Source organism: Papio anubis, chromosome 17 (genome assembly GCF_008728515.1).
Source record: "Papio anubis isolate 15944 chromosome 17, Panubis1.0, whole genome shotgun sequence".
Lineage (NCBI taxonomy): Eukaryota > Metazoa > Chordata > Mammalia > Primates > Cercopithecidae > Papio > Papio anubis.
This window is the reverse complement of record NC_044992.1, coordinates 36514987-36587075: the sequence shown is the minus strand read 5'-3', so window position 1 is coordinate 36587075 and position 72089 is coordinate 36514987. Positions and strand designations below refer to the sequence as shown.

The window sequence follows — 72089 nt, the reverse complement described above, 5'->3', positions numbered from 1 at the left end:
AAATAAATCTGTTATTGGCAAAGCATACCCAAGTGTTGCTTTAGGAGAGTCAGGAAAGGGAAGCAGCAAAGGGAGAGTCAGAGCGGAGCAGAGCCAGCCACAAAGGCTGTTTGTAAGCATGCCAATAACCCACTACATTTTGTACAGCACGTTATCATGTGCAAATCAGGTTCACAACAACCTTGTCAGGTAAAGCAAGAAGGTGCTGGTGGATCTTGATTTTGCAGATGAAGAGGTCCAGATTAAAAATGATATGGAACTTCCTCAAGGTCATAAAGCTAGTAGGAAACAGACCCAAACCTCAAGCCCAATACTATTGCTGCTGTATGAGGAAAAGATAGTGAGAGTCCAAGGTATTAGGAAAATAAAACTGCGGAATCATGTAGCACCTGGAATTGGGCTATTTGAATTGTGATTTAGCCACTGACAAGCCACATAACCATGAGTAGGTCATTTAGCCCCTAGCTTCATTTTCCTTCTCTATACAATGGAACTAATGATGCTTAACTCATAAGATGAGTTAAAATGAAACAATATATGTGAAGTACCTTGCATACCAGTAATTGCAGGTATTCAAAAAGTTGTAGTTTTCTTGCCCAAACTAGAGCATGATAACAAATTCTAGAAAATCTGTTCTCAGCACCTCCTCAAGTTCTGCTCTTTTTCTCCAAAGTGTCCTAAATTGCACATGCTCCAGCCCCAAGCAGAGTTCTTCCAAATGAAAAATATTATTCATGGCATAAGAACAATGGAGGTACTTTGAGATGAGAGGCCCCTTTGCAGTCAGAAGGTAGAAAGAATCAATGTTCATTACTTAATTGGGATAAACATTCATTTATATGTACAGCTGTCAGGAAGCTAAACCTGATCAAAGGCCTATTAGTCACAAGGCAGGCTTTGCAAAGGGCCACTTAGTTAAGGCAGTGAATTTAACATGAAAGGGAAGAGGGGCTGAAACACTGCAGCCTGGTACATTGTGCATTAGTAATTATTTTGTTCCTAGTTCTGCAAGCTTTCTCAAACAGAAGTTAACTGGGATCCTGAAGACTGACCACATCAAGCACCGATGGCAGGCATAGGCAAGTGATAGTTTTTCATCCCCTTGTACAATTTCTGAATTGGTCAAACTTGACGACAAGACTGAGAGGCTTGACATATTTTTCAGAAAATGCTGTTCCTCAAAGACAGACTAACCCTCTTGAACCATTAAGGGACAGAACAGAACTAATTGCTCTGGTATCTGTACCTATCTCTGATACACAATTTGGAATTTGGTACATTTTGGAAAGGTCATTCAGTCTGAACCCTTGTAAGATCCATTCTGTACTCTAATATTTCAATAGTACTTTTCTGTAATATGGAGTTCTCATCCATAACAATTGTAATATTACTAGTAATATTTATATCATTTTGTTCTATAACCAGTGTGAGCCATAAATTAATATGCATTTGTTCAACACCCACAGGGCACCAGGTGCTGCTACTATACCAGAGATGGGTATTGCAGAAGTACATGGAGAGAGAAATGATTTTATTTATTTTTCACATTTTGGAAGTACATTTTCATTAGACAAGCTCTCAGCACATTGGTATAATCTGCTAATTGAATTAATACATTGACAATGCATGATGAAATTGCCTTCACTATGTTATGAAGATATAGTTCTCATTATTGTTATAATTGCCCTCACTTAGTGAGCCTCTACTATGGGGGCACCACATGGGATAGCAGAGAACAATGATTAAGATCACTAACTCTGAATCCATATTGCTGTGTTTGGATCCTGACTCTGCCACTTACTGTGTACCCTTCAAATGCAGCTTGCTTTCTTTAAGCTTCCATTTCTCCATCTGTGGAATGAGATTAATAACAATAGCATCTACCTTATAGTATTGTTATAGGGACTAAATGAAGTAACATTTGTAATGCAACCAGCACACTGTTTGATACAATTTAATAATTATTATATGCAGGTAATTTGGTGGATAAAGCAGAAAGACAAGAAAAAAATTAAAATATTTTTGAGTAAACATCAGCAGGTAGCATTTCTCTTCTGTTTGTCACCAACCTACCTTTCCAAAAGTAAGAATTGCATTAGTCTTGTGATAGATTTGATTTCTGGGATATCTCTAGGGTTGTGATATTATAGTTAGTAGAAATAAATCTTTGCTAAGATTTTACATTCTTATAGTATCTCTTTATTTTTCAACATGGAAGTAAAACTTTGATCTAACACCGAGTAGGAGTAATAGATAGACAAGGAGACCACCCAAATCAAATGTTATCGATGGCTTTGTTGTGTGAGGCAAGTAGATAATATTGGAGAGAAATTAAACTTGGCCTTATGCTGGCCTTGGTCCTGAATTGGGAAGGTGATACTTCTTCATCTAGAATAGACAGGCTTCCCTACTGTGTTGGTCAACCATTGTATTCTTCCATTTTACCCATGGAGGGTAATGGTAACCCTTGATTCATCCTCTGAAATGCTTTCCTCTTGAGACAATAAAGGGATAAAGAACCTTGGGTTGCAGTGCTAGGATGCCCTTCATGGATAGCCAAAATGTGCCCACCATCACAAGGAAAATTCAGCTGCAACTTGTAGACCTGATCTAAACCTGCTTTCCCAAATTCTCAAATCCTTGACCCTCACCAACTTTTTCATAAGTGGTCCTGCTCTTGTCTTTATTCCAGCCCTGACATGTACATACCTGTGTGTGATTTTTTCATCCTCCTGGTACTTTTTGGACTGGCCTCCTGGCTCCTATTGTTTTCACATTTGGCTTATTTTGTGTACTTTCTGAACAACTCTTTACTCCCCTTCTCTGGCCAATTCATTGACAACTTTGACAAGTAACTCAAGTGCTGATCTTCCTTTCAATGTATGCCTTTCCCCTACTTCTAGGGTTCTGGATCCTAAATGTGCTGGTAATGACAGATGTGCTTTCTCTCCCACCTTGGAATGTTTACTGCATTTGGCAGCCTCTTTGTGGGAGTTCCCTGTGATATCACCTCCAGAACAAAGGAGACATAGGTTGTGACTCATCCATTAGCTGCATGCCAAGTACTTTGCAAACACTATGCTACATACGTTATCTCGTTTAAGTCTCATGACCACTCTTAAAAAGAAGTTTTTGTTATCTCTATTTCATGGAGAAATTTTATATTGTGTTCTAGTCATGTGTTGGTATGCTGTGGAGATTCTAGATTCTGTTATATTCCTCTAAAGAGTGTTACTGTTTTTCTTGTAGCAGGCAGTAAATTTCTTTAAATTCAAATTGTAAGACTGTCTAGTAAGACACCTGTGGTAGGCAGCAGCTCAAATCTCAGTTCAACTATTTTAGCTGGGCTAGTTTTAGTCTTCTTTGTGCATGTGTGGTTTGGGAGTAAGGTAGAGACTTAGCCAGAGTTGACACATAGAACCTAGGGCTCCCCTACTCTGTCATTTTCCTTTCTGGGCTTCCTTCTTCCCATTCTTGAAGCTGTGGCCACCTTGGGTTATATCTTCAATTCCTTAGGCCACAAAGATGGTAGATCTTCTCTTACGCCTTCAGACAGCCTGTGTCATACCATGACTATGGACCATCCCTAGGACAAAATTGCAGGAAAAAAATGGGGGAGCTCATGCTCTGTTGATCTCTCCTTCCAAGTTTTAGCTCCAATCTAAAATCCATATACCTTTGTTAGCTGTCCATAGTCTTTGAGTATATTGCCTCTTTTAATATTTTGCCCAGAGTTTATAACTGCTGTTTGTGCATGTTAGATTGCTGGGGGATTATTCCACTATACTGAATGCAGAACTCCTGAAATGCTCAATGAGTGAATACTCTTATTATTATTCTCATAATAAGTCCTCTCTTTCTGAGAGTCACAGAATCACAGATACCCTGGGCAGGCATCATGGAGCTGACAGACAAAAGGAGCCAAAATGTATCTCTGGAACATTTGCATCACTCAGCAGTGGTTCTCTCCAGAAGCTGTGTGGGAACGTCACCCTTTCTGAGTCTCCATATATGTGGAGAAAAGGAGGAAGACTTATTTTCTTGAGTAAAGCACAGTTGATAAGGTGTTAATTCTCTCCTAGCCACCTCTCCCATAAAGGACACATAGCAAACAGCTCTCACTTTAGAGACAGGAGGATTTTCAAAGTACACCACACCAGCGGGATGGGGCAGGCCAGCATTTTAGAGCAATCAAGAGGGCAGAAGACTCCATCCAAGTGCCTTGTAGCTCTTAAAGGAGTGGGGCTCATGAATAGAGCCAGCTCATTCTTCTAACCCCTGCTGCCAGAGCTTGAAGTCTATCTGTGGAAAAGGAGCCAAAAGTTGTTTCTCATAAGGAGTGTGGCAAGGGTCAAAAGGAAAGGTAACTGCCCCCGAGGAGGCCCTTCATGCCACAAGGCAGCAGAAACAGATGCTGGTTGAGAATGATGCACTTCTTAGATGCCTCCATAGCATCAGAAAGCACTCCCAATGCACTAAAACACTTTTAAAACATAGACACTTCCATTCTGCCTCCCCACTCTACTGGCTCCAATCACACATCTAGCAACCAGTCAGAGCCAGAACCAGCACCATTAGTGCCAGGACCAAATGGAGGATGATACCAGCACTGGGGCCTAGCAGAGAAGTGACCACAGCCAGATGATGACACACGCTCCTGGAAACTGACCTGCCCCATTCATCCTCACAAGCCAGGTACAGTCAAAATAAGTGAAAAGAAAAAATAGAGTCAGAAAGAGGAGGAGAGGAAAGACCCATGTGAAAGATACTGTGAGAATGAGATTGTAGATTAGACATTGTCTAAGACTCTGACTATCAAGACTGGGCTGGAAAAAGAAAAAGAGAAATGACGGAAAAAGAAGCTTCCTGCTCTAGGCAGATAAAGAGTTTGGGAACAATAAAAAATCTTGCAGTTCTGAGGATAAAAGGGAGCTTTGCATCAGACCATGACAAGGTGGTGACTCCCTTTTTGCACTGCCTACATGCACAGAACTCTGAATCTAGATTCTGTAAAAAACATTGGCAATTTGAGCACATGGAAATTTAGCTTCTGTAAGTTGAGAGACACACTCAGCAGGCTGAAAGACACATACAGGGGCAAGGTAATCTTTTTACAATAAATTAAAAGACATATCAACAAGGTAACTCAGAGGAAAGGAACAGTTGGGCAGGAGCAGAGAGATGAATGTCTAAGAAACAAGAAACAAAAAAGGATTAGTTACTCAGGGATTAATATAAATGCAAATAAAACAAGAAAATGCATTTTTCACCTATCAGACTGGCAAAAGTATAAAAGATTTTTAATATTTAATGTTGATACGGAAATGCGGGAGACAGACACTCTCATCTCATGATGTTGAAGTCCACATTAGAACCATACAGTCTTTTCAGAGAACAATTAACAGTACCTGTCAAAGTATTCAATGTGCTTATCCTTTGATAACCAGTCAGGTATCCATCTTATAGACATTCTTCCATGTAAGAATATATGTACAAGGAGTGTTCGCTATTACATGACTTGTAATTGGGAGAAACCAGAGAGATAACTTCAATGCTCAAGAGTAAGGGAATTATTAAAGAAATTATGGCTAATCCACAATATTTGGGATTCAGGAATATTATTCAGCTACTAATAAGAATGAAGTACATCTGTATAAATAAAAGAGAAGCTTGTCCAAGATAATCATTGAGTGGCACAAGGATGTTGCTAAGCTTTTCTATGTGTCAGTCTCCATTCTCAGAACGTTGTACTAATTCACTCATTTAATCCTCCCTATACCCCTATGACTAATGCTATTATTACCATACCACCCCCGTCCACTGCCATGTTAACCATGTGGTAACTGAGGCCCAGAGAGCTTAAGTCAATTTTCAGGATTGGCTCCAGGGTGTGTGTCTTTAACTATTATGCTCTATTTTCCCTTATTTGTATATGTATACATGTTTTATGTTTTCATAGAGACATAGAAAGTATGTGTGTTTTTGAAAATGCATATAATGCAGTATATGTTTGTAGTGTGCCACCTAGTTGCCCTTTAAAGAACAAGGCACACATTCATCCACATGCTTGAGCCATTAGCTGCTGATGGCTCATCACTGAATCCCTCCCCAGAAACTGCCCTCTGTCAAAGGGGGCTGCCCCCTCCATATTTAAAGCCCCTTCTGCAGGGTTGAGGGGCAACTCACATCTAGTGATGCTGGAAGAGTGTGGAATACAAAGACCTGGCCCCTTGCCTCCTTTTAAAATGATTCTAAAGGTCCATCTTGTTACCAGTGGTGAATCCGTGCAGGTCAGCAGCAACCTCAATTCTTGCCTCCTCAGAAGAAAGAATCTAACTGAGAGGCATATGGCAGAAGAAGAGACCAAGGCAAGTTTTAGAACAGGAGTGAAAGTTTATTAAACAGTGTTAGAGCAGGAAGGAAAGGAATGAAAGTACACTTGGAAGTGGACCAAACTGGCGACTTGAAGGACAAGTGTGGCATTTGACCTTTTCATTTAAGGTTTTATTTATTTATTTATTTATTTATTTATTTATTATTTTTATTTTTTTGAGACAGAGTCTGACTTTGTTGCCCAGGCTGGAGTGCAGTGGTGTGATCTAGCTCACTGCAACCTCCACCTCCAGGGTTCAAGCGATTCTCCTGCCTCAGCCTCCAGAGTAGCTGGGACTACAGGCACCCGCCACCACACCCAGGTAATTTTTATATTTTTAGTAGAGATGGGGCTTCACCATGTTGGTAAGGCTGATCTTGAACTCCTGACCTCAGGTTATCCGCCTGCCTCAGCCTCACAAAGTGCTGGAGATTACAGGCATGAGCCACTGCACCTGGCCTGACTTAGGGTTTTATATGCTGACCTACTTCTGGCATCTTGTGTTCCATTTCCCTTGATTCTTCCCTTAGGGTGAGCTGCCTGCATGCTTGGTTGCCTGCTAGCACTTAGGAGGTAAGCAAGCACAGTGTGTTTTTACTGGAGTTGTACACGTGCTTACCTGAGGCTTTCTTCCCTTTTCTGGTGGAATGCCCCTGGAAGGTCACATACCAGTTAAATTCTGCCATTTGCCTCTGAGTGGGCATGTGTGAGCCCATGCACCCAACTCCTGAGATCTTATCAGGAAGCTGCTGATCACCAGTTTTAGGTTTTTTCTATCTACAGGGAAACTGCCTTTCCCTGGTGCTGGCTGCAACCAATTATTATTTTACAGAGGCAATGTGACAATGGCCTGACCATCACTTGATGGCCACCTGACTTTCCTGGTGGGGTTTGGGGTCCCTCTCCTGCCCTGTTCATATCTGACTAGCTACCAGTTAGTAACACATCCCAGTTTCCAAGCTCCCATACAAATCAGCTGAAGCCTTTATGGAAACTAGACCTCAGTTCAATTTCTCCTCTGCCCAAGCTGCTTCGTGATAAAACCAAGTTTTTTGTTGTTGTTGTTGTTGTTTTGTTTTTGTTTTTGTTTTTGTCCTTTTGGTTTCTCCAAGTTTTGTCTGGAAGATGTGATATTTTTGAATCTCCATGGGCTCTGTTGTCAGAGCCTGCTGCATTTATTTTTCTCAAATCCCTACCACAAAAAAAAAAAAAAAAATGAGGCACTGAGCCTTGTCAGAGTTCTGAATTTATTATATAAAATGAAAAGGGTTGTGCATTCAGCCCATTGAGAGTAAGATTTCCTGTTGGAGAGGACAGTGATTGATTTAGTGGTTAGAACAGAAGCCCAGGGATTTCTAGGTCTCCATTTTACTTGAAAAACTGGTGCCTTGTTTGTTCATTCATTCTCTGTGCATTCATTCATTCATTCATGGATCAAAAGTATGTTGAGTGCCTAGTCCCTGTCAAATATTATGCTTTGGGGAGGTGGACGGGCTTGATCACAATCTGATGAAACAACACAACGACTTCCTTGTTGGTGAGTTACTCTCTAGATGTTAGCAAGGTACCATTCAGTGAACTTGGTCCAGTGGACCAGTTGCCATTACACCTGTCCCAGTGAGCTCTCCAGGGTTTAGGTAAATTTGAGATGATGTGAGTCACTCCAGCCTACAGACAAAGCTACTAGAGAATTTTCTTCCTGAGTGGTTGCAGAGATTCTTTTGTATACCATGTGGAACAAATATAGGAGATTTCCTGTTAAATTTAGATAGCAAATGTATTGTGATAACTGCTGATGATAAGAGCAGCCTTTTGCTCTTAAAGAATATTTCGGTGAGTGATAAGATTCTGAGCTGACAGTCGAGAACTGAAATCACATATGCAAATGGAACAGTAGGGAAGCCAAGTGGACATTCAGGGAATGGATAAATGAATAAGTGAATCAATGAAACTCAACTGTGCCTAGAAGAATGCTTTACACATTGTAGGTGCTCAATAAAGGTTACTAAAACAAGATGGAGAAACTGAAGCCTATCTCCATCTTCCCTCCAATGTATTTGGAGCACCTTTCGTGTGTCAGACATATGCTTGGGACTAATGCCTTTGCACATGCTAAGTCAAAGCATGCTCTACAATTCCAGGCAGAATTGTTCTCCACATTCCCTCCTACTATTTTGCCATATCCAGATCTTTTAAAAAGAGCTTCTACATCCAGAGAGAAAGAAAGAGAGAGAGAGAGAGAAAATGAAAGCTCAAAGTCATTTCACATGTGGCTATTAAACTTAAACCAAACTGGCTCTTGAAATGATTCTTTTGACAGAGTATCTGCTCTTAGAACAACTGAAGCATTATGTCAGTGCAGTGATGACTGAGATATTTTTAGATGCCCATGTTCTGACTTTAAGCAGAATATGAAAGTGGAGCTGTCCAGTACTCAGAAGAAACCGGCATCCAAAGAGCAGAAACCTCTGGTATTGTGAGGATGCAGAGCTAAGGTGGCTGAGGGAAAATCCAATCAGATGTTCAAGCTCAAATTTTTGTGAGAGATTAGATAGGACCTTTGTTTGTGGAAGTCACTTTTGAAAGTTTAAGTGAAGCTAGGTATGAATAGCACTTGCCTATTCTTGAGTAGTCATCTTACAACAATGTAAATGACATGCTTAGCTGAAACCTGCTGAATGGATACCAGTTGACAAAAAGAAAGGATTCAAAGTGAAATGTCCTCAGGCAGGTACCATGAAGGAAAGAAGCAGTCAGGTGGGAACAATGGGGCGACCTACAGAGGCTGTACTCAGAGGGAGGGATCATCAAACTCCAAATTCAAGCCCCTTATATAGCCCTGTGGGAATCCAGACTCTGGTATGAGCCTAGGATGTTTCCAAAGAAGCAGGAAATCTTGACTTCTATTGAACTTTCTCAATATTTAAGAAAGAAATAGGCACCCTCTGGAGACATATTTTGGTTAGGTTTAACCAATGGGAGGCACCAGAAGGCAAATGGCCACTTCAGAGAGTGGGGACAAGGGAAACCAAGAGGATGAACAGGATGTGCAGTAGTTGGATGTTGTCACGGCAACCAAGAATGGGGTACCAGGAAAGGATAACTTCCTTCTTCCCTTTTTTCTTTTGTAGCTTTTGCATTTAGATAAAAACCATGAAGGATGTTGTGTGAATAAGACCTGATTTTCCCTGTAAGACACATTTGGTTTTTCTCTCACACTGCTCTCCTGGCTTTGCAGCACCTCAGAGAAGTCAGGAGAGGCCCTCTTAGTTCTGAGGTGACTGAGCCTGCATCGTGTGGGCTGGCTGTGTATCTGAAAATATCGAACTGTGCTTCAAAAGCTTTTCCACTGGGCAAGGGCCTGGTCCTTTCTGCGTGTTGACAGTGTATCTTTGAGGAATTTATAAGAAAAGGTGGAAAAATAGAATGTGATTCTGTCACCAACCTTCTTTAGTACTGATAAAATATACCTCATGCTATTCTTTGTTTTCTCCTTGGATTTTCTGGAACTTCATTTTACTATCTGAAACTGTTATGCCCAGACCGTTTATTCCCCGAAGAAGACCACCAGAGTCCAGAGTCAAAGCTAAGCAGCAAGGATCTTTATTACAGGTTCGAACCTGGAACTCTCCCTTGCTCGAGAAACAAGACGGGCAGGAGAGCTCCCCCACTGAGCTCCGAACAATGTTATATAGTCTAAGAAAAGTGGGCATAGAGTTATTATACAAATCAGATATATGATTGGCTAGTGTTTGAACAAGGCGATTTGGCTAACTATGATTGGTTCCCACCATTTCTGATATTTTGGTTCAAACTTTGAGGCGGGAGAGCAGGTTTATGGCAGCAAGAGTTTATCTTACTTAAACACGTCTTGTGACCTTGCCTCAGAACTTACAAAATCTCTGGTATGTGCAAAACAAAATCTCTGGTACGTGCAGAAAACCAGGTACTCACAGAACTTATGAAATCTCTGGTATGTGCAAAGATTAGAGAGCAGAACAAGGGTGTAGCAGGTGGGGGGCGGGTACACATCTATCTTTGTGTCCTTTCAAAACTTCCTTTCCAGGCTTGATGAAGAAAGCCTTCAAGTTGTGGTATGAGAGGAAAGTGGCTCTGGGCTGAGGGTCTGGGGACGTAGGCCAGTTCATAACAAGTTAATGAGTTTGGTCAAGTGTCTCTGAAACTCAGTTATTCTTACTTGTAATGTAACAGCAATAAGGTGATGGCCTACTGTGGAGTCAGGAGCCTCAGACCCAGGGCAGACAATCTGGGCTCAGTTCAAGAGTTAATATAATCTAGATATGTGATCTTGGTAAATCACCTTTCCTGGTCTGTTTCCCAATTGGTAAAATTAAAGTACTGAGTTGTTCGATTTATCCAACAAATATTTGTTAATATGTGCCAGGCTGTTCAGGAGTTGGACTAATGTTAAATATTTAATTTAAATATTTCATAGTTGTGTCTTGGCCTTCACTGTTTAAATGTTGCCCTCCCAAAACATATATATACACACACACACACACACACATATGTGTATATATATGTATATATGTCCACATCCTAATCCTGGGAACCTGTGAATGTGACCTTATTTGAAAAAAGGCTCTTTGCAGACATAACTAAGAGATGAGGTGATCCTGGATTACCAGGTGAGTCCTAAACCCTTTGACAAGTATCCTTGTCAGAGACGTGCAGAGGAGAGAACCACATAGGAGTAGGCCATGTGAAGATGGAGGCAGAACTTGTGATGTAGCCAACAGCCAAGGATATCTGGGAACACGAGAACTGGAAAAGGCAAGGAGAGTACGGCCCTACCAATACCTCAATTTCAGACTTCTGGCTTCCAGAACTGAGGGAGAATAAATTTTTATTGTTTTAAGCCACTGGGTTTGTGATAATTTCTTATGGCAGCTTTAGGAAATGAATACAATGAAGTTCAGGCCCACGACCTGGCAACTGACTTCTCCTCTTTTGTGGGATGACCATCTGTGTATGCACAAAGGAGTTTCTTTTTTTTTTTTATTTTTTTTATTATTATACTTTAAGTTCTAGGGTACATGTGCACAACATGCAGGTTTGTTACATATGTATACATGTGCCATGTTGGTGTGCTGTACCCATTAACTAATCATTTATATTAGGTATATCTCCTAATGCTATCCCTCCCCTGGTCCCCTCCCCACAATAGGCCCCGGTGTGTGATGTTCCCCTTCCTGTGTCCAAGTGATCTCATTGTTCAGTTCCTACCTATGAGTGAGAACATGTGGTGTTTAGTTTTCTGTTCTTGCGATAGTTTGCTGAGAATGATGGTTTCCAGCTGCATCCATGTCCCTACAAAGGACACAAACTCATGCTTTTTTATGGCCGCATAGTATTCCATGGTGTATATGTGCCACATTTTCTTAATCCAGTCTGTCACTGATGGACATTTGGGTTAATTGCAAGTCTTTGCTATTGTGAATAGTGCTGCAGTAAACATACGTGTGCATGTGTCTTTATAGCAGCATGATTTATAATCCTTTGGGTATGTACCCAGTAACGAGCAAACTAACCAGCTAGTATCATAATGACAGGATCAAGTTCACACATAACAATATTAACCTTAAATGTAAATGGACTAAATCGTCCAATTAAAAGACACAGACTGGCAAATTGGATAAAGAGTCAAGACCCATCAGTTTGCTGTATTCAGGAGACCCATCTCACATGCAGAGACACACATAGGCTCAAAATAAAGGGATAGAGGAAGATCTACCAAGCAAATGGAAAACAAAGGACTTTCAAGAAGCAGCAACACCGTTTGTTTCAACTCAAAGCTCCCTGCTGAGAGTACAATCCAAGGTGGTTCTTTCTGCTCAGGTTACTGTGGTCCCCACCTCATGACGATGTCATTCTTGGGGCAGGTGGTTTATCAGGAGAAAACATCTGACTCAAGCTTGTAGGTAGGCTGTGATGAACAAATTGGACCAATTAGATTCTTCTCTGCAGAGTTTGAATTTAAGACACAAAAAAAGATTAGTTGTTAGACGATGCAAAAGAAGGAAATGTGAAGAACCTACAAGGCAGTGGAAAACATATATAATTTAATAAACATAACATTAAATAGATAATTAGAATAAATAATTTATTCTAAATAAAAATTTAGAATTTAATACATAAAATATAGAATTTATGGTAGAGAAAATATGCTTTTAAAAATCAATTTGTGCCAAGTGCAGTGCCTCACGCCTGTAATCCCAGCACTTTGGGCGGCCAAGGCAGGCAGATCACTTGAGGTCAGGAGTTCAAGACCAGCCTGGCCAACATGGTGAAACCATCTCTACTAAAAATACAAAAGTTAGCCTGTTATAGTAGCAGGCACCTGTAATTCCAGCTACTTAGGAGACGGAGGCAAGAGAATCGCTCAAACCCAGGAAGTGGAGGTTGCACTGAGCCAAGATCACACCATTGCACTCCAGCCTAGGCAACAAGAGCAAAACTCCATCTCAAAAAAAAAAATAAAATAAAAATCAATTTGTTATGTTTGAAAGTGGATTGGCCTCCACTGGGAAAAGGGTTACAGTTTCAAAATTCACATTTCCAGTGTCTTCTCTTGCCACTCTCCCCATTTGTCAGTGAATTTCAGATTTCCCTCATTTAAGGTTTTTATCAGGCTAGCCAGAGGCTTCACCTGGATTCTTCGCCTAGGGCTTCTTACCTGAACCATATGTTGGGGATAATACCATCCTGGGCAGCAGACCTGGCTACCAGAAACATTGGCCTAGCCCACAATATCTTCTTTTATTGGTTATCTGAGAAATGTGCACATTGTCCTATGGAAACTTACTGAAGAGTCACAGAGACCTGCAGTAGATGACTGTTCTAGCTCCATGCCTAGTGCCAGGTTCACACTACTCCTGAAAAATGATTAATAAAAAGGATAATAATAAGTATCATTTATTGAACTCCAATACTAGGTCAAGTGCCACAGTAGGAATTTAGCATGAATTACCTTAGATTCTCAATATAATTCTGCCAGGGGGATGGTATCAGCTCCTTTTTAGGCATTTATTATTAACAGTATTTATCTGGCAGGAAGTTTTTGAAGACCATCGATGATGTGTCTAAAATGGTACATAGGAAACACTTATGTTGGTTGTTGCTGCTGCCACTACTACTACTGAGGAGAGTGGCTCAGGAGGTTAAGTAATTTATCCAAGAGTCACAGTGATGGCACTGATGGAGCCAGGATCTGTTCCGTGATCTGTTTGATTCTGTGTCTGTACTACTTTTGACTACATTCTGGGTCTATCATGGGGAACAAGGCAACGGCTAAGCCTTAGCCATGGGTGAATCTGGCCACTGACATGACCTGGATTGCCCCAGAAGGGCACTGTGGACTACACAGGAACTCCTCACTCTCAGAAGGGAAGTGACCATGGACAACAGTGACCATGATGCCTCACCTGACCTTGGAAAGCACATGGAACCCACTACGTCCTTTCAGGGAGACTGTGGTTTCTTTATCCAGGACGTGTCTCTCTGTACTCAGCACTCTCTAAAAACCTTATCTTCTGCTCTAGATTCCTGCTGTTACTTTTGCCCTTCAGTTTAGCTCAACACCAGTGGAATCACAGGTGGCTGGTTCCTCTGCACTTGATGGTGACATCCGTTTCCATTCTCAGCCTCCAAAAACTTTTTCAAAAGGTTCCCATTGACCCACTTCTTCGTTGCAATTTTTGTTGGAGCACCCCTCCCAGTCCTTGAGGGAATATTGTGATGGATGTCCTGCTAGTTCTTCTAGAACAGAAGTTGGCAAAACACAGCCACTGATCAAGACTAGACAACTGCCTGTTTTTATAAATAAAGTTTTATCGGAACTTTATTAAATGAGCCATGCTCATTTGTGTGCATATTATCCATGGCTGCTTTGGCACTGCAATGTCAGGGTTAAGTAGTCGCAACAGAGCCTGTATGACTTGCAAAGCCCTCTACAGAAAGAGTTTGCTGACCTCTGCCCTAGACTATAGAATATTTTCTGTGTACATACTTGTGTGTGTGTGTGTGTGTGTGTGTGTGTGTACAGTTTACTGAGGCTCAATCCATTAGGTATAGGCATGAGAGGTTTTATTAATTCCAGTAACCATCTATACCTAAGTCATGTTGCTCTTATTTTCCCTTCAGGTAGAACCTTCTTTAATGATATCTAGGTCCACTTTTATAATTTTCAACCACCTTCAGTTATTAAAAGTCTCTGTCTGGTAAACTGATAAATACATCTCGGTTTTTTTAGCACTAGCTAGAAGTATGACCCTAGCTACTTGAGGATAACATACTCCCTGGCTTCAAGATACATCCCATCTCCCTTTTCTACTCACAAAACAGTTTTAGAGGGATGGGGGTGGGGGTGGAAAAGTTTAAAGCTCCTTACTTTACTGGTGATACTGCATTTCTCTCTTTGGTTAGACAAACTTACCAATCTTGCTGTCTGTCTGTCTGTCAGCCCCATGAAGATGGTTGGTGGCTTCAGTGTGGGGAAATGAGTGGTTAGTTGCCAGGCATTGGAAGCCCCTCGAGGCATCTGGTCACTCCTTCTAGCTGGTTTCTAGCTAGTGACAGTCACCACACATCTCTCTGATATGTCCCTCTCTGCCTCCCCATCCCCTAGTACTGCAGAGGCCCTGTCTCCAGCCTCCACTCTCATCTCCTCCCCAGCTACCTTGGGGGCATGACTCCCTCCACTTATCTTCCTCCTGTTCTCCTTTCTCCTAGCTGACATCCATCCAGGGAAAATTACTGTGATTCCTCCTTACAGCACACACTTCTAACCTTAAGATGGGATTTTCTGTAAGCTTTGTCCTCCCTTGTGCTCCCCTCCCCCTTGAGAAGAGGAATGATAACCTCTCACTTCAACTCCTGTATACCTCACAAGGCTAATAGCTTCTTTAGCAGCTCTTGTTTTTGGCCCAGAGGAGGGAAAAAGGAGGCACACGTATAATGGTAGTAGAATCCATTCTGGCTTGGTCTAACTTGGCTTAGAGGAGGGTGGCCACAGCCAGTTGCTAGTGGCTCTCCTTAGAATGTAGGTTGCTTAGCATTTGTTCTTGTCTTTGGATTGTAGCCACTATACTGATAAAAAAATTCACTTGTCAATTTGAACAGTTTGCATTTGTATGAACGTATGTGGAGGAGAGGATTTTAAAAGGGTGAGGGATTTTTTTCATTTTGAGGAAAATAGGAAAGTGCTCTATTTATCATGTCAAAACTTGCTTTTATCTAGTCACTGATATATTGTGAATACCTTTCTGTCTTTGTACGTACACATTTACATTAACCTTTTTAATGTCTGCATAATACTCCATCATACTACATCCCCTGATGTATTTACTCATTTTCCTATTGATGAACTCTTAGATTGCATAAGGTTTTACTATCGTAAATAATACTGCAATAAATACACCATATATATATCCTCGCACTTGATTCTAATTATTTCTCTGGAAGAAAGTTCTAAAAGCAGAATTGCATGCCAGGGCATGTACATAATTTTTTTCTAATAGACAGTTCTAAAGTGCTGCTTTAATTAACACTCCCATTAACAATGAATTAAAGAGATTATTTTTCTTCTACCTGCTCTCCAATACTGAATAGTATCAATCATTTTAGGATTTGCCAGTAGGAGCTAGGAAAAGTGATATTACCTTTTTCTCCCCCTAATATAAATTCAATTCAATTCAATAGATGTATTTTGAGTGGCTGCCAGGCATAAGGCACAAAGACAGGAAAAAGAACCATCTCTGCCTATATCCCCATAAAAATAGTGAAGGAAGGCTCTAGGGTATAATGGAAGCAGCACTGTCTTTGAAAGAAAGCCTGGTATTTGAACTGTAGCTTTGCTATTTACCATCTGGGTCATCTCCAGCAGCAGCTCCCTGAGCCTCTGTTTTCTCATCCAAATATGTGCATGATAATAACCTTGTACTTGGCACATATTGGCTGGAAAATGGCATCTACTACCACCATGGCAAGAGAGACTTTGCTAAGTATATACAATATGAATGGGAAAGATAGAAAAGAAAGCATCCATGCTTACTGTTGAAAGGGGAAGGATATCAGGGAAAGATTTGTGGACTCGCGTTGGACTTGTTTCTTAGAAAGATGGGGCTGTGAGGGAAGAACTGTTGTGGAAAAATGTGTGGAGAAAGATGTTGAGCATGTCTAGGTGGGAGTGGGGACAGAATGCGGTTCTGAGTGGCTAGGGCAGAGCATGTCGTGGAGTGAAATGGGGAGCTGTATTGTGTATGAGCCAGAATGTGAGCACTGAGTAGCAGATGCGGGTAAGTCGTTAAGTTTCCAACCTATCTGCAACAGAGAAGAGCTGGAAATTTTGGAGGAGAAAAGCACAGGAAGAGAGCTGTCACCTGAAAGGTAAACTTTGTAAGGACTTCTAACCCACCATATTCAATTTGCTTCCATACTGACTTCTCCTAATAGAACAATGAACCCAAACCATGATCACCTAAAGTAGCAATGGCCCTTTCCCAATCTACAGAGAGAATTAGGTGTAGAATTGTCTCTGAGCGCCGGGCGCGGTGGCTCAAGCCTGTAATCCCAGCACTTTGGGAGGCCGAGACGGGCGGATCACGAGGTCAGGAGATCGAGACCATCCTGGCTAACACGGTGAAACCCCGTCTCTACTAAAAAATACAAAAAACTAGCCGGGCGAAGTGGCGGGCGCCTGTGGTCCCAGCTACTCGGGAGGCTAAGGCAGGAGAATGGCGTGAACCCGGGAGGCGGAGCTTGCAGTGAGCTGAGATCCGGCCACCGCACTCCAGCCTGGGCGAGAGAGCCAGACTCAGTCTCAAAAAAAAAAAAAAAAAAAAAAAAGAATTGTCTCTGAGCTTAGGGTGTTCTCCTGCCTTTTTGCTTTTCTTTCTTTAATCTTTGGTAGTCACAAACACTGTCTATACTAGATTCTAATACAAAATTGTATCTGGCCCATCATAACATTGTAACATGTTGCTTTTTTTTTCAGATGGGGTCTCACTCTGTTGCCCAGTCTGGAGTGCAGTGGTGCAATCATGGCTCACTGCAGCCTCAAACTCCCAAGCTCCGGGGGTCCTTTCACCTCAGCCTTCTGAGTAGCTGCCACTACAGGCACGCACCACCACATCTGGCTAATTTTTTAATTTTTTTGTATGGATTGGCTTTCCCTATGTTGCCTAGGTTGGTCTCAAACTCCTGGGCTCAAGTGATCTTCCCACCTAGGCATCCCAAAGTGCTGGGATTACAGGTGTGAGCCACCATGCCTGGCTAGATGTTTGCTTTAATTTGAATATATTATACCAATACCAACGTGGTGTTTGCAAAAAGTATGAGGAATTCTGTGTCTCCATCTCTGAAACACACTTGTGAACAACTGTTACAAACTATGAGCATCTTCAGGGCAGAGACTGGTGCACTCTTTATTCTTGTTTTCCTCCCAGCAGCTGGTCCAAAGCATAGGATGTAGTAGCGCCTCAAAAAATTCTTGTTGAAATAAGTAAAATATTCTGAATTCTGTAGAGAATGGTAGCACCTGAAAGAGAGATATAAAGTCCTATACCAACCAAGCAAAGAAGTTGGCAAATGGTTCAACAATAATGACAGACACATGGTAAAAACGTTAACCAAAACTGTAAAACAACATGAAACCATAGGCATGATACAACAAAGGTCATTGAGTAAAATTGGACAACTGATATTGCAATATGTGTTTTAAATGAATAGGATTTATTTATCGACTAAAATTTATTTTTCAAATACTTCATTTTTCTTCCAAACAAATGACACATACACACACGTACACACACACACACACACACACCCCTACACACACACAGAATTCATTTCTCAACCTTCTTTTCACTGCAACATTTCACACAGGAATAGAAACAGATTGTTGAACCAGTTTTTTAACAAATGTGGAGCAGCAGGTTCTTTGTTGAGAAAATATTTCCACTTATCAAGAAATGTTTTTATCTGAAAAGAAGTGAACATTGTGTTCAAAGCATTGACTTCCTTATAAAGCAAATTGGGAGCCAGCTCATTTTTCCATGCTGATAATGTCCAGATTTGAATTATTTCAACCAAAGAGGGAGATGCTCAGGACTGACCCAACCTAAAGCAGCCAGAGACTATGTGGTCAAGAACAGCACTTTATTTGAGAGGATTGTGATTCCAGCTAGTGCTGCAGAGGTAAATGTATTAACTAATTGAATTGAAATGTAATCCCCTGTAATGTCTATGTAAACTTCATGTGGGGACATGGAGAGCGATAGGGAGAGGATCATTTCCCCCACCTAAAATAATTTCTAGAACTAAGTTAAATACGTCACTTATGGAAACAAACTTAATTGGATGGCATTTCCAAATTGCTCTTACCTTGAAAGCTTGCAACAAGATACGTAAAAGAAGAAAAGAAAACAAAAGAAAGATTATCATAAAGCGTATGTTTACAAAAGAAAAACAATGTAGCCTTTCTGCACAAGTACCCCCAGGGCAGCTGGAAAAAAGGGTTGGTACAAATTAGAAATGGTCTGCACTGTATAGAGACCCATCTGCCTAGAGGAACCAGTAAGGAATTTGCTCTTTCTTTTGTTTTACTTTGTCTGCATCGCAGTGTAGACACAGGGAGTAAGGTAGTATTTTTTTTTTTTTTTTTTTTTTTTGGAGATGGAGTCTTGCTCTGTTACCCAGGCTGGTGCAGTGCAGTGGCGCAATCTCGGCTCACTGCAACCTCTGCCTCCCGGGTTCACGTGATTCTCCTGCCTCAGCCTCCCGACTAGCTGGGACTACAGGCACCCGCCACCACACCCAGCTAATATTTTGTATTTTTAGTAGAGATGAGTTTTCACCGTGTTAGCCAGGATAGTCTTGATCTCCTGACCTCATGATCCACCCACCTCGGCCTCCCAAAGTGCTGGGATTACAGGCGTGAGCCACCATGCCCAGTTGGTAATATGTTTTTTAAGCTGTGCAACAAATTGCTGTAAATTTAGCAGCTTAAAACAGCACCCATTTATTAGCTCACAGCTCTACGGGTCAGAAGTCGGGTGAGTTTGCTACACAGCATCTCACATGGCCAAAGTCAAGGTTTTGGTGGTCTAGAGTCTTGTCTGGGAGGGTCTGGGGAAGAATCTGCTTCCAGGCTCATTCAGTTTGTTGGCAGAATTCAGTTTCAAGTGGTCGTAGGTCTGAAAACCCTTTTTCCTTGTTGGCTGTTGGTGTGGGGTTGTTCTCTACTCTTAGAGACCACTCTCCTTGGGGACCTCCACACTCAACGCCTGCCAAGTTGCTTGGAATTTTCTCATGCTTTGATTCTCTCTGCCTGTAGCCAGAGAAAACACTTTACTCTTCAAGGGCTCCTGTGATTAGATTAGGTTCACCTGGCTAGCATGTCTTTTGGTTAATTCATAATCAACCCAATGAATAATTTTAATCATATCTGCAAAATCCTTTATGGCAGGAAGCATAATGTGATCTCAGGCATGATATCTCATGATGTTCACAGTCCCAGGAATCAGGGTGGGCCACCTTGGCAGAGGGAGAGGGGTATCCTGAGATTCTGCTTTCCACAGGGAGCATGACCAAGCCTTGTCATGATGGCATGATATTAAATCGTTTATTTTATTAATCTCCTTCTAGCACCAAGAGTTCAGCAGCTTAGTGACAGGACGTGGGTCATGGTGTCAGTCTACTTGGGCTTAAAACACAGCTTCTCAACTCTGGCTGTGTGACCTTGGGCAAGTTAAAGTCCCTTCTGCTATAGTGCCTGTTTTGAACATGTCAATGGTTCCAGAGACACTGGCATATAGGGAAGATTTTGAGCATCAGGCAGGCTTCCCATTTGCTTATGCACAATTTCCTTCTCATGGAATACTAAGTGAATGCAAAAAAACGGCACCCTAAATGTGCATTTAGGAATACACAAAATGCACACATTTCAAACGACTTCCTCAGTCCACTGCATGTGTTATGAGCCACACCCATCCAAGAAGTGCTACAACTTGCCTTCTGATTTCAGACGATCCTCCTCCTACCACTTCCCAAGTTTGCTTTCACAAGTAAGCATCAAGCCCCAAGGTGAAGTTCCATATTTATTGTAGTATTTGTGTATTTCTTAACTATGTAATATGCCCAAAACTATACTATTGTTTTTATGAGTTCCCTACCTTTATTTTAATGTGTCATTGATGAAGTTTCTTGAGTGTGGTACCTGTTATAAGTTGGATTGTGCTCCCCAACCATTAGGATGTTGAAGTCTTCCTAATCCCCAATAGCTCAGAATGTGACCTTATTTGGACATTAGGTCTCTTCAGAAGTAATGAATTTAGAGCAAAGTCATCAGGTAAGTCCTCGTCCATTGTAATTTCTGTCCTTATAAAGGGAGAAATTTGGACGCTGACAGACAGGTACAGAGGAAGAATCTGTGAACTCACACAGGGAGTACACCGTGTGACCATAAAGGCAGAGAGCAGGGTGATGCATCTACATCCCAAGAAATGTCAAAGATTGCCAGCAAGCCACCAGAAGACAGGAGAGGTGCATGGAACAGAGTGAACCTTACAGCCCTCAGAAGGAACCAACCTTGCCCACGCCTTGATTTCGGACTTCTGGCCTCCAGAACAGTGAGATGCACTTTGTGGTATTTTTGATGGCAACCATAGGACACTAATGTGGATGCAATCCAAATTTTCTCATAAGCCCTGTGGATTTTATTTCATGGTTTTGCAGAGTAAAATTATGATTTTCAGCATAATTTTAGCATAGGAGGATAATATTGCTTAGGAATGTACATATTGCATTATAGCAGAAATGACTGTACTTAAATACTGTTTCAGTTGTTTCTTCTTCTTTTTTTTTTTTTTTTTTTTTTTTGTTGTTGTTGTTTTGAGGCGGCATCTCACTCTGTCACCAGGCTGCCAGGCTGGAGTGCCGTGGCATGATCTTGGCTCACTGCAAGCTCCGTCTCCCGCGTTCAAGAGATTCTCCTGCCTCAGCCTCCTGAGTAGCTGGGACTACAGGCACACGCCACCATGCCCAGCTAATTGTTTTTTTTTTTTTTTTTTTTTTTTTTTTTGGTATTTTTAGTAGAGACGGGATTTCACTATGTTGGCCAGGATGGTCTCAATCTCCTGACTTCGTGATTCACCCACCTTGGCCTCCCAAAGTCTTGGGGTTACAGGCGTGAGCTACAGTGCCCAGCCTGTTTCTTCTATTAAATGGATTCCTATATGATTATTGTGAGGACTAAATGAGACTGTGCATGTAAAGTATTCAGAATGAGGTTAGCACTAGTGAATGCTGGCTATCATTGCTATCCTAATTAAGCTGCCTGTTTCAAAACTGAATTTTGGGTTAATTCCAAATAGCAGTAAGGGTTAAATGGTGCTCCAAGTCCCAAATAAACAGCCTAAAATCTTTATACAATGGCTCACTGTAGTATAAACTTGTGGAAACTGCTTATTTAGAGAGACCCGTGTACTGTGCAAGCAAGAGAATACAGATGCTAAATATAGGGCCCCCATCAACACTCGCCCAAACTGTGTATTGATAAGGAATATTGCTGATTTGGAAAAATAGGCCTTTTAAGAGCAATGTAACTATTTTCAGCCCTTTGACTGACTAACATCAGGACAAGGTCAGAGGAAACCCACCCAGCTGCTTGTTGAATGCTTTACTTTTTTTTTTTTTTTTTTCTGATACATGATCTTACTCAGGGTCTCAGGCTAAAGGGAAGTGTTACAATGACAGCTCAGTGCAACTTTGAATTTCTGGATTCAGTCAGTCCTCCTACCTCAACTTCCCGAGTATCTGGAACTACATGGTGCATGCCACCACACCCAGCTAATTTTTGTGGGGTTTTGTTGTTGTTGAGATGGGATCTTGCTATGTTACCCAGGCTGGTCTTGAACTCCTGGCCTCAAGCAATCTTCCCGTGTCAGCCTCCCAAAGTGCTGGGACTACAGGCAGGAGCCATTACATCTGGTCTGAATGCTTTAATTTGGATGAGGTGTCCTAGAGAGCTAGGAAAGCTATAGAGAAAGAAGCCAGGCTTTATGTCTGGGGGAAGTGCTTATGCCCTGAACGCAAAGCATGCTGAGTTCCTTGTGAGAGCCAGGGGAGGTCACTGGGTTGGGCAGGCATTGAAAGAAGTCTGTGACTCACAGGAGTGTCCACGATGGAAGCAGAAATCCAAAATGCAGGATCTGTGCAATGTCTGACTTAGTTAAGTCAATAAATTCCCAGAGAAGTAAGAAGTCCTTGGACAGAGTGGCCTAACTGAGCCCTAGGATTTTAGTCTGATGTAAAGAATGTGGGCTCTTTGGAATCAGAGATGCCTAGTGGAAATCTCAACCCTGCTGTTTATTGGTTATATGACCTCGAACAATTTTACCTTATTCCCCCAGGCCTCAGTTTTCTTGCCTGTAAAGTGGCCATAATGATAGTTTACTTCTAAGGTTGTTGTTAGCACTAAATTAAAGAGAATTTATGGACAGGGCCTGGCACATGTTAAGTGCCCAACAAATGATGGGTCCACATTGGCCTTCTCCACAGCTGCTATGAGCTACATTTCCACAGGGCATAGCTCTTCCCACACCAGCTAGAGACCAGGATGTGGTCGTCTGATGAGAGAGAAATATAAAATGACCTGACCGATTACCGGGACGTTATTGTCCTGTGCTCTACAAAGGTTAGTTATCATTCTATCATTTTTTCATTTCTCAGTATCTTCTGCCTGCCTCTGCCCACCCCAGATAGTCCTAGAAATGAAATTTGAGTTAAAGTCTACCTGACTTTGGTTCCGATTCCAAGCAATAGTCCCAAAGTGCTTTAGAACAGTTGGAATTGCTTTTATCCAAAGGAACTCTAACCCAAGGGTGGTACGTTTGGTAGTAAATCTTTACTGAAGGTTTAGGACAGTGGAAGAGGAACAATAGAAAAAAAGAAACTCAACATCACTCATCATCAGAGAAATGCAAATCAAAACCACAATGAAATACCATCTCACATCAACCAAAATGGCTACTATTAAAAAGTCAAAAAATAACAAATGCTGGTGAGGTTGCAGAGAAAAGAGAATGTTTATACACTGTTGGTGGAAATGTAGATTAGTTCAGCCATTGTGGAAAACTGTGGCAATTTCTCAAAATAATTTAAAACAGAACTCTCATCTGACCCAGCAATCCCATTACTAGGTATATACCCAAAGAAATATAAATAATTCTGCCGTAAAGACACATGCATATGTGTGTTTATTGCAGCACTATTCACAGTAGGGGAGATAAAGAACCAACTTAAACATCTATCAACAGTAAACTGGATAAATAAAATGTGGTACATATACACCATGGAATACTATGCAGCCACTAACAAGAATGAGATCATGTCCTTTGCAGCAACATAAATGGAGCCAGAGGCCATTATCCTAAGTTAATTAAGGGAGGAACAGAAAACCAAATATCACATATTCTCGATTATAAGTGGGAGCTAAACATTGAGTACAGACGGATACATGTGTACTTGAGGGTGGAGGGTAAGAGGAGGGTGAGCATCAAAAAACTGCTTATCAAGTAGTGTGTTTATTGCCTGAGTGACAAAATCTGCACACCAAACTCCTATGATGCGCAATTTACCTATATAACAAACCTACACAAGTGCCCTTGAACCTAAAATAAAAGTTAAAGAGACAATATAGGCAAGAACTTAGAAATGAAGATTTTGAAGATTGTGTGGCTAAGATAACCCAGATATCCCTGCCCACCAAAGATCATTTCCTGCTGGTCATTCCCCAGTTTTGCCCTGCCTTAGATTCCAGCTTGCCTTCCTCTTACTGGACCTGTCTCTGTAGTCCACCCTATCCTCCCTTCTCTTTCCTGCCACCAGTTTGTAACCTCCAAAATGCTTGTTTCTGTCTTACTTGAGAATTTTTATTTTTCAAACTCCAGGGCCACTGAAAGCTTGTTCTAGGCTTATCTGCACATCTTCAAAAATGCATCAATCGTCTGTTAGGGTAGAGTTTGTGCCCAGTCCCTCTCTGCAATCTAAGCAGAGTCCTTAGGTGAAACACAGTTCATATCCCTTTTCTGCTCAGAACCTTCCAGTGACTGCTGCAAAAGTCCTTTCTGGCCTACATGATCTTCACAGCTACACTCTGTCAGCCTCGTCTTCAATCCAGGCACACTGGCTTTCTTACCCCTCCTTTATCAGGCAAGGTATGCTGGTTCAGAGCCTTGGCACGTGCTGTTTTCTTGGTCTGAAGCACTGCTCCCCCAGATATCCTATCTGTACAATATTATGTGGGTAATATTATTCCTCACATTCAGGGGACTGAATGGTAGCCCTCCAAAAATATATTCATGGTCTGATCTCCAAAATCTGTGAATGTTATCTTCTATAGAAAAGATAAGATTTAGTTAAGGATCTTGAAAAGGGGGGTTTATCCTGGATTCTTGGGTGGGCTCTAAATGCCATCACAATATCCTTACAAGAGAGAAGCAGAAGGAGATTGGAGGAGGCAATATAACCACAGAGGCAGAGGTGGGAGTGACGCAATCACAGTCAAAGAATTGCTGACAGCTGCCAGAAGCTGGAAAAGAATGGAAGGGAGATGTCTTCTGACCCTTTCATACAAAAATAGCCCCCTCTACACACACGCGCACACACACACATACACTCACCACCCTATCCCCATTACATCAGCCAGATTTACTGTTTTTCATAGCATTCATCACTCTCTGACATGTGATATACTTATGAGTTCATTTATGTATTATCTATCTCCTACTCCATCACGTAAGCTCTGTAAGGGCAGGCACTTTGTTTTTTTAACTGATGTATCTCCGGAACCTGGAAAAGTACCTGGATCAAAGTGAAGGCTCTCTAATTACTTATTGAGTAAATGAATGAATGCCTTCCCCTTACTGCATAAAGAACTTTAGAAACTTTAAAATTATAATTTATATTTCAACACCTCACTGCAACCCAGACCTCACCTTCATATGTATGACCAGAAAAGTAGCAATAAATACATTTATTCTACTGCTGCCGAGAGTAAATCTCTAGAAGTCAGAGGGGTGTGTGTGTGTGTTGAGTGCTGGATAAAAGAAAGAGAAGGACACAATGTCTTTGAGGTTACATCTGCCAAGCTCAGATGCCCTGAGGTTAAGAGAAAAGTGAGCTGCATCCTTTCAGCCCGTCCATACCTGCCAAGTTATTCTTTACTATTTTATGATTTGCCCAGCAGGTTTAGAACAGGAGCTGTAATGGATGGATAGTCTTACTTTGTCATAACTCAGAAGTGACAAGCTATTTTTCTGTGCACCAATTTTCTACCCCAGGAACCTGTATAAGCAGTGATTAAGGGGAGAGAAAGTGGTTCCTATTTAAGTGCTGAATCCTATTAGTCAAACAGGGCACAACCGAGGCTTTCACTCTAAAGAACACAGAAAGGGATTGATGGATCAGATCACAAGTTACTTCGATGCTTAATTTTCTGGCTTTATTCCTTCACTGATGTTTCATGTAACATATCTGAAAAATTTCAGGTGAATAGAATGCTGATTTTAGACTGGGAGGAGTTGGTACTATCTTAGAATTCCAAGCTTCCCTCTTTCCTCTCCTCATTCCACTCTGACTCATCATGCTTCCACCATTCTTCTGAGGGTGCTCAACACATGTGGATTAAGTGCTTACTAGATTTCTGCCACCTGCACTCTGGGGACACAAAGGTTGATTAAACCCAGTCCTTATTTGCCAAATGGGTCTTGGTATCCTGGAGAAGCCAGAAATTTAGACATTGGAGCTCAGTCTTAAAGAATGAGTAGAAATTCTCCTAGCAGAATCTAAGGGGAAGGAGGTTCCTGGTAGAGAACCAACAAGATTGAGGAAAGTCTGTTCTTCATTTGAGAAACAGTAGATAGTTCTGCATGGCCAGAGGGCAGGGTGATGACAGAGGTGGAAACTGTTGCTTGAGAGGCAACAAAAAGCCAAGTCATGAGGCATTCCACCATGCTTAAGTACTGGGACTCTAGCCAGTAGGTGACTTTACAGAAGGACATTCACTGGAGAGTGACTTGGTCACTTCACCCTTCTGGGTGTACATGGAAGGAAGATAGATGAGGGAAATGAGCAGAAGAGGGAGACTGGTTTGGTGGCTATGCCAATTTCAGAAGAGATGAAACTAACAAAGAAAGCGGCAACAAACACAGAAAAGATGGAACAAATTAGATATAAGTGAACCCCCACAGGCACTAATAATTTGCTGGAAATAATTATTCTTTCTAATATTCAAGCTATAATTCTGCTGCAAAATGGCAGTGAAGGCAGGACCAAAAACCGAAAAAAACTTGTGCACTCTCAAGTATTCTGTATCTGTCCCATCTTCTCTGCAAGGAAGTTGTTATAGGAGTTACAAATGAATCAGATATGGAAAATGAGATTGTGGAAGGAGCCTGCTGGGGATCCTAGGATTTTAAGGTTAGGTATCTGTGCCATTCAACTTTTCTGATGATTGTTATAGCTGATGAAATGGAGACAGTGAGCATAACCTATGGAGCCCTGTTATGTTTGGAGACAATATTTTCCCTCAGATTGTGGACAGATCATTGTATTACACATGAAAAATGTAGCAGAGTTGTTTTAGTGTAGTCATCAAAGCTACCCTGACATGCATCTAGTGAACCACATGATTATTATTTCATGGCATATTAATTTTTTTTTTTTTTTTTTTTTTTTTTTTTGAGGCGGAGTCTCGCTCTGTCACCCAGGCTGGAGTGCAGTGGCGCAATCTCGGCTCACTGCAAGCTCCGCCTCCCGGGTTCCCGCCATTCTCCTGCCTCAGCCTTCCGAGTAGCTGGGACTACAGGCGCCGCCACCACGCCCGGCTAATTTTTTGTATTTTTAGTAGAGACGGGGTTTCACTGTGTTAGCCAGGATGGTCTCGATCTCCTGACCTCGTGATCCGCCCGTCTCGGCCACCCAAAGTGCTGGGATTACAGGCTTGAGCCACCGCGCCTGGCCGGCATATTAATTAAGTAGCAATAGTAAACAGTTGCTATAATGATAGCTCTTGGCCTTCTATTTCTAAAGTTAATTCCAGTGTTTTTGCAATCCCCTAGTGAGAGAGATTGGAGGAGGCTGTAGGGTAACAAAGAGTTAGTAGTCTTCAGATATCCCTTCCCTTCTCCAAGCCAAGCTTTCCAGCTGAAGCCTTAGACCTGAGCATCCTCAGGGGCATCTTAAAGAAAAAGTCTATTCTGTCCCAGTTCCCAAATTTAGGATGTAGCCAATTTGTCCTTTGGGATTCCCCCGAGCTTCACCTGTGGTTTGGATCCTATCTAGGTTAAGAACACAGAACTGTTGAGCAAGGGTTCTGTACCATTGTTATTACAGGCTGACTGTGTCCTCTTGAAATTCACATGCTGAAATTCTAACCTTCAGTGTGATGGTATTTGGATGTAGGGCCTTTGGGAGGTAATCAGATTAGGTCATGAGAGTGGAGGAGGAGACACTGGGATCCACGTCCACCCCCACCCCCACTTTCTGCCATACGTGGATACAATGAGACAATGGCCCTCTACAAACCAGGAAGTGAACAGTAGGCTCTCACCAGACCCCAGGTCTTCCAGAGTCTTGATTTTAGACTCTTCAGCCTGCAGAGCTATGAGAAATAAATGTCTATTGTTAATCCACCAGTGTATGATATTCTGTTACAGCAACCTGAAATGACAAAGACAATTGTCTTCTTACAATTCTTTCCTCCCCACTCCTTCTTTACCATATAGGAAACAAATCAATGTCACAGATGAATCATTCCATTCTCTTCTCCTCGAGCTAAATCACATGCTGCCAAACTTCCCTCCTCATTAACCTACACTTTAACCAATTAGATATTCATCTGTGTCAAAAGCCACGATTGTTAGGACCCCCTAGGATTACTAGGGTTAGGGACTTCTCAGCAACTCATACTTTAATGAGGTATTTCTTAACATGTGTTATATGGTAGTACTAGTGAAAGTGTGCTCTGTTCACCAGTGCCAGTCTTCAAGAGTAAGTACTTAGAAACTTTTTAAGCAAACTGTCGTTGGCACAACCTCCAAGACATCATCAGTAGATAATTTTTGTAGAATAGGACACAGACCAGTTTGGATCCAGTCAAATTTGTGTGGTTACGTTCCATGAATGAGCTGAGGGACTAGGTATTGGCAGCAAATTGAGATGTAAAAAATAAAACTGATCATTCAGAAATAGTTTGAGAAGCACGTGTTGACCAGTCCCTTGCATCAGAATACCTGAAGCTCTTATATAAAATGCAGATTCTGAGCCTCATCCTAGGACCTAATGAATCAGAATCTCTAGAGGTAGGGCTATAAGACCTGTGTTTTAAACAAGCAACTGAGATGCTCCCTCATAGTAATGTTTGAGAAGCAATTAGTTATGTCGATTTGAACATAGTGTTGAAAGATTCCATTCCCATTTCAGCCATTTAAAATGATTGTCCTTAAGGGCAGAGATTGTATTTATCACCAAGAAGTACCCCTGGAACCCCCCACTTCAACACTTGGGAAATGTTTCAACTCCATATACTAGTGAAGCCACATCCTATGTGTGTACAAAAAAGAACCCATTGTAAAGAGTTTGTACATATGAACAGATAGTAATACACTGCCCCCCCGCCCTACAACCAAAATCTGGAGATCCTCCTTCTTTTAACGTCATTTTATCTGGAGACATTCAGTGAAGGGGCAAACAATCCCTCTTTAACTATACAGTCAATTATACATGAGCGCATCACTAGACTACATCATAGTACTTAAGATTCAAGGTGACATTTGTCATGAATATAAAGGCTAATTATGTTCCCTACATTCTGTTTAAATTTAATAAATTACATTTTACAGCAATATTACATAAATGGTTAAATGGTTAAATTCTTGAATTCGTAAATGGTATTTATCTGGAGTTCATGAATAGGGAACATCTCATTCCCTGACAGTGTCATATGAAGCAGTGGCTCTCAAACAGGGACAAGCATTAGAATCCATTGGGGGAGATTCTGAAAAATGCCCGAGCCCTTCCCAGCCATTTTTTTTTCAGGAAGTAGAGTCAAGTTCTCTATGTATATGAGAGAATATGTATTGTCAAGTTCTCTACATGACTCAGGTATGCAGGCAGATTTTGGAAATCACAGAGTTAATAACACTATTCCTATATCATCATCATTATTATTAGAGACAGGGTCTTACTCTGTTACCCAGGCTGGCCTCAAACCCTTGCTCAAGTGATCCTCCTGCCTTGGTTTCTCAAAGCACTGGGATTAAAGGCATGAACCACTGTGCCCAGCCTATCGCTAAAATATTGTAACCCAAGTATTAAAGTTCTTAGGAGAGAATTGTGTCTGGTAGGGGAATCAAAGCTCTGAGAAACATGGATGTTTGATAATTAAATATTACATAAATAGTATGCAGGAAAATATGTAAATGAGCATCTGCCATTTGGTAGTTAACACAGCGGGACGTTTAATAGGGCTGCTACCTTGATGATCTTGGCGACTGTGTGCATCTGGATATTTATAAAATGAGCAAAAATGCTGACTGTGGTCGCCTTTGAAAAGTCAATCAGCACTGAAGGAGAGAGTGAGGCAATTCAGGTAATGAGTGACATGAAAAAGAATCTCATTCTGCCATGCTATGTATCCTGCCTGGAATTGTACACCCTGAGTTCTGCAGGCTGCATCCCTGGCAGAGCAAGAGGAGCTGAGCTGAGCAGGATCAAAGGTGCAGGATGGAAGGCACAGATGCCATCAGTGGCAGCCTCTGGTTATCAAGTCTGGAAAAGGCCAAAGCCAAAGGCACTGCAGGAAAGTAGAACACAGGAGCTTCTTCTAGAGAACATCTGCTGGAGGAGGACTGGAGAGCAGCGTGCATCATGGGGGAGTTTGAGCAGTGGCTTCTCCTTGCCAGCAATAGACCAGGGGGTTGCGGAGGGTTGGGCGACAGTGCTCCACCAAGTCCCATAGGGTGTGTGGTTCTTCCATGAGGTAAAAGTGATTTCTTTTCCTGAACTGCCCAGCAGATGTAGGATCTGCTGAAAGGAGAATTCAGTTTCATTCAACCAGCATAATCAAGCCTGTGTCTCAGGCTGATGATAAGGAAATGAAATAAACAGATTCTGCTCCCCGAGTTCCCAGTCTGCAGGGAGAAGCAGACATAAACAGCTGCCTCAAATAAAACAAGAAGTGCTGGTAGAGTGTTATGTACAGAGTTGCAGGGCCCATCCAGGAAGCAGCAGTTCATTCTGTCTGGGGCCTTGGGGAAATTGACAAAGTGATATTTGAACTGGCTCTTCAAGGATCCGTGGGACTTTACCAGGTACACAAGCGGTCAGAGTGAGATGGGGAGGAAAGGAGGGATATTCCTGGCAAAGGAAATAGATTGGCTGTTTGTGGCATGCCCAGCAATTATAAATATTCTCTGATGTGGCTCCAATATAAAACAGGGCTATGAGCAGAGCAAGCCATTGATATCCTCTGGTTCCAGTTCTGAGGATGTCTCTGTCTTCTTCTTGCCTTGCTCATGGAATAGAAAAACTGGAGTTGAAAGGAAATTTAGAAATCATATGATCTGATGTCATTTAAACTTTACTGCAACCCATTTTAATATGTAGATTGTATACACATTCACTCACCTGGGAAACAACATTTCTCAAGAATATACTTGCCTTTGCAAAGCACAAAGCATTCCAACATTTTCTTTTCTAGTCTATTTCATTTTTTAAATAATGGTTTTAGACCTCTTGATGGATCACAACTCTCAATTTGTGAAACACTTGTCAAAGGCAAGCTCCTCATTTCATAGATGAGAGTGCTGAGACCCAGAGAGGGGTGCTGCTTGAGCAAAGTCACAGAGAAAGTTAGTCATGGAACCTGGGTTCCATCAGGGTTTTCTGACAAACAGTTCAGCACACTTACTGCTTTTTTCAACCTACAGAATAAAGGAGCATAGTCCCCTGTGGGTATCAGGATTGGGGAGGCTGCTGGTTGGAGGTGCCCAGAGCTAGCCTTTCCCCTGGTCCCTGCGCCAGTGTCCACGGTAGTCATGGAGGCTCAGGTGATTTACATGACAAATACAAGACAAATAGCAGGTGCCGTCCTGTCCATGTTTCCCTTTGGCAGCGCCCTATGCTTCTGCTCTGCTTCCTGGTGTTAATTGTTTGAGTAATGTTTGAAAAGAGAAGAGGTATCAGAAGGGACGCAGGTAGTATTGTAAATCTTTGCACAATGGTGTTTCAGGATTCTAGAGTCCTTGAGAGGGTCACAGGATGACTACGCTAAAAAATTCATGCATTCAGATGTGCTTTGCAAAACCTCCTTTAGCCAGGGGCCAGGTATTGAGAATCAAAGATGAATGAGAGGTGATCTTTGCTCCCAAGCATGTCACAGTTTTGTGGGGAAGAGAAATATGGAAATTAGTCATTTTAATGGAGAATGACAAATCGTTTAAGAGTAGAGCATATAATGGGTGTATAGAGGGAAATATGCAGCCACTTTGCCTGGATGGGAATGGGTAAGAAGGTCTCTCAGAGGAAGATGAACCTGGGAAGGATCTTTAAGAAGGGCTAGGCTTTTACCAGGAGCTCTGAATGTGGAGACCCTCTCCAGGCAGTGGAAACAATAGTTAAGGAGCATGGACTTGGAGGGATTGATGAGTGACTGGTTCTGTATGGAACACAGTCTGTGTGGGCTGAGAGGACTGGCAGAGGACAAGGTGGAACACAAAGAGTGATCCAGAAAGATGCACACTTGATCACGGGAGTCTGCCAGCCACCCCTGCACACCTCCAAGGCACGTGTGGAATACTCGGCTTTCTGGAACAATTCAGTGCCTTTGGATGAAATTGTTCTCTCCCTCTCTCACTCTCTCCCTTCCTTCCATCCTTCCTTTGTATCTTTTTTTTCTCTCTCTCTCTTTTCCTTTCTTCACTTCCTCCTTCCATCCCTCCCAACTTCCTCCCCTCCCTCTCTCCATTTCTTTCTTCTTTTCTTCCTTCCTTCCATTTCTTCATTTTTCTCTTCCTGTCTGTCTTTCCTTCTTGGGGTTTATTTATTGCTTTTTTTTGGTTAATTTTGGAGTTTTGGGGTTTTTTTTGGTCTGTGTGTGTGGGTGTGCGGGTGTAACAGAAAGAGACAAAGAGGGAGAGAGAGTTACATCACAGTGAACTGAGTCAGAAAGTCTTAGATCAATGGTTCTCAGCCAGACCTAGTTTTGCCCATTCCCCAGGAGACATTTCTGATTGTCACAATTGGGGTGGTGAGAGGACAGTGGTGGTGTTACTGGTGATAAGAGGTAAAGGCAAGGGATGCTGCTAAATGTCCTATTACGTGTATGACAGCCCCTACAGCAAAGAATGACCTGGCCCAAAATGTCAGTAATGCAGAAGTTGAGAAACCTTGATTTAGACTTTAATAATAATAACATCAATACTGTCATCCACTGAGTATGTATTCTGTGTCCAACATAGAGTTAAGACTTTCTAAATGTTATAATATATATTCATTAAAGCAACCCTGCAAGGAGGATACTATTGTCTCCATTTTACAGATGACTTCTGTCACCTTGCCCGGGGTCACACAGCCAGGACTCCAGCCAGCTGTGTTTCTAAAACCTGGGCTCCAATAATCTCTGCCCCACCCATCCTTTTTGTACCTTTGTAAATCCGTGGCCAGTGATACCAGCTCTGCCCTTTCCTAGAGTTGTTATGAGGACAACAGTAAGTGAGATGAGTGTTGTGAAAGCCGCACATAAGCTGAAATGCAATTTATGTTACATGTGTACAAAGGTAAGCATGGACCTCAGATCCCCTTACCGATAAAACAGAGACCTCAGAACTGACTGAGCTACACAATCCCACCTGGCTCTCAAACAGTAGGCTTCACAGATTGATTTCACTGCCAGATGATGATAACACCAAATTAATCTGTGGGTTCCTTTTCTCTCAGCAGCTGGGATAGAGGGTTGGAATCTGAAATCCCAATTTCTGATCCCAGAACTGTCATAATTTAATCATGACATGTTGGCAAGTATTTACCTTTTCTGGGAAGTATTTCCCTCATCTTCTCACTTGGGAATAATAATATTTGGTTTTCCTCAAAAATCTCATCTAGAAGGCCATCCAGTCCTACCAATTTCTCCCTCTGGATTTTGGTGAGGAGTAAATAGAAAGTCCAAGGGAGGGCGCTTGAGAATGTATAAAGTGAAATGGTTGTGTTTCTGTGTAACAATGATTGTTATTGGGAGCCAGCTTGGGTAACTGAAGCAGTGGGCATTTTCCCAGGAATCTACTGGTGAGAGACACACTGAGAGATTTTTACAGTTGAAATACTACTTCACTCTCATGCTGTCCCCAAAAACATCACAGAAGCTTCAATTTTGCACGTGCCTCAACCCTTGTGCCAAAGAAAATCATATAATCCAAGGGGCAAAGTGCCCCATTTCTTTGATGTCAGAGATCAAGTGCCTGGATTTCTAGATGAACTTTGATGGGTGTTGGCTTCCTCCCACCTCAGAAGCCATGGCAGGGGGCAGTTCAGTTGCTGAAAGAACCCAGGAGTCTGGGCACTGGCTGGGCTGGGGCTGCAGAGCTTGAAGGCTGGGCTGGAGTTACCTGAAGTCCCAAGAAGGATTCAAGATGCCCAAGAACTTAGGAAGTAAGTGGAGACTAGGAATTCTGCCCATCTAGCTTGGTGGATTTTAGATCTTGTCTAAATGCTCCATCCATGTACCCCAAAAAAGGCCAATGGCTAAACCATTATTCGTTTAATCTGGCTAGTTTTTGGAGGGTCATAGCAATGAATTTTACAAGGACAGGTCGGGTAAGGTGATATCTGAGTGAAGTCAGAGCAATTATTCACTCCCAAGCTTTAGGGCCTGGCTCTGTTTTCTTTATTTTTAAGGGGCTGTGTTTAGGGAACTTGTTGGGAAACTAAGCTACAGTCAAAATTATTTATTTCCTGATCCCAAAGAGCCTGCTAGTGTTCTCTCTTATTACACCTTTGAGCCAGTCATCCAGGGGGAATTGCTCCACGTTATCCAAACTTGCCTTTTCCCTTAGTCCACATTAGCCTTCTTCTGGAAGCCTCACACCTGGCCCCTCCCCTGTGTTCACCTGGTAACTCCTACGCTTTCCCTAAGACCCAAGCAGTGGTTCCTTTGACTAGCTTTCTCTGAACTTCCTATCCTTAAATACATTCACTGTCACTGCATTCCCATAGCACTTTTTTTTTTTTTTTTTTTTTTTTTTGAGATGAAGTCTTGCTCTGTCGCCAGGCTGGAGTGCAATGGCGTGATCTCAGCTCACTGTAATCTCCACCTCCCAGGTTCGAGTGATTCCCCTGTCTCAGCCTCCCAAGTAGCTGGGACTACATGCATGCGCCACCATACTTGGCTAATTTTTTGGTTTTGTTTTTGTTTTCAGATGGAGTCTTGCTCTTGTTGCCCATGCTGGAGTGCAGTGGCGTGATCTCAGCCTAACTGCAACCTCCACCTCCCAGGTTCAAGTGATTCTCCTGCATCAGCCTCCCTAGTGGCTGGGATTACAGGTACACACCACCATGCCCGGCTAAATTTTGTATTTTTAGTAGAGACAGGGTTTCACCACATTGGCCAGGATGGTCTCAATCTCTTCACCTTGTGATCTGCCCACCTCGGCCTCCCAAAGTGCTGGGATTACAGGTATGAGCCACCGCACCTAGCCTCCCATAGCACTTTCATTACATGCCTACACATTGAGTCATCTTAGATGGCAACTAGGGCTTTTCTTCTTTCGACTCTTCTTTTCTCCTTGCATTCCTTCACCGGAAACTTCATGTTTAACAAATGCTTAGAACACACTTACTATGTGACAACCACTGCAAATATTGGATATTCAAATCCCCCGATAACCTCACTAGAAGAGTACTATTGCTACTCCATCTGATTTTACAAATAAGGAAACTAAGTCAATTAGAGGTTAAGTAAATTAACCAATATAACACAGCTAGTACAGGGCAGAACTGACATTCAAACCCTAACTCCAGAGTTCTGGCAAATGAACAACTAACAATGCTAATTTTTCTGGAGGTAACAGGATATCTCCAAAGTACTAGAATTAGGACTAGGAAGAAGGTTTTTTATTGTATATGTATGAGGAAGTATGGGGAACAAAAGCAAAATATTACAATGTTGAGATACTATCTTGCTTTATAAGCTGAACCTGTTTTGCAGCATCTTTCTGAATTCTTTCTGCAAACAGGTATCAGATAAATAGGAGTAATTTTGTAAGCCACCTTCTTCCCAGTGGCTCTTGGTTAAGGCCATTTTCCTCTGAGGTCTGTGAATAGGAGCCTGAATGACTAACATTTGGTGAATCATTAATAGAGTGGTTAACACATAGGCTTTAAAGTTCAGATGATTTGGGTAACAGTCTCAGCTCTGCCTAGCTGTGTGGTCTTGGCAACTTACTTGACATCTCTGAGTCTCAGATTCCTGATTTATAAAATGAGAATAGTCACTGCATCTACCACTGTATTTATCAGTCAGGATGAGCTTATGCCAGAGTAACAGGCATCTCGCATTTATCAGTGGCTCAGTACAACCAAGGTTTGTTTTTCATTCAAGCTTATGTTCACTGCAGGTTAGCAGAAGGGATTTGCCCATTATGGTTACTCAGGGACATGAGTGGATGGATCCTCCACCTAGACCAATGGTTCTCTACCTCAGCACTCTTAACATTTTGGGGCCAGATAGTTCTTTGTTGTGAGGGATGTCCTGTGCATTGCAGGATGTTTAGCAGCATCTCTGACCTCTACGGACCAGCTGCCAGTAGTACCACTTCCCCCAGCAGTGACAACCCAAACTATCTGCAGAAATGTCCAATGTCCCATGGGAAGCAGAAATCACCCCTGGTTGAGAATCACTGATTTACACATGCACTGCCATAAGCAGAACAATCAGAACGGCTGAAAAAAAGGAAAGGTTGAACAGAACACCGGCAATGAAATGCTCCCACATGAAAATGACATACTCACTTTTCCTCAGTGTGGATTGACTAAAGCTGGCCACTTGGCCAAATCCAACTTCAAGGAGGTAGGAAGTACAGTATTATTGTAAATCAGGAAGGGGGAGAGCTGAAATACCTGTCAACAGTTCTAATAAACAACCATCTAAGGCTGTTGAGAGGATTAAATGAAATACTGCATGTGATGTGTTTAACCCAGTGCCAGGCAACAACAAGAAGAGTTCACTACTTAGGAACCATTGATATTAGAACACAATGCAGGGCTGGCCAGGCTGGGAAGAATGGAGCTATAGGTCAAACTGGCTCTACCAACAGCTCCTTTGTAGGGACATAGAATTCACACCTCACTTGTTAGAGCTTTCTTTTATCTAAAGGCCAGGAGAGGTTGGTTAATTTGTGGTGCTTAATTGCAAAGAGTGCTCTTATTAATCAATATTGTTGGTCAATTGAAGATTCCTATTATTATTTAACATTCCTATTATTATTTAACAATAACAGCATCAGTAAAGAACCTGGTTGAACCCTGCCTAAAAGCAGTCCAGCCTCTTAGTAAGCTAACCTTCTTACTCTGGTGTTCTAGCCACTCAAGCCTTCTTCTTTGAATACACCATAGATACCATCTTTTCTAGCTCAGGGTCTTTTATTTCTCCTGTCTAGAAGGCTCCTGTCCCATTTATCTAGTTAATTCTTACTAATTTGTTTACTTTTCAGAAAAGCACTCCTGACTTCTCAGGCTAGATATTCCCTCCTCCACCCTCACTCTAATAAATGTTCATAGACCTGAAGCCTTTCCTTCATCACACATTACGATTTGTAATTATATATTTACTTGTGGGATTAATTGATTAGTGTCTGTCTCCCTTGCTGGTTTCCAAATCAGTCATGACTTTTTCTCTTTTGCTCACCTTATAACCCCAGGGCCTTTCACCTGGAATATAGTAGGCACTCAGTAAATATAGATTGAATGAATGAATGAACAAATGAATGAAGGCAAAGTGAATGAACGAATGAATGAAAGTGAATGAAAGAAGGCAAAGTGAATGAATGAATGAAGGCCAAGACTAACCTCTAGTTCTACTGATACCAGCTTTGAAATCCTTCCTTTAAACCACGCTGCGGGTAACAATGTACTCACCCCAACAATACATTTTCCAGGAAAGGAAAGTGGGAAAAAGTCCTAACCTAAAATGTCAGGTCCTTCACTTCCTTGAGGGCACTCCTAGCAGAAGGTATGCCACCTGCACACACAGTGACCAAGTGCCTCACCCTGGCATGCCACTACAGTAGCTGTGTTTGCACAGAGCTCCCAGTTCCTGGTTGGGAACCATGGTGAAGAGTCTCTAAACAGAGCTGGCTGGGCAACCTCAAGCTGGAGCCCGGGGGGACAGCCTGAAGGCTGGGAGCACTGACAGGCCATTTCCGAGCCCCAGGTGGTAAGTCTGCCCTTCTTTCTCAGGTTTTAGGGGTAGCTCTTGGCCTCATTCATCTGGCCCACTCCCTGTGACCCTTAACAGCCTGGCAGCTGGCCTTTCAAACTTGAATGGAAATCCATTTTCTTCCCTCCTTTAACCTGGAGGGAATCCAATTCTCTTCCCCACTGGCTTGGGGCCCAGTTGCACCCATGTGCTCGCCTCCACCTCCAGTAAGGAGTAATCACTTTCTCCTTGGTTAACTGAACCCTGGTCTGCAGAGAATCAGTGGGCTGCTCATTGCGTCTTTCCCAGGCACACATCGATTGGACCTGCTCAAATGTCACTTACTCTCTGCCCACCACCTCTCTGCCTCTCCTTGTGTGCCTGTGAGTCTCTTTCTCTCTTTGAAATATGATCATACTGCTTTTTGCTGAGGCCATGCGTGCCATACCTAAAAGTAATACAAGTAAATATTTAAGACAAAACTTCTCATAAATGGCCAAAAAAAAAAAAAAAGATTTGCTGTAGTAAAGCTGGGTTACTAGGAACAAATCCCTTGGTACAAATGTATGCTAGAATAAAAATAAAACGTACAAGCAAACCCCCAAAATAAGCATCTTAGCTGACATCTTCCATAGTTCTAAATTTGTTAAATTACCTGTTTGGGGGTATGTAAAAATGAAAATTGATGGTATTGGTCAGAAAGAAAAAGTCAGATAATTAATGCTACAGTTTTTAGGTAACTAGCTAACATAATTATAAAGTACATCTTTTAAAAAAGAGGATGGCAAAACAGTGGTGACATAACTCGTTGAGTTTACTCCATTAACTCTGAAGAGCACTTGAAATCTTAACAAGCAGAATGGCTGCTATTCCAGCGGCACAGCCTGCTGAACCAAGGACAAAAATGGTGATCTGAGGGAGAAATCTATGGTCTGAATCAAGAGTATGTTGCCTGGGCTATATATTTTTACTTAAGTGCATGGCAGAATTCTCAAGAGGCTAATTACAGATGAAATTATCTTCACCTTATAGATTAAATTTGTTCATGCAAGGCTTTATTGACAAAAAATTGTCATAGTGATATATAAATTATTCAGACATTTAGGGCCATTGCTATTATGATGCAGTCTTTTATTAGAGCAAGAAGTCATTTTTAACAGTCCAGGAAGAGTTATGCATTGTATAATTCCAGAGCTTGTTCATGACTAAAACCATTCTAATATCATTCCTGAGGGAGTTGACTTACAAAAGGATGGCCTCCCTCCAGAATGGTGAAGACTGTTTAGCTGTGGTTGCTACTTTAATCTGATTTACTGTTTATGAGTCATAACGTGAGGATCTAGTCGGGTTACAACTAAAATCAATTTTATCCAGCCTCTGGGTTTTTTTCTCCCATTTTTGATTTTTAATTACTAAAGTAATACTTGATTGTAAAATAGCCAAGTGGAACAGATGTATAAAGAGTAAAAAGTGAAGTTCTCTTTTTAACCCATGTATCCAAGCCAAATCTGTTCCCTTCCCTCTCTAGATATAGCCACCATTGACTGGATAATGTTTTCTAAAAATGAACAGGACCACACACACAGAGATTATATATGAAAATAAATTCACATGGGGTTAGATTATCTTAAACTTTTAAATAGAATCACACTATATTTTGGTCTGCAACAAGCTTTTTTCCACTTAAGCATATGTTATAGAGAACTATGCCAATATGTATAGATACACCCTAATTTCTTTTAAACTATTGTATAGTGTTCCATTCTATAGATTGCCATGGTTTATTTTACTTTTCTTCTATTGTTGGAGTTTAGATGGTTCCTGTTTCTTCGCAATAACAGATATGTATCAGATGTATATATACATGCATATATATGCATGTGGGTATGTGTGTATGTAATTGATGTGTGTGTGTGTATTTCTACAGCATTTCTATGTGACGTAGTATTTCTGTAGGATGAATTCCCCAAAGAGCAATTGACTGAGCTAAATTGTACATGCAACTTAAACTTTGATATTGTCAGGGATACTATCATGTGACCTGAAAGTGTTCTGCTAATTTACACTGTGTGATGGTGTGTGTGATGGTGCCCTTTTTGCCATGCCTTCACCCCGCTAGATATTATTCATCATTTCATTTTTGCCAACCTGGTGGGTAGAAAATCACATGCCAATGCTGATTTCCGCTGCATTTCCAAGGTTGGGAGTGAGGTGGACCTAGCCTTATCTTTAGGTTTTTTTGTGTAATAAACCTTCAGATGAAGCAAAATACAGTCATTGAGAACTGTACAGAACCCGAAAAATGAAAGAAAATGAGACCATTTAAGCTCAGAACTGCATACATAATGAAAAGGAGCCCCAAGCTGACTTCTTTAATGAGGCAGTACTAATTATGTTAAAAGTTAGCAAGATAAAAGAATGGAAAGAGCCCTATTTAGCCCGTTGCATGCTGTGTAGAAAACAAGCTGGTGGAGTCAGACTGTACAAGCTTTCATTGAATATCTGGACGTGTACTGCGGGACCATGGAGAAGTTACACACCTTCCATGTATCTCAACCTTGTCATCCATAAAATGGAAATGTTGTCATTTTCATAGGACAGTTGTAATGAGACAGTGCATGTCTAATCTTTGGCACAGTGCCTGGAAAATAAATGTTGGGCTCTATAATTGTTAGCCATAATAATAGTAAACACAATAGCTACTATTGCTATTATTATCATAAGTCAAATAGACAGTCATACACCCACAGGGAGAAATAGAGTCTTTGCGCAGTGACTAAGTGGCAAGTGAGCAGGTCAGATGGATATATGATTAGGAGAGATGTTAGAGAGAAATTCATTGATCCTTTGTAGAGCAGAGTACAGTTAGCCAGAGGGAAATGATTAATTATCTTCTAATTGCAAACTAATTAGTTATCAGAACAGGAGGGGATCTTAGAGGCCATGGAATACAAAAATTTCATTGTGTAGATGAGAAACCAAGACTCAGAGAGAAGTGACTTTACCTAAGATTACACAGCTACCCAAGCAAGAGAACCAAAACTGGGATCTGTGCCTCCAACTGCAAGTCCATGTTTCCTCCATATTCATATTTTCTGAATTATTCTTCATCTTTTAGTTAAACAGAGAAAGATATAATGAAGAATGAGTCTGCAAAAGCACCTTTTTATTTCTTGTTTCTGATTTTGGATGACAGCTTTTAGAAAAATAACCAAGTTAAGAGTGCTTGCACATCAATAAAGAAATGACACCTCAAGAGAAAAATGGGACGAAGTGAAGACCAGGTAATTCACAGAACAGGAAGTACAAATGGCTAACACACATGTGAAAAGATGCTCAACTTTGCTAGTAATCAGGGAAAGACAAAACGCTAGTCCTTCATTTATGCAGTCAACAAGAATTTTTGAGTGCCTACAATGGGCTAGGAGTGGTTCATTTTTCATCATCCAGATTGGCAAATATTTTAGAACATAACGTCAAGTGCTGGTGAGAGTATAAGGAAATAGGTACTCTCAAACATAGTGTGAGGAGTGAGAAATTAATACATACATTTGGAAAGCACTTTGGACAGCTCCTGGCAGATTAATGCTCCTACCCCAAAAATATCCATGTCTTAATCCCCAGAGCCTCTGAATACACTGGGTCACATGGCAAAAGGGAATTAAGTTTACAAATAGAATTAAAATTGCTAATAAGCTGATCTTAAAATAGAGAGATTTCCTGTATTATCCAGTGAGAGCCAATGTAATCTCAAGGGTCCTTAAAAGTGAAAGAGGGAGGCAGATGAATCAAAGTCAGAGAAGGAGAAATAATGACAGCAAGGTCAACATGCTTTGAAGACTCATCCTGCCATTGCTGGCTTTGAAGATGGAGGAAGGGGCCATGAGCCAAGGAGTATGCACAGCCCCCAGAAGATGGAAAAGGAAAGGAAGCAGATTCTCCCCTAAAGCCTCCAGAAATAAATGCAGTCATAACAACACTTTGATTTTAGTGCAGTGAGATCCATGTCAGACTTCCAAGATAATAGGTTTTGTATTGTTTTAAGCCACTACGTTTGTGGTAATTTATTATAGCAGCAATAGAAAACTAATATAATTCTATTAAAATTTCAATCGAAATGTGTTGTGCCATTTGTCTCAGCCATTCCTCTTCTTGTTATTACCTTGGAGAATCACTGCAATTTGTATTTGAGGGACCACAGTCAAGGATGTCTGCTGCGACATTGCTTGTATTGATGAACAATTGCAGGGACTTCAGCATGTTATCCATGAAATGGGATAGTAAGCAGATGTTAAAGTGAATGAAGTAGATCTGTAAGTAACTAACATGCCAAATTCTCCCTTCAAAACAAAACACACCGAAGAAGCAAGTTGGAGACCACTGCACCCAGTATATACCAATCATATAAAATTGTCACTCTCACACAACTAAATTATATATTTTAATAATCCATACAAGTGAATGGAAGGATGCATGCCAAACAAAACAGTTATAACCGTGCAGAAAACAAACAAAACAGTTATAACCATGCGGAAGACTGTTGAGTTTGAAAAGTTTATTCCTTATATAACTTTAAAATAAAATTTAATTGAAAAATAATGAGAGATCACCTGAAGACTCATTCTCCCCAGCTCACATATACCTCTCCTTTGGTTTGGTCCACTTGAATGCAAAAGGACCTTGTGCTAACATGTCTGGGAAGAAAATGCTCCAGCATACAGGAGAAAGGATAATTTTGAATGACTGAATTTTCATTGGGGCTAGAAGTCACAGGACTCCCAGTTTTCTTAGTCCTAGCCAGGAGAGTTCTGGTTCTCTTGAGCCCCTGGTCCTACAGGGGAATGGCAAGGCAGGAATCAAGGGTGCACAGTCAAGGCTCTCTAGCACCTTCTCTACTAGTTATGCTATTACATTTTAGAGGACAACATTGAATGTTCCATTTCCCAAAAATGTTTTTTGTGCATAGAGCACTGCAGTGGCCAATATGGGGAATGGAAATCTTTCATAACTCAGTTCAAACATCACCTCTCCAAAGTCTTTCCTGACATTTCCCAGCCACCTCTCCAGGTAGAACTGAGCATCCTCTTTTTTCAGCCTTGTTAATGTTATCTATATTTATACTGAATGCTAGATTGCATTCATTGTTTTTACATATGTCTCCTCAACTAGACTGTATATCTCTTGAATTCAGGCATAATGCTTTATTCTTTGTGGTATTTCGTGCCTTCCACATAATAGGGCCTTACTTAAAAGTACCTCCTTATTATAAACAGGATGTACTTTTTTACACTCAAAGGATTTACAACCCAGTAGATAAATGAAAGGTGGTATAGTTTGCATATGGTTTATTTGACTCTTCCAAGTCTCATGTTTAAATTTGATCCCCAATGTTGCAGATGGAGCCTGATGGGAGATGTTCAGATTATGGGGGCAGATCCCTCATGTCTGGCTTGATATCATTCTCAAGAAAGTGAGTGAGTTCTCACTCTTAGTTCCCATGAAATTTGGTTGTTGAAAAGAGCCTAGCACCTCTTCTCTCTTTTACCTCCTCTCTCATTGGCTCCCCTTCACCTTCCGCCGTGAGATAAGTACCCTGAAGGCTTTACAAGAAACAGATGTTGGCACCGGGCTTCTTGTACAACCTGCAGAACCGTGAGCCAAATAAACCTCTTTTCTTTATAAATTACCCAGTCTCAGGTATTCCTTTATAGCAACAGAAACAGGCTAAGACAGAAAGCAAGTTAAGACAAAAAAGATTGCATTAAGTTAAAATGTGACTTTCTCATGATAGATGTGATGTTTACCTTTCCAGGGGATAGTGACTGCAGGGAGCATGAAGGTGGCCTATTGGAATGCTGGTCATATTCTATTGTTTTGATCTGGGAGTTAGTTATACAAATGTGCTCATTCTGTGAAAAATTATCAATTATCTGTATATATGTTCTTCTTCAATAAAAAGTTAAAAAATTTTCAACTCCTCAGACAGGTCCATCTTGACCACTTTATCTAAAATAGCTCCTATTCTTGCCTTATTTTCCTTATTTTTTTCTTCATAATTCTTGTCACTCCATGGTATTATATTATAAATTTATGCCTTTATTAAATCCATAAGGATTGGACCACTGTCAGTCTTTTTCATCACCATGTCCCCAGAGCCTCAAGTGGGGCCAAGCACATGGCCCTCAATGACTATTTGTTGAATTTTCTATGAATACTTGTAGTAACAAGGAATGAAGTGATTGCCTTTCACTCAGTAACATCACAAAGGACACCTGATTTTAGTTGCATCATTAGGAGACTATTCTTATCGAATGGATGAAAAATAGGAGATAGATTGTGAGCTCACAGTAGTCATCACTGGACTGCAAAAGTACTTAAATAAATGCCCTTAAATTTTCCCTCCAAATGGGATGGGCCACAAAAACACTACCGGGGCATTTGCAAAATCTAATTATCTTCTAGAGAAGTTTTTACTGAGCAAGAAATTTATCTCAAGAAGGCTTCAAATGTTGATTTACTTTAAAGTTAGACTTCCTGTTCTTTCTCATGATCTACCAATTACACAGGAGATAGCCAAGGCAAGAACTGGAAAAGGAATATGCAAAGACAAACAGTATCCTAGGAGGGCAATTTTCCCAGATTCTTCTGTTTTCTTGTTCTGTAACGTTTCTTTTAAGCTATATTTTACAAACCATACAAATTACCCATTTAAAGTGTTCCATTCCATGGTTTTTAATATATTCAAAAAGTTATGCAACCATCACCACAATCCATTTTAGAGCATCTTCATTACCCCACAAAGAAGCCTAGTACCTATTAGCAGTCACTCTCCATCTCTGCCAATTCTCCAGGCCTGGCTACCAGACTCACTGACTTTCTGATTCTATAGGTTTGCCTATTCCGCACATTTCTTATAATAGAATCATACAAAATGTTGTCTTTTGTGACTAGATTCTTTCATTTGGTATGATGTTTTCAGGGTTCATTTACATTATTGTCTTTCAGTATTTCCTTCCTTTTTATGTAAAATGATACTCCAGTACATGGATACATTACATTTTTGTATACATTCATCAGTTAATGGACATTTGTACTTTTTCTTCTTCTTAGCTATTATGCATAACACTACAATGAACCTGCAAGCACAAGTTTGCGGGGTCATATGTTTTCATTTCTCCTGGGTATACATCTACAAGGGGAATCTGTAGGTCAGATGGTAACTCTATATTTAACTCTTTGAGGAACTGTTTTCTAAACTGCTCTCAAAAGTAGCCACAACATATTACTTTTCCACCAGCAATGAATGCAAGTTTTCGTTTTCCCACATATTCTTTTAACTTTCAAATACATTTCTTGTAATACCTGATTTGCATATAACTATCTCTGTCATAAAATCAAATGGGTACACTTATATCTTAGAATCTGTGATATTTACTTATGTCCCTTATTAGTCCCTTAATAATATTGCTGCTGCTACTACTGCTGCTATTGATGATGATACATAGAATTTATTAAGGACTTATGATATTACAGTCACTGGTCAGGTATGGTACATGTGTTAACACACATTTAATCTTCCCAGCAATCCTCTAAAATAGATAGTCTAGATGAGAAATAATGATAACTTGTACTGGAGGAACAGTAGTGGGATATTAAGAAGTGAACATATTACATCATTTATTTATCTATTTACTCAGTCCGCAATATTTATTGAGCATGCCCTCTCTGCTAGGCATACCATGTAGTTTACCAAGTTGACTGCTATAAGCAAAAGAGATTTGGTCTCTGTCCTTAATGAATTTGTAATCTATGGATTTGAAAGATATTTAAGAAATGAAATCAAGATGCATTTTTGATTAACTTGATATGGAAAGTGATGCACAAAAAGGTTTCCAGTTGGGGTGGCAGGAAGACAGTTGTGCTGTTTTCTTAAGGAGCATGGAGGTTTGGGGAGGTGGAAAGGTGGGTATAAGACAGAAAAAAATATGGTTTCTCTTTTGAGCATGTTGATCTTTAGGGATCTGTGAGACATATAATAAACAGCTGGAAATACAGGTTTGGAATTTAGAACAGAGATCTGCTCAATGTATAAATGTTGGAGTCCCATAGATCACTGAAATCATGGGCACAGTTGCCTAGGGGAAGGGTAAAAAAATGATGTGAGAAGACTTTCTAGGACTAGACCTCGAGGAACTTTGACATTTAAAGACAAGTTAAAGAAAGACAAGGCAGTCAAGAAACAAGAGCTTGTAATGCTCCTGAAGCCAGAAGAAAAGTGTGTTTCCTGGAAAAGAGCCATCAACAGTTGTGAATGCCACTCAGAGGCCCAGAAGAGTGAAGACGCTTTGGATTGAGAGGCCTGGCAGTTATTAGTGACCTTCTGGATAGCCATGTGGTAGGGTAGTGTGGGAGAGTACACCAGGCCAGTAGAACGTGATGGAATGGAGGCAGAAAAATGTTATAACTCTTTTTAAAAGCTTGGTAGAGAAGAATCTGGAATAGGGCAGTAAGTAGCAGGGAAAGAAACATGGTTCACTTTGCCTTTGATAGAAAATGCTAGAAGAGTACTTATGGCTATTGGTAAGAATTAAGTATGAAAGTAATGATTTATGTTCCAAGTTCAATTATACTTTATTAATTTTGCCTGCACCTTTTGTGTATAGATTGAGCAAATGTTGAAAGTTTTACTAAGCACAGGGTAGCAGAAAAACACGAACTCCATCCTGGACCTGTCATGTATAGATTAAGTTATTTGACTGCTTTAAGCTTCAGTTTCCTCATCCTGCTTTCAGGATTGTTGCAATGATGAGAAATCGCATATGAAAATCATTATCATCACACCTGGCACATAGACAGCTCCCAATAAATGGTAGCATTTATTATTTCGCTCCACACAGCTGTGGGATTTGTGTTAGTCAAATCCTTTCTTAGGTTTTCATTGCTGGCAGGGATGTTGTTTCCATTAATCTAAGCTTCAAATAGCTAACTTGGTTTCCTGTTCCTAAGCCTAATTCTCAAATGATGCTTCATTCTTCCATCATCAACATGTATTCAATTTTTCAACATGGCTTTACCATTTTGATTACATTACTCAGCCATATTTTTAATCATCTACTGTTGTCATCATTGTCATTATCATTCCATAAAAGGGAGTTCCCCAGCATCAACCTGCCATTCACAGTCCTGGGCTTACACTGCTTGACTTGATCTATTTCTACATCTCACTCCCTTCTGCCCTTCTACAAGACACATTTTCCACTGTTCTCTTATGTCCATCCTCTCATCACCCTTTGGACTTGATCTGTGATATTTTCTCCCTAGAGTTGAATTTGATTCCTTTTAGAATGATTCTTATAGTCTTTGGCAATCTTGGGATATGATATTCTCAGTTTAATCCAACCCTTAGGATTTCTTTTAGAGTGGTTCTAATGGTCTTTGGCCATCTTGGAATATACCATGCCTAGTGGAATTCAACTCTTATGACTCTCCTACCCAGGAAAAATGCCCACCAGATTACTGCAGCCTCATCTGGACAAACCTTGGACAAGCATGAAAATAAGAGAAAAATCGCAATGCCAATTGATATGATGAGTAATATACCTTGATAGAGAACTTCCTAGAATGCACTGTTTCACAACTTCAATTGTCTTCTTGACACCTCCAGTGATGGTTGCACCATCACCTTGAATTCAGGAGGTTTGAGTGTTAACTTGCCATTATCAGCTCCATTTCTTTAGTGTTCTTTTCCTGGCAGTATGCTATTTGTTCTTCCAGTACAAACTAGAACTATTACTAGTCCAGTAATGTTAGAATTAGTCAAAACTCTAATATCGTTTTGATTCCTATAACCCTTGCCCCATACCACCAACTCTACTATCATCCATTTAGTCATCATTACTCAAATTCCTTAATGATTTTGAATTTATCAATTTTTCCCATTTCCCTGACATTTTAACCTATATCCTAGTCTTCCTAGTTCCTCACTTACAACACTCAGTGATTAATCTGCTCAGAACTGCACTTTGATCATATCACTACCCAGATAAAAAACGCTGTGACTCCATAGATTTGAAAAATAATGTCCAGATGTCCCCATCCTACCCTTTCATCTTTTTAATGTCTTCCTGCTTCTTTTTTAAAAATCTTATTCCAAGCAGTGTGTTCTACTTGTGTTTATCCCAGTGTCGCCCTGGAGTTGTTCTTGCTTTCTCTCCTTTGCTTGTATAGTTTCACTCACATACAATCATCTTCCTCAAGACTCTCTTAAGTTGAACATCTTTCAGAGAATCAGCACCTTAGTGTTAATGACTCCCATTGTATGAGCTAAGAGCACTCAGCTAGCTTAATCATGTCCTGGATGTTAGTCATGTAATGCCTTGTTTTTGCCCGTCTTTCGTTTCTTAGAATTTTACATCTGGTAGACTCTTAAAGATGACATTATCTTTGGCTGTTTTACTAGAGGTAAAGTGTTCATTATATGGGGACCTTTGATCTCTTGTGTGTGATTCAGCCTCCACCAGGAATGTCACATCAAAGAGGGACAGTGACCAAATGAAATACGTTCAGATGGAGAAAAAAGGGTGGGGGAGAGATCTGAAAATGGGAATATTCAGGGTTGGTAGGTTGGACAGTTGTCTCCACATAGTTATAGAAAAATATTTAGAGTTAGTCCATGTGACCCAGAGAATAAAGGGGTCATTAACATGGGTTATATGAAAATATTTTAGCAATCAGTACAGCAGAAACAAGAATCCATTAGAAAGGATATTGGCTGTAGGTTGAACGTAGAGCCCTAGAGGGCCTCCTTGCTGTACTAGACGTGAAGCCTTTGGTTTCTGGATCGTGGCAAAGTTAGACATTCCTCAGGAAGGTGCTGGAGTTTTAGGGTAGCAGGGGTTGGTGACGGGGTGATAGTTTGGGCAGTGGTTATCTAACCCTAGTACAGAGGTGCTTTAACAACTAGCACATATTCACTAGTACCTGCTAGCTGAAGATCAGATCTGGCCAGTTAACAGGCTGACATTCTGAAACTTGGCGTAGGAAGAATCTGCCCCTAGAACTGGACAGTCTGAGTAGTGGCTTTCCAAGACTTGGACAGCTTTCAGAAATACTACCAACAGGAGGAAGTTATAGGGAGATACATTCTCAGTAAAATATCATCTAAGTTTTAACCATTGGAGCTAATAGTACATAATATTGGCCTAGAAGACCTTTACGGCTCCTTCAAACCTTGAAATTACAGTTTTATAAATTTATAATAACATACTTTCTTCATTTTATAGATGAGGAACCTAAAAGGAAGGACACGTGCCTGAGATCTGCTTTGTTGTCGCTGTTTAACTTCCATATCATGGATTTGCTTTTCTATGTATATTTGTCTTGCTCTCAACCGCAGTTTGCTTCTTCTACTCCCTACAATGATTAGAAGCATAGTATGTATACACAGGGTGTTAATAAGCATGTGATATATGAATGGATAGATTGTTCATCCCTGTCCACATCTCAAGCTCAGGATCCCATAGAGAAAACTTCATTCATCCCGTACTCCCTTCTTCTGCTTCAGACTATTGGAACTCACCACTGCTTCTTCTGTCCCTGACCAAATGCTAATGGAGGTGCTAATGAGGCCCTCTGGCCATCAGAAAGAAAGAGAAAGAAAATCAAATAGTCTAATTAATCCACAAATTCTAGTCACTGAAAAAAAGTGGTCATATTTCCTATAGAAAGCCAGACAGGGACTAATGGGCACTAAAGCATTGGTCTTGGCTCTTGTGGGTGTGTAGTTTGGAGGTTACCTGTTGTTTTTTCAGGGATTATGAGGCACCACTTGGCTTCCATTTGGGTGGAGCTCACCAGAACTCTGTTCCAAGTCTGAGCTGTCTGTTTGCTTATTAAATGGAAAAGGAGGGCAGAGAGTAACCTCTTTGTATAAGGTGAGCCTAATATTAATAGCAAACATTTATTGAGTACTTATTATGTGCCAGGAACTATACTAAGCATTTTCCTTGGAAGAGTTCATTGAAACCTGTACCATTATTTCCCCTACTTTATACACAGGGAAACTGAGGCATGGACAGGTTAGGTAATGTGCTCAAGGTCACACAATAAGTGGCTAAATATATGGTCAGACACATTTTAGCTAGTGCTAAGTCCATCAGCTGCATTCTGTAGCCCATGCTCTTGACTGTTTCTGCCAATACCATGTCAACCAGAGTGGCTGCATCTTCCATTCGCGAACTCTGAGAATGCGGAACAGCTCCTGCTTTGAGCATCTCAGCGGGAACGGGGGCTGAAACCTCACAAAATGGGAGTTTAATGGATAGGCTTGAGGATGATAGGGAGGTCAGGGGTAGGAATATGCCAGAACCATCTGGTGGGCCAGAGCAGAAAGTGAGGGAGAGTGCTCTGTGGCCTGTGTGACCTGTGTTTGGCAGGTTTAGAGTTCAGCCTCTTTCAGGCCTCCCAAAAGCACACAGAAGATTTTTACTATAGCGGGGAGCCACTTGGGCCTTTATCCAGTGAGAATCAAAGCAACTGCACTTAAAATCAGTATTGTAAGTGAAAAGCACATTTAAGTGTGAAATCAGTAGGTATGCTAGGTTGAAAATCTAAAAAATGAGTCAAGAAGTTAGGAGTAATTAGGTGTAAAGAGGGACCTTGCTGCTCATGGATTAACAAACTCAAGTTTGTTTTTTTCTAAAGGCCTTGTGTACATTATGGGTGTGAGCCTGTGTGCATGAGTGATTGTGTGTGTGTCTGTGTGTGTGTGACAGAGAAAGAGACAAAGACAGACAGAGAGACTGTGCAAGTCACTGCAAGTCTACACGAATTATGAGAGGCATTCCCCAGTAGTCTTAGTCCCACTCTAGGGGTTCAGTAAGAACCCCCAGAAGGAATCTCTTCTGAATTTGGGCTGGCAATTAGTCACACCTGCTGACCAGTAGATGAGGGGTCCATGGTGCGCAGAAAACAAAGCAAGTATACCAACTTTTAATCTAGTTAGTCCTTTGTTTAACAAACTCTAAGGAACATGTAAATCACCTGGGGTGTCGAGTTAAAATTCAGATTGTGATTCATTAAGTCTGGGACGGGGGCTGAGACTATATTTCTAACAAATTCACAGACATTTTGCTGGTCTGTGAACCACACTCTAAAGTCTACATAATTTTCTCTTTTGATCCTAATATAATGTGTGTGAATTTCCACATTTGACAGATAAAAGTGCTGAGGCATAGAGTACTGAATGATTTGCTCAGTCATGGAGCTAGTGGGTTCTGTCCATGTGTGATGGCCACAGAATCCATACTGCTCCTGTTATATACCACTGTAGCACACATGCACATTCAAGCTGCAGCTTCTTTGAGACTCAGTGTGGTGGCATACAAACGTGGTCCTTGGCACTGGGACACAGGACAGGCCCCAGCATCCCTGCTGGTTTACTCAGCCCACTGTTTTCTTGGGTGCCTGGGTTTGGTGTATGCTGGGACAGGAGTCTGGCTTTACCCACTCTAACCCTCTTGTTCAGGACCCCAGTCAACTCCTAACCTAGGATTGGGCCCACTTTCTATTGTCCCAATCAGACACTCAGAACAACTCCCATTACTTTTGTTGGACTAGCCACTAGACACAACTACAGGCCCTCACTCTGCCCCTTGGATGGAACTAATGAATTAGAATACCACTTGGAATGTTCTAGAGTAACAAGCCTGCCTTTGGGATTATTTGTTTGCCATTGCCAGTCACACCCTCAAGGGGCCAGCCCTTTTCTCTCCATATTTTTAACCCATGCTGTCCTTGGTTCTCTTTCCTGGTCTCCGTGTGACCTCCTGACATGCCTAATGGCAAGGTGACACTATTTCTGAGATGGTCTCTAGCTTCCTGGGGCTAACATTTTAGTTGCATAATGAAAGCAAATAACCAGTCACTTGTCTCTCTGCTTTGTTCTTTTCCCTACTCTTCCCATCTTTAAATGCATAAAACCTGAGGAATCTACTGCAAACACCATTTTTCCATAAAGCCTTTCCTAATCACCTCAACTTACATTGACCTCTCTTTTCTCTATACCCCCCTGCCCAACAGCATCTTCCTTTCATGTGTCTCATAGCACTTGACACTTTTGACCTTTCACTATGGGCAGCCTGAGCTGTGGCTTCCCTTTGTATCTTTGGTTCCTTAATGGGAGCTCCAAATCTGGTTGGTCCTCCTATCTCCAGCAATATGCTTTGCACATTGTATGTGCTTAGTAAGTGGCTGTTAAATGAATGAAATTATTCCAAGTCAGACTAACAGTTGGTATAATGAAGGAACAAAAACCACAGAGGTGGAAGAACAATTTAATAAAAAGGAAGCTGGGAACAGAGGAGGAGACTCCCTGAAGGTCTCATAAGAGAAATGTGGTTGATCTCTCTCGAAGGGTGAGTAGGACTTCCATAGTGGGATTACTAATAATTATAATAATAACTAAAAGGTATTGTGTGCTTACCGTGTTCCAGACACTGGCTAGACCATGTGCTCATTTTATCCTCATCATAGCCCTGTAAAGTTAGTTGTTTCTGTGATCATTTCCATTTTACAGATGAGGAAACACAAGGAAAGGCACAGAGAGGCCAATTCACTTTCTCCAGGCATGTGGGTAATAAAGTTATGATTTGAATCCATCACTGGAACTCCACAGCAAGCACTTTGAATACCAATGCTCTAGGTAGAGATGGAAATGCTCCAGGCGCAGGTAAAGCCATGAGCAAAGGCAAGACAAGAAAGGGAAGCAGCAATGCACCCCACACAGCAGGGGCAGACAGGCCGGCAGGGGCCACCATGGTGCCAGGCAAGGCTGGGAAGGTGGTCTGGGCACAGTCCGGGGTCATGTTTTCCCTTCATGAGAATGAAGACTATGAGCCAAAGAGAAGAAATACCGAGTCAAATTTGCACTGAGAAGCATTATTTATGTGCTGTCTCTGGCCCTGCCCGGGGCTGCTGTTGTGTGGGGAACGAGGATCCCAGCCAGTGCCCCTGGACTGTTCTGTGGGCCAAGGAGCTCACTGCAAAGTCACACTTTGGAGAATAAAACTGCTGGTGATGCCCAGAGTGGCCCAAATAAAAGTCAAATACCACATTCAGTCCTCCAGGGGTGTTTTTGCTATTAAATTAAGTCTGGAAAATAAATAATTGTCTTTGGATTTGATTTGAGAGATTTTTGGTAATTGAACACTCAGGAGAAAAAAAGGGGGGGAGGCTAACTATTTCTTGAAAGATTGCTTGACTGGCTCCCCCTGCCAGACGACAGCGGATCACAATGAAGGCATGCTGTCTTCAAGGAGATGCTTTTCTCCCCCTCCTTGACACAATTATCCCAGAAAAATAGAGGGGGGAGGGGAGACTTCGTCATATGTTCCAATTTTTATTGCTACATTCCTTGGATGGCTCCATATGTTTACCTTTTGCTGACTTTAGACTTGGTGTTCTCTGTGGCTGCTGGCGTCGGCCACAGAATTCTTTCATGTCTATTACTTTATTAAGGAATGTAAAAGCCACATACAGACCGACCAGGGGACACAACAGTAGGAGACACAAATAACCCTGAATGCGCTCGCAAAGAGGAGGCTTCACACCTAATTCTCCCGGATAAGTTGTAAGGCTCTCCAGGACCAAAAGGGGGCACTCTTAGCACTTGCTCCCAAGCCCAATCAATAATACCATTTTGATAAGTAAAATACTGCAGAAACAGCACCAGGCTTTAAGATTGGTCCTGATGAAAGCAGAATGGGGTGAAAGAAACCAGCCTCATTACTAGAGATTTAAATTTTTTTTCTGACTTTTCATCAACTAGAAATAGAAGCTCTAAATCATGGGGAGATGGTTAAAATTAAATGGGATAAATGCACAAAAAATTGCTTTGCACAATGCCTTGGCACATCTATCATAAATGCTCAAAAAGAGTAGCTATTATGTACTCAACTTTTTCTACCTCTTAAAAGGGGCATTGAAGCTAGGTCCAGATTGGCTCATAGCACAGGAGTGTAATAATGGAATGAGTCTTTATATTGAATACCGTTAGACAGGGATGAGGGATAACAAGTAATTATTCAATTCCTACTGTGCACTGAGCACTTTGCATAAATTATCTTGTTATCATCATTTTGTAGATGAGGAAATTGAGGCTCAGGATGACTAAATATATTGTCCTTGTATGTAGGAGAGGCGGGATTTGAACCTAGGTCTGTCTGATTGATTCCAAGCCTGAGCTTTTTCTTTTTTTTAATTTTTTTTTTTTTTTTTTTACTTTTTGAGATGGAGTCTTGCTCTGTTGCCCAGACTGAGTGCAGTGGCATGGTCTCCGCTCACTGCAACCTCCACCTCCCAGGTTCAAGCTATTATCCTGCCTCAGCCTCCTGAGTAGCTGAGATTACAGGCATGTGCCACCATGCCCAGCTAATTTTTGTGTTTTTAGTAGAGACATGGTTTTGCCATGTTGGCCAGGCTGGTCTTGAACTCCTGACTTCAGGTGATCCGCTCACCTTGGCCTCCCAAAGTGCTGAAATTGGAATTACAGGTGTGAGCCACCGCACCCAGACAGCCTGAGCTTTTGCTATCAGACAAAAAATGGTTTAGGATCTTCTGCTCATAATGCATTATTTTCTCACTTAGTCTCAGACCCCCACAATCACTTTACCAAAGCCTGAAACCAGTGCCAAAAAGCTCTAATCCCTTGTAGATTACAATTCCATTTCGACTCAAAGACCTTAACTAAAATTCTTCACTTTTTTAGCAAAGCTTGTTTGTGGAGAAAGGAAGAACTGAGGGGCTAGGTAGTGGAGGTATTCCCTGTGCCATCAGCCTCCAAAGATGTTTGTTGGTGTCTGGAAGATCCTTGCTTGTTTTCCTTTCAATGAGTCTCTCCAGGCTTCTGCACCTGCTATGTAATACAAAACTATTGCTATGAAACACACCAAAACCAAGTCCTCAAACTTCACAGAATTCATTTTATTTCAGCACCAGTCCTCTTCCCATTTCCTTCCCAGGATCTTCACTCAACTTGAAGATTTCTGCTTTCATAGGAGTTTATAGTCTGCACTGTAACCACCCAATTCATTGACAGGTTAAAAAAAAGAGCGCTCTTGCTCAGAAAGAGCTAGAAAGACTGTATAGAGCTAGGGGGTGTGTTTTTACCTCCTTCCCGGAAGCCAGTAGCCACTTTTTTTCTTTTTCCTGGGAGGTGCTGAGTGATTACGAGTAGAAATACTTTGACTTGACATGCAATGGAAAGAAGGGATTCTTTGCTGAGATGACAAAATGTGTTTGCTTTGTGATTTTCCTTACAATCCTGAAGTGGGTGAATGACTTGCAACTGAAGGATGTTTTGATTATCAAGAGTGTTGCCCCTTAGCCAAACTAAGAAAGACTTCAGTCTCACTTAGGATTGAATGTTCTCTCATTGAGTATAGGAGTATAGGATGTTCTGGTCTGTAACAATGTCCTGGTTTTTAGTCCCACAGAGCTTTCAAGATCTTCAGAAACAACATCTCTTTCCATCTCTGCATCACTGGTGAAACTTTTTATAAAACTAGATGCTCTTTCTAATGAGAACTGGCTATGTGTATCTAATGTTTGCACTGGGGCAGTATTTCCCAAGGCAGTAGTAAAGGCTCTGAGAAGTCCTACAGTAAAGAAACCTATGTCACTTTACTTAATCCAGGGATTCTCATATATATCTGACCACAGAACCCTTTTAGCTAACATCTATTAATATCCCATGGAAACAGTTTGGGTATAAACATATAAACTCTTGGAACTGCTTAGAAGGGATAACCTCAACTTATTGATGGATTTGGATAGACTATTTAAAGCAGAACTATTGGTCACAGATTTGAAATAAACACTGAAGCTGCCTTCGTGGTCTGTCTGAATTATTTTTAGATCTGTGTAAGTATGTGTGCATGTGTTTATATATACTCCATATAAATATGCATTTTAGCTGTGAGGTTAGAAGATCAGGAGAAAAAAAGGAGAAGATATTCCTTTTTATAAAGAAGCAATTGGTGTCTTGCAGGACAAGGGAAAATCTATTAATTTTAAGGCATCATTGGTACCTTCTATTGCTGGCAGGCTCTGGTCACAAAATTAGCATCATGTAGCTTCCTATAATGATAAAAACACCTGAACTCCTGTTCTCCATGAATGCCCTGACAATTGGAGATGACGCTTCTTCTCATCAACCTCCCTTGATTCTTTTTATTCAGCCCAGCCCACTCTTTAGCCCCAAGGCAGCACCCAAAACACTTCTTTCAAAGTCATTGATACCTGTACGATATACTCCCTGGTACTCTTTTGGATGATGCATTAAGTAATTCAGAAGACAGTGTTGTCTTATTCAATGTTGTGATCTAGTTTTTATTTCCAGAGCATGTTTGAAACCATCTAAAGAAAGTTCTTAGAAACCCACACTGTAAAAAAAAAAAAAAAAAAAAAAAAAAGTACAATGATATATATATTTTTTTAATTGTTGAAAAGTCATGGGAATTCTTTTTAAAATTTTAAACAAAACATAAGGTTACTTTCTGAAATAGAACTTTACTCATGTATTTTTTTAATTGTCACATATAGGGTGATTTTAAAGTAAATAAGAACACAAGGTTCATATTATTTTAAATGTATATTGTATTTGTCTTCTCAACGCTGTGGTTTTTAGGTCTGTGAATAGCATCATAGTATGGAGCCAGCCTATTAAGCAGCCTGTTTGGGTAAGGAAACCCTTAGACCAGCACAATGTTGTATTGCTCACTGTGTCCTTCCAATATGGTTAGAATTCCACAACCTAAATGATCATTTGTTGAACAAATTCATGCTTTTATTAGTCAAAATACAGAGAAAACAGAGCCTCCCTGTTTCAAGATATTTGCTAATGCATGGTTAATTATCACATATAGCTTACTATAATTCATTTTACAGGGGAGACCTCCTGCAGGTAACATACTAGCAGTTTATGAACCAAAATAACCTCACTATAGATTAGAGCCGTCCCAGGGCCGCTCAGACAGTTGGTGCTTCTAGACCTTCTCACTTCACATTGCTAATTCGAACAAGGCTTTATTTTTATATTTGTCAGCAGCAAGACTGTAGGATGGTTGTTAAACCTCTCCCAGGCCTAATTAGAGCAGCAATGCTCGCATTCATAATGAAGCTCGTGTCTTGCTCAGGAGGCAGTGATCTGGGCTGTTACAGTAGCTTCCTGGCAGGCCCTCGCTGGCAGTTTTAAGGTAGCTAGTGGCTGCGATATTAAGTGACTGTTGAAATTCATTGACTCCACCACGGCTAATGTGTCTAGATGACAACAAGTTTACACGGTTCTTTTATAGTTACAGCAAATGGGTCCATTTAAATATTTATTGGGTGATTATGGTGATGTGAAATGGAAAAAAAAAATGCAAAGTGCAATATCTCAAGTATGGCTGTTTTTAACTGTTTATGTGGGGTCCAGATCATGGTATCACTCAAAATTGCTGCATCTTTCCCTTATAAATATTTATACTAGATCAGCAGTGATGAATGCTAATTTATTTGCATTTTGTTTCTTTACTGACTTCTCCCTGGGCAGAGGTTAGCTGTGAAAAGTCATGCATGCAGGCTTACTGGATTGAAGGATATTTCGATCTGCCAACCAAGGGGCGTTTTGATTAGCTGGGGGGAGGACGGTTCACTTTGCTGAAACTGAAGAGCCCTTTTTGCTCCTGGAGATGCAGCCTGAGAGCGTATTCAGGCAGCTGGTGTTTTGCCCTCTGTCAGAGTTGATGTGCACACTGGCAAGCAGTTTTGCCTCCAAAAGACTGCTGTTTTGTATAGCAACTTGTCAAACCTCCTTGGACTGAATTGGGTGAGGCTGGCTGATCTGGGTGTTTGTCAGGCTTCTAACTCAATTTGTTTTTTCTTATTCTGTGAGTCACTTAAAAGATTACATTTTCACAGAAGCAAAAAGGCATATATCTTAAATTGAATGGGGCATCTGAGACAAAGACAGGAGCAGCTGAAAGGAACCCAGCTTTGTGCTGTAAAGACTAAACCTATATGATACCAAAGAACTCAAAAACCTGTAGGAGAAACTGTCAGAAAATTCCAGGCAGATAAAGGGCAAATGGAAGTTGTCACTTTGCAATTGAATATTTTGACTCACTATGTAGCTAGAACATAAGATAGTGATTCTCAATACACCATCCGTAATGCTATTTGTTATCTTCTTTCTTATGTCTTGAAACAAACTGTATCTGTATAGCCTCAATATGTGTACATGTAGAATATTCAGCAGGTTTTTAGTAGCAGCTTTTGAAATAACCCATTACTACATATAGGATGCCCTGGAGATCTGAGGACTGTCTAAATGAAAGTTTGCATGAAACGCTTAAGGCCACTGAATCAGAAATCTCTGAAGCCACCATAGTTGTTTCAGTTGGCAAAAATAAATAAATAATCTCTGACTCTAATTATGTATCTCTTTTTACAAAATGCACTCATTTAGAGTTTGACCTTTTCTAGTGGACTCCAATCTTGAACCTGTTCCAAGGACATTAATTACCCAAGAATTCAGAACTATCTCATGATGTGATCAATAGTATATCCTTCTGGGCACGAATGTAGCAAGAATTCACCGCAGTGTGGTTCTACAAAATCAGGTTATTTAAAGAGACTTAAAATTATGTGGGAATCTCACTATTAAGAAAATTCTATGGTCAGGGGTGGTGGCTCATTCCTGTAACCCCAGCACTTTGGGAGACTGAGACAGGATTGCTTGAGCCCAGGAGTTTGAGACCAGCTTGGACAACATAGCAAAACCCTGTCTCTAAAAACAATTTAAGATGAGAACATTATGGTGAATCTTTGATCATATGAAGACTCCTCTGAGGAATAGAATTATTCTGAAATCTACAAAGGTGTACTCTAACTTGAGAATCTAATTGTATTGACCCTCAAATTAAAAGTTGTAATCATGAATTCCTTTCAATGTAAGAATTCATGGCTTCATTTACTGTTCATAGTTGTAGCTATTTGCAAGTGACTCATGATAGGTAGTTCATGATTTCTTTTTAATTTGAATCTTCTGAGCTACGAAGATGATGTGCAGAGGCTGATCACTTCGTGCAAAACAAGCACCCGCATCTCAGTCCAGTTTTGTTGTTCTCAATTAATATGAAAGTATCTTTTAATCCTCTCAGCTCAGTGAGGATGCATTTACTCTCCCCATTTGATAAATGAAGAAACATGGCATTAAAGCAACTTTGGCATTTTCTGGAGATCTCAGGTCTGTTTAAGATGTGTGACCTGGCATGGGGCAGTGCTCCTCTGCATAGCCATATGTGGCCACCTGCTCTCAGGGCACCTCTTGCAACTGTGAAGGCTCCACTGTAATGAGTTAACTGGTATCTTTCATAAGAGATTCAATCTACCAATATTTTCTTTATTCACAATTCTTCAATTTTATGAAGCAAGGACTGTCTCTAATGGGTTTTCCTCAAATTGGAATACATCAATAAATCACAGACACAGTAGGTCATTGGGAAAAGTCATGCCTTAGTCTGTCCAGGCTGCCATAACAAAATACACTAAAATGGGTTGCTTATAAGTAACAGAAATTTATTTTCCACAGTTCTGGAGACTAAGAAGTCCAAGATTAAGATGCCTGTAGATTCAGCATCTGATGAGGGCGCTCTTCTGGGTTGCAGACTGCTGACTTCTTGTCATGTCCTCACATGGTGGAAGGGTAGCCCTCTAACTAGTTCTCTGGGGTCTTTTTCATAAGGGCACTAATCCTATGCATGAGTGGGGAGCTCTCCTGACCTAATCATCTCCCACAGACTCCACCTCCTAATACCATCACCTTGGTTATTAGGTTTTAAGACATGAATTTTGTGGGGAAACAAACATTTAGACCATAGCAAGTCATGAGGATTCTAGTCCAAAATTGTTTACTTTAAAATCACTACATTGGTGCAAGTGTCAAATACAAAACAGGAAAGTACATTCTGTTTACACATGAGAGATTATTTAAAAAATAACCATTCAGGCTTACCTTTCTAGATACCAACCCAGGAAAGTCAACTCTCCGTTACATTTGCTGGGGGAAGTCAGTAAAGAAGATATCGACTCGTTTTTGTCACTGTCATTAAGTGTATGTATCCTTAAGTTGGCTGGTTAATTTATTTCTAGTGAAAAAGTAACAAATAGCCTTTCCTCAAGTGCACAGGTTCGTTGATTTTTACATGATGCAAGATAATTGCTGAGGGTCCTAGCTTGCACGTGCACTATGACCCCCAAGGTAAACTAACCCCACATTTAAATTAAAATCAACTTCAGCATGGATGACTTCAAACAAAAGCAATAGAACCCTCAGTTCGCTTTTTTCTCCTACTGTGTTTTACTTTGTTCTGATCTGCTGAAAAATGACACCCTTAAAAATAGAATAGCAGCGCCTGTTTGTTCTCAGCTCTGATACCATTTGGGAGGTGTATACCTGTGTGAGTGTGTGTGTGTGTGTGTGTATTGTGTGTGTGTGGTGTGTGTGTATACATATCTATATCTCCTCCTGTGTGCTCATAGATTTTTGGGCTTTCTGGGCTACATTCCATCACTCTACATTTCCATGTCATGTGTCTGAGTCTGTACCCACTAATGTCATTCTCTCTTTGATTCTCAAGCTTTGTCAGTGTAGACAATCATTGAATCTGTAGTTCTGGCTGAACTGTACTATTAGAGATAAGAAAAATAAATCCAAAGTGTTTTTTTTTCCTACTCTCACAGACCACTCAACATAATACTTCTGATACCAGATGTGTAGGGATATTTTATCATACAACAAGCAGTTCTCTAGCACACACCAGCTGGATGCCTTATAATTCAGTTCAATTCTGACATTACATACCTGCAGATAGCATCAGATCCCATAGGTTAAGGCCTGAGTTCTGTAAGACTTACCCCAGCTTTTGATGCCAATCGCAAGTAGTAGGATGTTACCTATACTACACAAGTGTACTATATAGGTATGTGGGCTGTAAATCGTGGTTCCCACTACTTCCTTCTTGGGTTTAAGAATGGCTCACAGAACTCGGGGAAAGTTACATTTACCAGTTTATTAGTAAAGGATATAATAAAGAATATAGATGAACAGACAGGTGGGAGAGATATGTAGGGTGAAGTTGAAAAGGGTCCCAAAGTACAGAAGATTCTGACCCTATAGAATTGGGGTGTGCCATGCTGCTGGCACATGGATGCATTTGCCAAACCAGAAACTCCCCAAACCCCACAATTCAGGGATATTTATGGAGGCATCATCACGTAGGCATGATTTATTTTTCACTCCATTTCCAGCCACTCTCCCCTCTCTGGAGAATGGGGGCTGGGGCTGAAAGTTCCAAGCTTATAATCATGGCTTGATCTTTCTAGTGACCGGCCCATATCCAGGAGCCTACCAAGAGTAACCTCAAAAGAACAAAAGATGTTTCTATCACCCAGGAAATTCCTAGAGATTTAGGAGCTCTGTGTCAAGAACCAGGCTCGAAGACCAAATATTAGAACTAAAGATCCTCCTAGCATCCCTATTGTTCAGGAAATTGCAAGGGTTTTAGCAGCTCTATGCCAGAAACTGGGGACAATATGTGTATTTCTTATTATTTCACAGTATAATAAAGAATTGTAGATAGAAAATCAAATAACCAATTAAGGATAGCATGGCTATCGAAAGCTGTAAGCTGAAAAGATAGGTTCTACTTCAAGCTATTTTGTACCCTAGTATAAAATACCCTAGTGCAAAGAAATGTCAATTCTTTCTACCTCCGTCTCAATCAGCTATTATACAAGGCATGTATGTATAGATGTTGGTTTTATTATTTTTTCTTCTGTTGTGTTGTCCTGATGGACTCTTCAGGTAGAGTTGTGATTTCAGAGTTGAGTAGGGGCACTCTTTTTCCTGAAGGCTGAATCTTCCTGGTGTCATTCATGAGGTGAAGAGGTTGAGCCTCAGGCCAGAAAGCAGAACTTAGAAGGCCAGATATTATTATCATCCTCAGTTCACAGATAGCGGAATTCTCAAACAGGATGAGTGGCCTGCTCAATCTCTTATAGCCCCTCTGCTATAAACAAACAAACAAACAAAAAATCAAAGAATCTAGGATTATTCATTCTAGCTTATCCTTTTTGTGAGGGCTATAGGTTGGCAAGCTGCCTTAAAGCTGCAATGATAATTTAAATGTAGTATTTGTGCAGCACTATTCACTTTGTAAAATATGTGTGTGTGTGTGTGTGTGTGTGTGTTAACCTCACAACTACCCAGTGAAAAACAATAAGGACTATTTTCTGCCCCAAGTCAATAGATCAGGAAATGAGATTCGGAATTCAAATAAATAGCCCCAAACCACACAATGGAGGAATTTGTATTAGAACCCAGTTCTCCAGATTCCTTACCTGGTGTTCTTTTAACAACATCATGGTGCTGATTATGGGCTTTCTAATGTCTCAGTATCAGCTGCTGAGAAGCCACATGAAGATTCTCAAATATACAGAGCACTTTTAACAGAAAATGAATGAGAAGGTCATTACTTTGTTCCAGTCAGTGGGGCTTGAAAACAATCGTTCCCTGCCGTTCCAAGATGTTTTCTTGTTCTTCAGGCTTGGAAGTGATGTACAGATTAGAGCTTTCTGACCTTTGGAATCTATTTGTGTTTGTCTTCCTCTGATTAAGAGTTCTATTTACTCTACGTTCAAGCTTCAGTGGCCATTAAAAATGAAAGAAAAAGTTTGAGGATCACCTTGTTACATTCTAGTTTATTAGAGAATGAACATAATAGGAAGTGAAAAAACTAATCCAGGAAGTAAGCAACCAAGTAGAAAAAGATGCCAAAATTATGAATAGAAATAGATGTCAAAAGTTATGTGAATGAGAAGAAAGGAGGAAATTCCACAGAGATTGTAGTGGAGCATGCTATGAGATATTTTGATAAAAAGTATCATTTCATGCTCTAAGAACAATAAAAGAGATTTTTAGGGGCTATCACATAAAAGAACCCCATTATTATTCCTGGAGGAAATTATGTCAGGAAGAGTTTGACCTGTGCCATCCAGAGGCACCTATGCATGGACAGTCAGTCACAAGACCACAGTAGAGAGGGTATATGGCAATATACAAGATAAGACCCCTGAATCTCACCATTCACTGCCCCCCATGGAAACGAATGGTGGGTTGGGTGCCCAGAGACCCCAGTGTTCTGTATGGAAAATTGTAAATGGGCACTCAGGACACAGGTGATGTTTTCAGCTATTCCAGCTGAACGTCATGTCTTTGGAAAAGAAAGGAGGCTAAGGGAGTGAACAGCTAGAGACAGTGTTGAAGAGAAGATGTTAATTTCCTAGACTGTGGCCTATGACATCAGAACAAATGTCCTGGCTAGAATCTGTAGAATCTGGCTACATGTCACAAAGACTGGGAAGAATGTATTTGGCAGACAATTCTGCCCTGATCAACAAGAGTGGAAACAGGGTTTTTGTCAGAGAGAGGTAAAAAGGCCAAATATACTGCAAAACAGAATTATATGGAAGATGCTATATCTGACATAACAAGATGAAGCACAGGGCGGGCAGAAGTTCCTAGTAGTTCTTAGGCAATGGTAAATGTCATTTATATACCAAACCTACAGAGGAGAGGGGACAAACAGTTGACATGTCAGGATTCAAAGATATATGCAACTTTCTAGATATTTCTCTATTTGCATGGTGAAGCCTATGACTAGAATATACAATAAATGAACCATTATAAAAAAGCCAAAAGAGGAATATTAATCCTATCCAGAGAAACACATTTAAATGGCAAATACTTCTGACCAGAATTCTTGCCCTGGCTAAGTCACAAAAGATGGGAATTCTGTTGCTCTGAAAGACTAGGGTTACTCTTGGTACATACAAACAGACACCCTTACCTGGGATCCACCGTAACTGCTCACAAAGGAAATAAGATCATTTATTCAAGAAACATCTACTATGGATTGGGTGGTGGAAATGCACAGATGAGGCAGACACAGCCTCTGCCCTCCACAAGGCTGCAATCTGTTAGGGAAGAGAGATGTGAAAAATGAATATTTTAAATCCAGCAGGTCAGGTGTATTTGGAGGTATAATGGGGGTAAAAGTGAAAATCATAGGGGATTGAAAGGGAATGAGTTTCCCAGCAGAAAATGTGACCCTTCTTTGAATACTGGCTTTGGAGGTTTGTGGATGAATGAAAATGATGTATTCCCTTAGGGGACTGGCTCTATAAGACACAAATCTTACAAAACATCAGAAGTTGGGTGCTTAAGCAGGGTCAATCTTAGCACTGCTAAAGAAGTTTCTCATGAGGCAAATCCCTTGCCCAAGTTTCCCTTATTTACTGCCAGCCCTGATGAGCCCTCACAGAAACTTCCAATCTATTTCAAGCCTTTCTTACTTGACATTGGCTTGTCTTGCAAGCCAATGTCTTGCAAGCCAAAGTCTTGCTTACTTGTAAATCTTTTCTTAATCCCATCTGAAGAAACCAGGTGGGATATTGCCTATCAAGCAGAGGAAAAGCAGAAGAATTTAGACCTGTAAATAATGGAGTCATATACTGGTATAAAAACCTATAGATTGGAGAGGGGAAGTAAAGTAAAAAGCCTATCAATTGCAATAAAGGGAAAGAGAATCAAAAGTTCTGTTTTGGTGGAATTATATCATAGGATACCTAGCCAGATGGTGTTTAAGGATGATATTTTTCTAATATAAATTATTTAAAATTATTTCCTAATACAGAGTATATTTTAAAAATACAGAGATAATAGGATAGGAGACTTTAACTCTGCATACATTTACCAGAAGTCTGATTCCATTAAAATTAGACTATCTCACAAACATTAGCCTCATTGACAATTTTATCATTTAGCAAACAGAGGGAAAACATAGATGAATTTCCCTTTGACTTAGAATTGGCCTTCAAAACAGTCTTGAATTAACAGGAATTTTGAGAGAACCTTCTCCAAAAGGTTAAAGATACAGTAAGGATTGCTGGACATGTTACCTAAGGCTTCAAGAAATTCAGAGAATAGCTAGAAGCAAGTCCACATCTAGAAGACATCTAAAGAGACTGAGGACTTCTAAATTTGAGGAATACTGAGAGTTAACACTGTGATTACTCAGTTGAAAATAATCCCACCAAAGATAAAAGGAAACGGGCAACTCATGAACCCTATTGGATACATAGTGGGGGTTTGAGCATTTAGATCTCAAAAAAATTCATCCAGAAAATGTGTTTGAATGTGAAGATACAGTATTAGTGCCAGTTATTTGCTGACCACTAAAAACAGAATGAAGTAAATCTTGGGTAAGATCCTCATATCACTGAAGCCTTTCATAGCATGCATACAGAGTGGATGCTTAAACAGCTATCAGACTGAACTGCTGTCCTGAATAACAGAGAGAAGGAAGAAAGCTCAACTTTTTTTTTTCTTTTGTTTTCTTTTGAGACAGAGTCTTGCTCTGTTACCCAGACTGGATTGCAGTGGCATGATTTCGGCTCACTGCAACCTCTGCCTCCTGCATTCAAGCGATTCTCCTGCCTCACCCTTCCCAGTAGCTGGGATTACAGGTGTGCACCACCACATCCAGCTAATTTTTTACATTTTTGTTAGAGACGGGGTTTCACCATGTTGTCCAGGCTGGTCTCGAACTCCTGACCTCAAGCGATCCACCCACCTTGGCCTTCCAAAGTGCTGGGATTATAAGTGTGAGCCACTGCACCCAGCCATAACACTCAACTTCTCTTTAGTTTTTTTATTTTCTAGCAAGAATTATCTTTACACTCAATGAAACAAACAATATAAAAAAGGAATTCAAGTCAAGATTGAGGGAGAACAATTAGGCACTCATGAGCTCAACTGTTTAGGCGTTGGAAAATTGTAAGCTCTAAAATAAATATACATATGTCCTCTTAACAATCTTATTAACTATCAGATGATACAAGGAATGGGAGAGTTCTCAGAAGGCTAGTGATCAGAAGCTATCCAAATTTACTAATATGTAATTTCTTAAACCTAAATGTTCATAAACATTTGTATGTTTTTATTTTATTTTTAATGCCATTATTAAAATCCTTGACAAAATTCTAGAAAAGATGATTAAACTATAGGCTAAAAAACCAAACAAACAATAAAGTGATCACCAAGAACCCACCATTGTTCACTAAGAACAAATCATGGCAGGTTAACTTCATTTGCCTTTGAGCTAAAATTTACTATGCTGATAAATTAAGGGACTACTCCCAAACATAGCACTTATTAATTTCAACCAGACATTCAACAAAATATCTCAAATGGATTCACACCCAGTTGACTAATTGCATTCAAAGACTGACAGGCTTGAGGAAATGTTGTGCCATGAGAATCAGGGGTTCTGCCCTCAGCTTGTGACCTGCTCAGTTGGTTGCCAAATTTGTTTTTACCGGCAGAGGTAAAAACAAATTTGGATTTGAGCCTACATGATTTTCCTCCCAATTATGCTCTGCTGCTGACAGACAGAGGAAAGTGATAGGAGGTTGAAAATGTTAAAACCATTCTATATCAGGAAATGTTAACAGAACAGGCAAACTGCCTGAAGAAGTGAGAAAAGGACCACCCCACTCATATGGGCTGCTCAGAAGTCACTGTCTTTTTTCTGGCCCTTAAATGCTGTATAGGACTTTTTTTCCCCAAACTCCGTAGCCTCATTGCAGCATTACACATTACTGACCACATTACCAACTTTTTTGCATCATCTTCCCTTGGTTTCCACAGTGTTACACTATCTCAGTTTTACACGTTTCTTCATATCCTTTTCTCTGTTTATTAGTTAATCCATTTCCTCTGGCAACTGGATTGAAACAAAGTTCGGTCCTTAACCTCTGCTCTTCTATCCCTTGGAGCAGTTGTATTACTTCTGCACTAATGGTTCCTAAATCTATAAACTCAAATTTGACCACTTTCCTAAGCTCAAGTCCCACTTAAGCAATTGTTTGATGGACATGTATATTTAGAAGTCTATAATCATCTCAAACTCAAATCATCTAACTATGCCAAATTGGAATATATGTCTTCCCCTATGTTCACTATTAATATATCATAGACATAACCTTTATCTCCTCCATTTATTAAATTATGTTGTCACTTACACTCTCGCATAGGACATCTGTTAGCCACCCACACAGACTGAAGGCTCATTTAAAGTAAAGGTCACATCATGTGTTTCTTTATATCTCCACAGTCCCTACTATCAGTCTTACCTATCAGAGATATGCAAGTAATGATTTAAGCATTGATTTGCTCCTGGCTTTCTGGATGTGCACCCAGATTCTCCAATTCTCAATCTCACCGTCTCTGCTTTATTTCTAAACCTCCCCTCACTGATCTTCTCCAGGGGCTTGGTGTATGTGCTACAATCTACCTCTCTTGTTAGCCATCTCTGAGCGCTACATTTATCAGGGACAGTGGGTGTTGGCAGGCAGACAAGAAACACAAATTTGTAGACAGAGCCACCACAAGCCAATCTTGCCAGTACAATTCCTGCAGTTTGCTGACAGCCGTGTGGTGATTTTCCAAGCCTCTAATATGGAATACCATAGGGCCTTTAAGGAGAAGTAGTTGAAGATTGGGGCAGCTGGCGATTTTCCCTCCATTTTCTATCTTTGAAAGGGTATGTGCCTGACATTTGATGCTAAAATGATCTGGGATGCCATAGCTGTCACGTAAAGAATAGTCTAGCAATAGAGTGAAGTTTTGGATTGGAGTGGTGTGAATGCTTCAGCAAATCTTCTGAAGACCATCCAAAGCCACACATAAATAATGAGTTTGGAAGGACAACAAGAATGCATGGGATGTGGCCTTCTGAATCGGCCATGTAGTGTTCCTGGAGTGGTGGGGTATTTAGGATAAAGGATCATTCGCAAAAACTCCTCAGGGTGTGTGTGGGGCGGGGCGGGGGGCGGTGAAGCGGGGAGAGTTCTTTGAGGACAGCGTTCCAGTGAAGTTTGAATTTTCACACAAATCCTCACCCTGATGCTGTGACCTCAGCTGAAGCAGCACAATCAGTGTGGGGGTGGATAATTGCCACAAATTCATGAACTGTTTCACACCAAAGCCACCTCAGACATCCTTAATCAAAAAGCACTTCCAACCCCACGTCAGCGTGTAAGATAGCCCCCTCTTTTTCATAACCAGGGTGTACTTTTTATTTATTTATTTTGGAGATAGAGTCTGGCCCTATCGCCCAGGCTGGAGTGCAGTGGCGCAATCTCAGATCACTGCAAACTCTGCCTCCCGGGTTCAAGCGGTTCTCCTGCCTCAGCCTCACGAGTAGCTGGACTACAGGTGCCCGCCACCACGCCCAGCTGATTTTTGTATTTTTAGTAGACGGGGTTTCATCATGTTGGCCAGGATGGTTTCGACCTCTTGACCTCGTGATCTGCCCACCTCGGCCTCCCAAAGTGCTGGGATTACAGGCATGAGCCACCGCACCTGGCCAGCTCGGGCTTACTTTATGGTCTAGGCAGTTTCATGGGAGTCAAAAAAGAAGTCACACCGATGCTGCTCTGATAATTTTGTCAACTGGATGGAAATGACCAGTTGAAAATCTCCTTATTCTTTTGTCCCTCCACACTTATGTCAAGAGTAGCTATTGGCCAAGTTTACTCCACGAAGAGTAAATCATTCCTCTGGCCCAACAAAAGATGCCTTTGCAAGCACATAAGATTCATAAGCTAGTGATGGGCTCGAAGGACACTGCCCAAGAACTTTAATCATCTGCACCACATGCCTAAAGGGTTAACTCACCTCAAACAGGCTTACAGAATGAAATTCAGACCCTGGAAAATTCTGGCTCTAAAGACAGGAAGCTCCACCTCTAGAAGGCTCTCTGTGCTTCAGACTTTTGTTTGTTCATCCATCCTATCCTGTATTTCCTAATGCTTAAGCCTTCATTTCTTGAAAACCAGGGTGGTCCCCGAGCAGCAGCACCTGTGTTTTACAGGTGAATTTGAGCCATTTGGCTTCAATACACCTTTTCCAGTTTGTGTTTGCTGTAGGACTTTTGTTATGATAGACTCTCCATAATTTGCCTTCTGTTTACCTCTCCAATCTGAACTAACTTCTCCTCCACCCTACTCACACTCCACACACCCCATTCACGCAAACTCTCTATGATTCCCCACTCCCACCATTTTTTCTATTTGGTCAGTTCACCCAGAGGCAGGATCTGATCACTCACCCAGATGACACTCACCAATGAATATGAATGAATGTTTAGTTAGTATTCACAGCAAGCTGAGATTCTCAGAAAGGGAAGACATTGCAAAGAATTCCAATGATGAGAAGAAGAACAATTAGGGGTGGGGTTGGGGGGTAGTTTGGGACTTTTTTATGTTTAGATGAGAGGCCAAGTTGGGGGGCTTCATGCACGGTAGGCTAGAGGCTACACTGTTTGAAATTCCAGCCAGCTCAGAGAGGTCTTTCTTGTCAGGTATCAAAGGCAGTGGTGGAGAGGAGGGTTGAGCACAGAAGGGATCCCAGGATCCTGCCAACACTCAAATACCAAAGATGGAGTCATCCCCTTTATGACACTTGCAAACCTCTTCACTTTCACACAAGCAGCCCCTCCTTGGGACACACTCCAGCTTGTCCCCCCAAATTCCCCTTATGAGCCACCTCCTCTAGAGCCCTTTCCTGCCTCTCCGTCAGCTGCAATGGACCATCCTCTTCTCTGCTACAATCATGTCCTGTGTTTGCCTCTATTCTTATAGCACATATCATATTTGATCTTTGCTATAGATTGAACTGTGTTCTCCCAAACTATACATCCAAACCCTAAGCCCCATTACCTTATGAATGTGACCTTATTTGGAAATAAGATATTTGCAGATATCATTAACTCAAGGGTCTTTGGATGAGGTCATCCTGGGTTTAGTATGGGCTATAAATCCAGTGATGTGTCCTTATAAGATAAAGGAGAGGGAGATGTGACACAAAGGGAAGGCCAAGTGAAGACAAACGCAGAGATTGGAATTATGCAGCTACAAGCCAACAAACCCCAAGGACTGCCAGCAGCCACCAGAAGCCAGGAGAGAGGCACGGAATGGATTCTTCTGCACAGTCTCCAGAAAGAATGAACCTTGCTGACCCCTGGATTTCAGACTTCTGTCCTCCAGAACTGTGAGAGGGTAAGGTTTTTTCAAGTCACCAAGTTTGTGACAATCTGCTGTAGGAACCCTAGCAAATCGATCACTTTATAATCATCAGTCTGGATTTTTATCCTTATCACAAGAGCAGTGTGCTTCCGGAGGGCAGAGGTTGTCTTTTGTTCATCTTTGGATCCCTCCAGCCCAGCACAAGTGCCTGACACAAATGGAGGCGCATCTGAAAAAAAAACTACTCAGCCCAAACGAAATGAATGCAGAGGCAAAAGGACCATGGAAATTCTGTCTACAGCAGGAGGACTTCTATTGAATCTACCAGCTATGGCGAAATCATGAAGGGCTCCATGTGAAAAATCAAGAGTACACCATGGTTTGCACTTTAGGTTAAGCTGTTTCTTTACTTTTTGCCTGCAGGTGGATGTCTAGAACTATTGGGTAATGGGAAGAGTCCATGCACCAGTCTGCACAGGCACTAAAGTACTTGGGCATGCATCCAAACTTTCTCTCCGAGTCCATGTTAATCAGATTTGTCCATAAGATAGACAAGTAGCCTGGGTACTCTGATTTAAACCACATGCCCTCGTGGGAGTCCCTAAAATGAGGGTTCAAATGCTGCAAAGAATCTATTGTTTGGTTTGGGTGCTTTCTTCTCTCACTAAGCAAAAAGATGTTTTTTTTTTTTTCCTCAGGAGGAGGTGAGTGAGTGAGGATAAAAATATTTACTTAGGGACCACCTAGGCCAGGTCTGAAAACTCAGCCCAGGTGGGAAACTTCAGCCCAGTGAGGGTTCTCTGTTTTTGTTAAAGAAAAAAGAAATTGCAGATGGACAGCCCAAGAGCATTGGAGCAGACGTCTGAGGCACGAATCCTTGAAGCAGACCCAGGGACCACTGCCCTTTCCTGCTTTCCATTGCCTCATTTTACAGATGACAAACAGCCCGGCCACTTGTTTAAAGCTCAGGGTTTTCTTTTTCCTCCTTCTCTTCCCCTTTTTTTTCTAAAAGCCACAAGAGTGTTAGGTGATTTTTCCCTCCCTGCCTAGGGAACATTTATTATAGATGCTTAATCTTTCCCCTCTCCTTGGGGCAGCTCAGGCCCTCATACCAGGCAGGAGCTGAATCGTTGCCTTGGCAGAAACACTACCCACACAAAAGGGGTAGGTGTTTTTAATTTTATCTTGTTCTATAAGGCAGGCATGGGTGAGAAATAAGCAGTGAGTATGCACTGAGCAGGAAATGGGAATTAGAAACCATGCAATGGGTACAAAAGAAATTAAAGGATCTTTCCCTGACTTCAGTGAGCTGTCAGACCAACAGACAGACATAAAGGGAGTCAGAAAAAGAGAACATTTTTTTGCTAGCAGATGTGTAAAACCTGTACTATTAGTCCATTCTCATGCTGCCATAAAGAACTGCCCAAGATTGGGTAATTTATAAAGGAAAAAGGGTTAATTGACTCACCTCTTTTGCTGGGGAGACCTCAGGAAGCTTACAGTCATAGCAGAAGGCAAAGGAAAAGCAGGCACCTTCTTCACAGGGCAGCAGAATTGAGTGCCAAGCAAAGGGAGAAGCCCCTGATAGAACCATCAGATTTCATGAGAACTAACTCACTATCACAACAACAGCATCAGGGAAACCAACCCCATGATTCAATTACCTCCACCTGGTCCCACCCTGGACATATGGGGATTATTGGAATTACAATTAAAGGCAAACTTTGGGTGGAGACATAGCCAAACCATATTATTCTGCCCCTGGCCCCTCCCACATCTCATGTCCTCACATTTCAAAACCAATCATGCGTTCCCAACAGTCCTCCAAAGTCTTAACTCACATTAGCATTAACTCAAAAGTCCACAGGCCAAAGTCTCAGCTGAGACAAGGCAAGTTTTCAAAACTAATTATGCCTTCCAAACAATCCCCTGAGGTCTTAACTCATTCCAACATTAACTCAAAAGTTCACAGTTCAAAGTCTCATCTGAGACAAGGCAAGTTCCTTCCACCTATGAGCCTGTAAAATCAAAAGGCTC

The 72089-nt window shown here is 41.1% G+C and overlaps 1 long non-coding RNA gene across 4 annotated transcripts; it reads right to left on the bottom strand.

The window, feature by feature from the left end:
• Positions 1-12060: 12060 nt before the first annotated feature.
• LOC108584259 lies at positions 12061-71564 on the bottom strand. 4 transcript variants are annotated; one of them, XR_004179420.1, is made up of 6 exons: positions 71521-71564; positions 63812-63938; positions 17709-17930; positions 13365-13476; positions 13071-13269; positions 12061-12355 (listed from the first exon to the last, which is right to left on the bottom strand). It is a non-coding gene; the product is annotated as an uncharacterized LOC108584259 (long non-coding RNA). The 4 variants fall into 4 exon arrangements; XR_004179422.1 differs by having other exon boundaries at positions 12061-12320; XR_004179421.1 differs by having other exon boundaries at positions 17762-17930.
• Positions 71565-72089: the final 525 nt, after the last annotated feature.